Source organism: Centruroides sculpturatus, unplaced genomic scaffold, assembly GCF_000671375.1.
Source record: "Centruroides sculpturatus isolate CEXI.00-Female unplaced genomic scaffold, Cexi_2.0 scaffold1009, whole genome shotgun sequence".
NCBI classification, from domain to species: Eukaryota; Metazoa; Arthropoda; class Arachnida; order Scorpiones; family Buthidae; genus Centruroides; species Centruroides sculpturatus.
Window position 1 is genome coordinate 26,355 of NW_019385199.1, and position 62,954 is coordinate 89,308.

Here is a 62,954-nt window from a genome sequence, read left to right on the forward strand (position 1 = left end):
AATAATTATTAAGAAATATATTTTATTATTTTACTTACCACTAAAAATAGAGGACTGATAAATTTCCAACAAAGTCTCCAAAATAAACCTGGTTTAAAACCTAACATTTCTTCAATATTGGCTGAAAATGAGTCCAAACCTGAAAAAAAATCCATAAAACAATTTAAATATTAAAAAATATAAAGAAAATGGAAGAAGTTAAATTTACAAAACTCGTCAGTAGTGTAACTAAAACCTGTATTGGGTGGTTGAGTTAAAACGTGAAAACCTACATTTACTCCTGTTCCACAAAACAGTGGTACACAGTGGTAAATGCAGCGCTGTTAGTAGTGCTGTGGATGAAGAGTAAACTCTTATATGCGTGTATATAAGTGCGTTTATCACATACAAATCTTCTTCCTGTACTTATTTCATTGTTCTTCATTTATTCATTTACATAGACAAGGAGGGATTCGGTCTCCTTGGACCCTCCCTAATTACACTACTGAAAATCGCATATTCAATTTGATAATTAAAGACTAATGAGATTCAATTCTGATTAAATTTATTGCTTGATATTTTAACTTGATATTTTGTAATTTTTATTCATCTAAAACTTCTCAATAATTTAGAATTAAGATTCCTTTCATTTTATAATTTATTTATTTTATATAGGCCTATATACTATAACAAACGTTACAAGTTAGGATCTATCGACAGATAATATACTTTTCTTGTTATGAAAATAAGACATTTTGGATTAAAGATATCTTATTATAAATCTGGTTTAAAACCTAACATTGATCAATTATTTGTGAATCCTAATCCAGCATAATGAAATTATATATGTTTATTTAGAAATAGAAAAATTTAGCTTAGATGGTAAGTGGTATTAACAATATACTTACCGTAAATCCAAGCTACTCCAATTGCTTCGAATAATGCTGAACACAATAAAGACACTCCTGCTGAATAGGTATCGAACCATTGTATTAAATAACCACCTCCCTACGAAGTTAGAAAGAAGAATAATATTTAATTCAAGTCCAAAACATTTGCCTTTAATTTAAACCTAATGATTTAAATTAAAAGTTTAATAGTTAGAATTTTTTCGACAAATTCGTTGACCCTAAGGAAAATTACAGAAGCTCAAATTCTCCAAGACCTAATAGCAAGTGACAAAGAGGAAATCTGAGAAGTTAATTCCTAGAAAGCAAGCGAAGTAAGAAAGAAACTACAAAGAAAAAAAATTGCATAGACAGAAAATAAAAATATTCGAAATCATTCTGACCTTTTAGAAAATATACTAAAAACTCCATACATAAAAATATGATTTTTCAAAATAATTAAAAGATACAAATAAATTACTATGCGAGATATATGAAATATATCAACTTATATAAAAAAATTAAATCTTCTAAGGTAATTTCTCATAGTTTTAATCCAGAGATAAATTATACTAATTTTGATTTAAATCTGATGAAAATTCTTTACTCGTTTGTTTCCCCCAGAAAGTGTACATTACAACGTCAATTTGACGTCATCTCCCCAGTTTTACAATGAACAAGTTGAAAAATGACGTCAAATTGACGTAAAAGTGTGCACTATCTCAACCGAAAGAAAAATTCTAATAAAACGATAGATTATACTTTAAAGATTCTAATTAATTAAGGAAACTAAACGATATTTACTTGTAATTTAAACAATAAATTTGCATTTTGTTTTTTATTAGAATTTTTAAATATTTTTAATGGAATTTAATAACGATCGATTTCTTAGAAGAAAAACGTAGTTTCTGTCGTAAACTTTCATTTTATACACAATCATTCAAAACGTACAAAGATCTAGTCACCTTTAAAAGACTGCTTAACGTATACATATATAGCTCAAAAGTCAGTTAACCACGCCTTCCTTTAAGCGTTCCAGTGTGTAATTGGAAACATTCTAGTAAAGTAAGTTTAGAATAATGTGTTTTCCTTTACGAAATTATAGAAGCATGGTTTTAAAAAATATATAATTAATTATCTCAGTGTTCGAGTAAGATAGAAATTTAATCTTCGTAAATTGGTTAACTAACTTTTGGGTCACCCTATGTATGTACAGTACAGTACTGTACGAAGCAAGTGGTATGATAGAGATATGATTTTTCAATGTTCTAAATATTGGCATGTTTGTGACTAATAATTTAATTTATCGTTGAAATCGACTGTTTAAGATGAATTTTATATAAAAAATTTATTTTACAATAATATTTTAGATGAGGAATCGGAGAATTTGTTGAACATGACAAGCAAATCGAATAAATGCGTTTGCCTTTATTTGTATTCATTCGACAAACAAACGCATTTATTTAACTCCAAATAAGATTAAATGGATAAAACTACGTTTAAGTAATCCTTACTTACCTTTTAAATGGATATACAAACTATATTTATAGACAAGAAGAATAACTGTAAATTATTCAAGTTTTTACGATGTTTGAAACTCGTAATCTTATGATCGATTAAAATTTTTCCAGTAGCATTTTGTTAAAAGAACTACACAAATAACGTGGTTTCTTTCATAAAATAACAGTAGTTAAGATACATTTTCTGATAAATATTATGTAAAAATCATCCTATGATNATATAATCGTAATCACACTTTGAATTTCAGACTCTGGAATCGTAATTATGATGAATCACAACAGCTTGATCATTTCAAAAAAATTTATATTTTTATTTTACATTATATCAAATTTATTTATTATGTTTTCATTTGCATTTCTTACAAATAAAATATAGCAAGTTCTGGATAAGCATTTTGTTTATCGTTCTAAGTATTTCGTCCACTCAAAATTAAATTTAAAATTCGATTATAATTTGAGTTAATTTCTTTATTGCTATTGTAATCAACATTCCTTATTCATCTATTTCTTTCTTCTGTTCTCTGGATTTAAATAAACAAAAGCCATTATCTGAAGTGATCCATCCATTGGGAGTGATCGCTTTAAACAATCAATTAGACTGGCGAAAAATTACGATCTCATTGAAATTTTCTTGGGAAAATCAAAGGTGAAGAAACACTATTTCCGTTTGCACTGATGGGAAATGACAGTGCTTTTAGCTGATGCTACAGTATTAAAGCAATTTAACGCTACTCGATATTTTATATCAACTTAATTAATACGATTCCAAATTTGTTAACTGTAAAATTTGTAATTTTTTTTCTTTTTTAGAAAAAAGTGCATTTCTACGTTAACAGTAATGAAATCTGAAATGAGGAATGTAAGTAAGAATATATTTCAAACGATGATTTTGGCACTTATTCAAGATTTAAATGAAGCTTTCTTCTCAATAAATAATAAAATATAACTTTATTATTATACAGTTATAAAAAATGTTGGAAATATAAAAATTTAACATGAAAAATAATGAAATATTAAGAAAAAATGCAAAATTTTTATCATTTTCTTACAATAATATAATAAATATTATCAATGATTATTTTTGTTTTATTTGGTGATATAGATTGAAACGTGTAGAAAGCGAATTGAAGATTGCAATGAATTGTAGGATGTACTGTACGCTTCAAAATTAACTTCAGTTTGCTAAAACCATAAATGGAAAGCACCCCCACATTAACTTATCCAATCAGACTTTAACTGGCAATGGAGAAAGATGCCTGGGAAAAAGGTGTCAGTTGTCTTATGCCATACCCAGTTCTCAAAGGTCTCGGGGTGCTGTTTGTGATTGTGCCGTGAAGAGGTTTGGTGTAAATCAATAACTCTGTCTATTGACTAGGATTATTCCAGAAGCTTGTAAGTATGTTTATCTTTAAAATTGTTTAGTTATTTGACTTCATTTTGAAAATAATTTTTCTTATATACACTACTTTGATTGCATTTGAAAGAAGCATTTTTTAAATAAATATCTAAGTCAGATTTAGCAAATTTTATATCTTTATTCCACGAAATTTCTTTCGTTTCTAATTAGCATCGATTAAACGAGATATTTTAATCAATTTGACTTTGCGAAATAATTTTTTATAATAAAAATCATCTTTTATATACATTTAATAAACGTAGACTTCTTCAATGTTCTTTTTGCAACCATTTCTTGTCATAATTTCCAATATAAAAATCTTTCCTCTTCCTCTTAAGCACTGAATTCGGAACGGTAGAACGTTTGCTGACGAAGCTCATTCATTAACTGTTTTTGCCAAAAATTAAGACGAAATGCAGACAGAACGAAAACATTTTTCTGGCTACAATTATCTTGTTAAACTAGACTTTGTTGATAGGATATATTTCATAATTCAAAGAGATTAATTAAAATGGCAACTCAACTGGTAATCTATTCCAGTTTAAGTGTCGAGAATACACTTGGCTGGATTGTTTAAGACACAAGTGAAGGAATGATTTTGCTTTTTACATTTCAACAACGACTTTCTTGTTTTTCGCGAACAGAAGTGTGCCGAAAATTTAGAAAAACTGGCATGGATGGCAGTGATTGATGCATCACAAAATAATAGAACGTTTAAAGATTTCATGCCAAATTCTTGTATATTATGCAGGATATTTGATAATCCACTATTTACTCAATGAAGTTTAACCGGTTATTTTTTATCACTGCTTTAAAAAACATTAGTAAAACGAATTAAATATTTATGCCTAGATGATTTAAAACTTATTTTTTAATTATCATTATTTTAATATTCTAGTTTAATGTTAAGATGAAAGCATATAAACATCTAAAATTGTTCTATTAAACTTTTATAGAACATCAAAAGCACATTTTAAAACTACTTAAATTTAATTTTATTTAGATAAATCTCTATAATTTTCAATGTATTTAAGGCAGAGATCTTAAAAAATTTAGCCAATGGAAATAAAACCTGCCAAACAAATTTTTGAACGTCACTCGAGAAGACTGAAACTAGTATATTTATTACATCCTTTTCGTTACACTATGTTTAGACGGCGACATCTAAAATTAACTTTTCAGCATTTGAAAAGAAACGCGTCGCCTTTTAAAAAAATTTAATGTTTTATGACAATGATGTCCGACATCTCCTAAAACACGTCTTTCCCTACTGAATGCAACTATATTTTTAACTGTTATATCTTTTAAAGAAAAATAATTTTAAAATATTTTAAAAGCAGTTGTCGAGTAAAAAAATGTCATCTTTAGTTCAGTCATTATATCATTTTTGTTGTTAAGTGATAGTAGTAGAGATGTTAACACAACAGAATTACAATTCATTGACCCGTTAACTGCTGAATGAAAGATATAAATAGGAATCTTGAATAGGTACAATCGTGACAAGATAACTCTGTAAGTTAACAATTCCAATTTAAAGAGAAAAATACTTAAGATAGGAGGGGAATATATCGAACGTTTAAAAATATCCGGCTTGTTGCCAAAATAAACAACTTGACTATATAATCCTGTTCACTTATTTGTTTCTCTGAATTTTTATTGTTTAAACCTTGCTCAGCGAAGTGGTATAAACGTCGTTCAAGTTGTATTGTTTATTTTCCCCCAATTTTAAGTTCTTTCTTCCTTCTCCAGCTATAACATTTCAGCAATAAAAACGGTTTAATATATAAATTTTTCAAATTCTTTATTCGTTTATTTTCAATAATTAACACGAGTTTATAAACAGAATTTTGGAAATCAATTGATAATTAACACAACTTATTTAATGTAATGTAAATAAGGATAGCAGGCAGAAAATATACTTTTATGAACTTTCTAAAAATCACTTGATACGTATTTCCCCCCTAATTCAGGAAATGAAAGGTTTCGACCTTTCATTTCCTGAATTAGGGAGAAAATATGATCTTAACATACCCGAAATATTCACATTTCAAAAAAGATGCATTCGAAAGCAAGACAATGATTTATCGTGGTATTAACTTAGCTTAACGGTGCAAACAGTGAAAAATAGGATCATTAACTTCAGGTTAAATGCGGTAAGAAACCAAGAGCGAGAGAAGAAAAAAATTGTTACAAATCCTCCCGGAAATGACATATCATAAACAAACTATAAATAGAATGTAACTCAGTGAACATGTATTTTGCAGTAATTTTTTTCTTCAAAAAAACTCATTCAGCTAGTATCAATTTTCCTCTTTTTAATTTCCCCTTTAGTTCATGGCTCACGACACAGACCTTGTAGCGACGTACTCTCGGAAAATATTAAGATATAATATTACCCGTTAGGAACTTAGCCATGATATACTTTAAAACTCAAAGTGTTTTAAAGCATCTAAACCACACCTTTACATGCCAAATATAGAGGACGACCAAAGTTTGAAGTATGTATGCCAACTGATACAATTTTCTCCATCCTGACGAATGATATCTATCTTTCTTATCGTTTCTACTCAGATTCGCTTAATAAAGATGTTTAACAGATGTTTTAAATTTATATATATAATTTTATCATATTCGTGGTTAAAATTTTATGCATTCACTTTATGTTAAAAATTTAATATTATAAAAGTAATTATCTTAGCATTGGTTTTTCCTTATAAAACTGACTGAAACAGTTTATTTTGCAATGTATAATACACCATAGAAATTTTACGTTACATTATAATTTAATAAAATTTAACTAAAAATATAGCTTAAAATGGTAACACAAAACTGTTATTTCAATCATATAAATCTATAAATATAGTTCTGAAAAACCATTAAAAAATAATCTATGTCTATTTTTATTAACATTTTTATGTTTTGCATGGTTATATTTATAAGAAAATTTAACAAGTTAATAAAAAAATAAATTATAGAATACTTATTAGTAACTATTATATAACTATATTAAATGTATATTATTCAATTAATTTCAGAACATTTTATAATTTTAAGAGCTAAATTTTTATTTAGTTATAACTTTATCATGTTTGAATATAATTTCATTATTTTAAGGGTTTACTGACTGGATATTTTCCTATTTCTATATCACACTGCTGCAATTTTAATCTATATATATAAATTCTGTAAAGTTATTAATATATCAACATAGTTCATCGATTTAGCTTTAAGTCTTCTGTTACAGGTCAACTTGGTAAAATGTCTGCCATTGCCGTTCAGTATAGAATATATGCTTGTATGAATTGTATAGATTAGTTTCCTAACTTACATAATTATCTTTATATCTACTTATATAAACTTAATAGATATTTGAGTTTATTGTATTCAGATATTTCTCATTCTAGTTTTATTGTGAGTCGAATTAATTTCCTAATAACTTTCCCAAATATTTACATTAATTTCATTTGGCTATCCTAAAAAAGTACTTCTGTACTTCTGTCATTATTCTATATAAGTTCATAAAGTGCGATTCGTTAGAAGCTAATATAATTTATCTTAGTTTAGTTGGCCAAAATACTATGTAGTCGTATTATAATGGCCTGCAGAAATGCAAATTTATAATTTAGTTCTTTTGAAATTCATTTAAAAGGTTTTAATCCACAGATAATAGAGTAAATTAATGAAAATAATCAATAGAATCGACACTTTTGCAAAATTTATACATCTGCAATGAAATTTTTTCAGTTTAAATTACATAATTAAAGTGTTTATTCGTGACTTATAAGTAATTTTTAAAAGTATATTCGATACAGTTTAAGTCACTGGAACAAAATTTTGGAATATTTCCAAATATAAAATTTTTAAATTTAATATATTATTGGAAAGATTTCAATTTAAACATAGGATGTTAAAAAAATGAGAAATATTGATAATTTATAATTGATTGATTCGAGAATCAATTAATGATGATGAATTTTAATGCCTTTACTCTAATCCGTTTAAAACTTGGCATAGACGTGACTGGTGTCAAATTTGCAATTCTCTGCTATATATTTCGATACTAGATGACAAGAGCGTCTAGGAATGTTTCTCGGGTCACCTTGAATGAATCGAGTAATTTCTCTATTTTATAGATAAATTACTAAGATATTGCCCCTCTATATAGCATTTACAGATAAATTACTAAGATATTCTCCCTCTATATAGAATATAAATTATAAAACAAGTAAATGTAGTTCCTTATTTTCTTACTTTTGGATTTTTATGTTGATGGAAATTACTTCTCTACATCAAATATGATTTATAATCATTTTTCTTCTTTATTTAAAAATACATTTTTATTAAGGTGTTTAAACTACTGTAATGTAAAGCGGTGTTATGAATGTATTATAATTTAAAGAGTCCATGTGATTGCTGCTAAATAAGGCTAAGAAATCTGTTTTCGGTATCAGTTCAGGCGAGAAAAGGAACATCTGGATAACTTATATGATGAGCATAAATCACCCGAGTAAACATTTATCACTTCAAGTGATGATCCACGATACGCGACATTGTCAACTTTGCCAGAGAACTTCTAGATTACCGAGAACGTGATGAATGATTATTGATTGCCTTTAATCGAATTTCAAACATTTTAAACTACAATTATTCTAAGCATATTAAATAGAATACTTTAAAATATTATTTTTAAGCTTTAAATGTAGCATGTTACCAGAAATAATTAAGGTTATTTCTATAAATCAATTAATGAGTGGATTATTATCTTTAGAAAGTACATTATTTAAATTGAAAACCTAAAATGAAATTACCTATTTTCTATAAAAGTTAAATGAAGTTTGGTTACATTTAAAAATTATAATAACGTATTTTAATCTCCTATTAAGTTATAAGTATTAAAATAGGACAAGAAATAAGACGAGAAATTTGGATGAAAAAACATCCATATTTTAAGAAAGAATCCAAGTAATTTTGATAAAAATCACAAAAATTTGGAAAAGTTTTCCTACTACCAAATAAGACTAGTTTTTTTATATATAAAATATAAAAGTCAACTGATATCCAAAACCGCATTTTTTTTCTTATATAAACACATTCCAAAGGTTGTTAATTAGTTTTTAAAACCTGGATGGTATGTCAAATTTAAAGTGAAATCAGAAAAAATCTTCCTCGTTTGAAACCGTAGATATTTTTTTTAAAAGATTCTTCTTTTGGAACCAATCCGTCATCTTGTCATTCATGAACCAATATTCGTATTTTTCGTTATATGACACCCACATTCACTAGTAAGCATTACCGTAGATAGAATGTCAAATTGGTTGCCAAATGATATTTCGTGCTAATGGCGATTCATACGATCTGTGTCGAAACACTAATTTCTAAAATACGCGAAATAGAATTTCCTAAAGAAGAATCATCTTTATTAGTTCTACTTAGAAATGAATCTTGGCAAAGTTTAGTAAATATTCTTCTTTTTTTTTTACCTCATACTTAAATACAGATTGATTCACTTCGTTCAAGTGACTTACTTAAAGTGCCATAATTTGTAAAAGGTTTATTAAATATTGTAATTTCCTTCGAAAATTTACAAATTTGCAAGCTGTTTATGTACTTATAAACGTGAAACGTCGTAAATTATTTTGTTTTTATTCTCTAGTACCATTCTAAATAGTCATATATACATAAAAATTAGTTTTAACAGCTAAAATACTTATTGAAATATTAATACAGCGAGGTATAATTACGTGATTTACGAAATATTAAGTTTCGAATTAATTTTAGAATTTTTTTCAGCATATAAAATTGATTATAAACTATAAATATATATAAAATGTGCTAAATTATTTATATAAGGATATTTGAGTGCGTGGACTGAGAACGTCTTGTTCTGGCGAATATTTATAAGAAAATTGCTGAATCTTGATAAAATAAATATATTTTGAATGAAGAAAAAATAAACTTTCGAGCGCTTATACCTTAACATTAAAAGTTTATTTTATTAAGATTAATGTATTTTTAAAGCATTATATCTATGATAATTTAATTTATATTTTCTACTTTAAAGGTTAAAATGCCATCGAAGAAATCGGATAAACCAATTATAACGGACAATAGGGATGGCACAGTTAGTATTAAGTACGATCCTAAAGTAGAAGGTGTTCACGAACTCCACATCAAGTATAATCACGAACATGTACAAGGTAAATTTTTCTATATATAATAATAATTAATGTAAAAACAGCACGTTAATTAATTTAAATGTCATTTAGTCGTAAAATTAAAGATTTATTTCGACAACGGGAAACACGGCATCGGATTAAAGTTAAAATTCCAACATGTCATTGTTTATATTTAACGAAAGCGGTTAGCTGTAAAGATATTTGTTTTTTATTCTACAAAGAGAAACAGTCCTTTGTTCTATTTGGCAAGGACGATTAATTCTTGTCTTGTTTCCGTCTTTATAACTTCGTTCTTTTGTTGCCGTGCTTAATCTTACGACTGTTTACCGTTCTAAAATGTGAATGAAAGCGTCTAAAAGATACTCCAGAAGATACAAATGATAAAGCAAAAAGATACTAATTTATAAAACAAAGATATTTTCGCGTAGCAAAGTATATAATTTTAAATTTCTCATTATAAAGTTTTCAATATTTGCACATATTTACAGGAAGTCCTTATAAATTTCACATCGACAATATTTCTTCCGGTTACGTCACCGCTTGTGGCGAAGGCCTGGCACGTGGTAATGCTGGAGATCCCTGTAATTTTATCGTTTATACAAGAGGGGGTAGTAAGTAAAATATTTTCTTATTAAATGAGTTTAAATAAAAATATATATACTGAAATTTTGTATTCATTTCATTTCCTATAGCCAATTTATCGGTTTACGTCGATGGACCTACAAAATCAGAGGTTAATTGTCACGATAATAAAGACGGAAGCGTCAGCGTGTCTTACATACCTCCGGCTCCAGGAGAATATAAAGTATCTGTGAAATTTGATGGAAAACATATCAAGGACAGTCCGTTCACAGTTAAAATTGCAGGTCGGTAAAAATAGAAATTAAGAAAATTGCGTAATCTTCTCTAGAGCATTAGAATCAAATTTTAACAACAGTTTAATCCAATTTTATTCTAGAATAGCCTTTGACATTTTACAATGTGTAATCGCGCTCAAACAAACACTTTATTTATTTACATTACACTTACATCCATAAATTTTTAACTTTTTAGCTGAATTTTCTTAATATATTTAAATAATATAACCTGCTTATATAAAAAATACAGTTTAACTTATATTTATTTATTAAAATTGTAATTAATAATTTTATTTATTTTTTCTCTTTAATACTTAATCCTTTAAACAACTGCATAATTTGATATCCCCAATGTAAATCTAAATTATCAAACATGTCATAAATTATTTTTTACACTATTAATAGATAATTAAACGTTTTATGTCCAATTAAAGTTTGAATTGAAAGAATACATTTTGATTGTTAATTAAAAATTGAAATTTTAAACTGAATATTTTTTTCAATTATAAGTTCATGAATTTTTAAATTATAACATTTTGACGCTTTCAAAATTTCGTAAACATTTAAAATACATTTTGTACAATAATTTAAGTCTTTAGAATAAGAAACTTGATAATTTCTATTTATGTTATTTACAAAATATAAACGAATACAGTATTATCCATTTTATATATATAATAAACAATTCGTAAGTTCCAATAGGCAATGTAAAATTTGAAGTAAATTCGAATTTAAATATAAATGACTGTCTTAACTACGTTGATAAGAATGTGATTTGTCCGTCATTTACACAAATTTCTACCTACGTTTAGCAGAATAGAAGAAGCTCCTTTATTTTGAAATGTCTGGTATAAAAGCAAAAATCAAGTTTCCGCATTTAGAATAATGGAAATCGAAGTTTAATACTAATTTTTAATTTTCTGAATATTATCAATATTTTGAATATATAATTAATTTGTTCTTACTGAATATGAGCTTATACATGATGGATGTCCATGGATGGATGCCATCCATGATGAATGGGGTGGCACGCCATCGTACCGGTAAATCTGCCGTAATTGTGTCAATGGCAAATCATCGAACTATTCGTCCACCGCCGTGTTAGGACTATACACATATCGGTCACTATTCGGGGTACCGTCAATGAATACCGGACCGAGAAGCTGCTCATCTCAATTCCCGCACCAAACGCTTACGGTAAAACGTACTCAATGTCGCATGCGTGTTCGAAAATGTACTGCTCAGTGGCGCAGATGGTGACGATTCCCATCAAATATGCCGAAGGAGTGGTTCGTCGTGCTATAAATTTAACGTCATGTTCCACCACTCAAATCGCTGTGCTGAATCTCCTGCATGTTGTGGTTGCAGATGGCGGTGCATGTTATGGAGACCTAATATTCTCCGTATTTGTATTAGCTACAGTCCACAACCTAACCCACTGTTTTCAGCCTTTCTTTCATAGTTGCGACCTGCTTCTTTATTAGGATTATTGCACTTTTCGTATATTTAGTAATATACGTAAGAAATGTTATGGCACTGCTCACCACTAAATTTCATTGTACCCGGATGAAAACCACTGACTTAACTTACTCTAACCAATGCTGGAAATATCTCTTTTGCCTCTGGATAAAACTCATGTTTAAGTGTCACCCTATACACTCATTATAAACTTTGTTTTATTCGCTGATTTTGTCCTTGTTTTATATTAATAAAAAAGCATAATTATTTTATGCTTTTTATTGTATTTATTTATTTCAGAAAGAGCGTGCATGACCTTTGTTCGTTTTGCTCATCTCTATGCCAGTCGTGAGCAACCCATGGACCCGCGAGGTCTTAATACGCAGGTCCAGGGCTTCGTCAACGCAAATTTATTTTCTAGTTTTCTGCTTCGTGCCATTACGCAACCCTAATTCGACGGTCAGAGGGCAAAAGGGCATAAGTAACTTTTTATCGATTATGAGTTTATTGAAGTTAAGTCGTCACTAAATATAATGTACTTTTATGTTTATCACAGTAACGTCCTAGACAAAATAATTTCCATCATTTTCATATGCATAAACAAAAAAAAACAACATAATATTATTCTAAAATGTGAACTATAAAGTTATTTTTAGTTTCTGAAAATATATTGATATTTTTGACTTATAACCTTTTACCCTCTGACCCTCTAATATTCATAACGAAGAACATTGAAACTAAACTTGACCAGTAAAAAGATAAGAATAAACTACTGGTATATATTACAGTACTAGTGTGCATACCATTAGCATATTAGCATTTTAGTATATAGCCTACTGGCGATTAGGGAATATATTGTTATTCAACAGGCCTGCAACTCCATAAGAAAAAATTTATGCGGCTCTCATCCCGAAAAGATTGCTCATCACTGCCTTACATCGTGGCAAAAGGCATCATATGATGCGTAGCGCAGCTATCTTACGAGAAACAAACAAAAAAAGAACCAATAGCACTATTCGATTATATTATTATTTATTATATTTACAGTATTAATATATGCCAATAATATTTAAAATTAATTGTAGCAACGACAGAACATTAAATAAAAACAATAAATTGTCTCGTTTACAAAAAATAATAGTAAAATTGCATAGAATCTGTATGGATAATGAGGTATTAAAGTTTTATTTCAAAATATTTTAAATATTTATGTATTTATATTTATAAATTTTACAATTAAAATTTCACAAGTGTTTGAAAGTTATTTCATTTGTTTTTCACATATGCTAAAAAATAATCCATAACATTTAGTAATATTGCAAGTCTTTAAACTCTCGTCAGAACACATCAATACTCTAGATTTAAAATGCATGATTCATTTTAAGTGGGAGGGCCAAATTACGTGACTTTCCACTAGAATAGAAATGAGTATGAACGTCTAAAAAAGTTTGTGGAAAGGGAAAAATGCATAACTTAGCGAATTCCATCTATAGAAATGGTGCCAAGATTGAAGTTAGTGAAGAGAAGAAGCAGTTTTACTACCGTAGATTCAAGAAAATGGCTTTCAAAATGTTTTTTCCATTTTTTTAACTATGTTGCTTCCTGGCTACACTGTGCATTACATTACAGATTCCATTCCGAAACAGTTCTCAACTATTTCTCGGTCTTTTACAGCTGCTTATAATGTCGTAAAACTATATTTAAAGTTTAGACTGCCTAAATTGTTATATATAATTAGAAATTTAAAATGTTTTTATAAGAACTTGATTAAAAAAGAAGATAATAAATTTTTAGGTGAAGGACGAAAACGAAGTCAAGTATCCGTTATGCATTCCAGTGAAGTGTCGATTAATTGTACCGAAAAAGATTTAAAGACTTTAAATGCGAGTATTGTCGCACCTTCGGGATTGGAAGAACCTTGTTTTTTAAAAAGAATGAAAGATGGATTAGTTGGTGAGTGCATTTATTCATTTGCTTTTCACTAATATTTTAAATCAATTTAACTAAATATGACGCATTGAATATGGACTAGTGATTATTTAGAACACTTCAAAACACATCAATTCAAATTTTATTCACAACTTTATACATAAAAAGTAATACTTACCATATTACCACATTTAATATTTACCATTTTCTGGAAGAATCTTCGAAAAATTCTTCTTTATCGTTTATTAAACTGATATAAGTTCACGCTTTCTTTTAAGGAGAATAATTATAGGATATTCTGTATTTCTGTAATTATCAGATGTTTTAAGAAGAAATACTATGAATGAAACTGATAAAATTTAGTTTGTATTAACAGATTTTTCATTCTGAATATCTTCATTCAAAAATCAAAAGAAAGAGAAAATGGTTGGCAGAAGTGTTTTTAGTATTTGCCAAGGTCTTTTCCCTTTCTCAGATCTATCATTTCTGCCTCCTAAACAAAACCAATTTAGAGTGTAGAAATTTATTAAGTATGTTTCGTATTCGGACGGGTATATAATATATTTAGAATCTTATTAAAAAAAATGAATAATTTTTATTGCATCTCTTCATGAATCTTCTAAAATTACATAACGTATTCATCATGATTAGTTTAAAAAATTAAAATTTANCACACTGCTGCAATTTTAATCTATATATATAAATTCTGTAAAGTTATTAATATATCAACATAGTTCATCGATTTAGCTTTAAGTCTTCTGTTACAGGTCAACTTGGTAAAATGTCTGCCATTGCCGTTCAGTATAGAATATATGCTTGTATGAATTGTATAGATTAGTTTCCTAACTTACATAATTATCTTTATATCTACTTATATAAACTTAATAGATATTTGAGTTTATTGTATTCAGATATTTCTCATTCTAGTTTTATTGTGAGTCGAATTAATTTCCTAATAACTTTCCCAAATATTTACATTAATTTCATTTGGCTATCCTAAAAAAGTACTTCTGTACTTCTGTCATTATTCTATATAAGTTCATAAAGTGCGATTCGTTAGAAGCTAATATAATTTATCTTAGTTTAGTTGGCCAAAATACTATGTAGTCGTATTATAATGGCCTGCAGAAATGCAAATTTATAATTTAGTTCTTTTGAAATTCATTTAAAAGGTTTTAATCCACAGATAATAGAGTAAATTAATGAAAATAATCAATAGAATCGACACTTTTGCAAAATTTATACATCTGCAATGAAATTTTTTCAGTTTAAATTACATAATTAAAGTGTTTATTCGTGACTTATAAGTAATTTTTAAAAGTATATTCGATACAGTTTAAGTCACTGGAACAAAATTTTGGAATATTTCCAAATATAAAATTTTTAAATTTAATATATTATTGGAAAGATTTCAATTTAAACATAGGATGTTAAAAAAATGAGAAATATTGATAATTTATAATTGATTGATTCGAGAATCAATTAATGATGATGAATTTTAATGCCTTTACTCTAATCCGTTTAAAACTTGGCATAGACGTGACTGGTGTCAAATTTGCAATTCTCTGCTATATATTTCGATACTAGATGACAAGAGCGTCTAGGAATGTTTCTCGGGTCACCTTGAATGAATCGAGTAATTTCTCTATTTTATAGATAAATTACTAAGATATTGCCCCTCTATATAGCATTTACAGATAAATTACTAAGATATTCTCCCTCTATATAGAATATAAATTATAAAACAAGTAAATGTAGTTCCTTATTTTCTTACTTTTGGATTTTTATGTTGATGGAAATTACTTCTCTACATCAAATATGATTTATAATCATTTTTCTTCTTTATTTAAAAATACATTTTTATTAAGGTGTTTAAACTACTGTAATGTAAAGCGGTGTTATGAATGTATTATAATTTAAAGAGTCCATGTGATTGCTGCTAAATAAGGCTAAGAAATCTGTTTTCGGTATCAGTTCAGGCGAGAAAAGGAACATCTGGATAACTTATATGATGAGCATAAATCACCCGAGTAAACATTTATCACTTCAAGTGATGATCCACGATACGCGACATTGTCAACTTTGCCAGAGAACTTCTAGATTACCGAGAACGTGATGAATGATTATTGATTGCCTTTAATCGAATTTCAAACATTTTAAACTACAATTATTCTAAGCATATTAAATAGAATACTTTAAAATATTATTTTTAAGCTTTAAATGTAGCATGTTACCAGAAATAATTAAGGTTATTTCTATAAATCAATTAATGAGTGGATTATTATCTTTAGAAAGTACATTATTTAAATTGAAAACCTAAAATGAAATTACCTATTTTCTATAAAAGTTAAATGAAGTTTGGTTACATTTAAAAATTATAATAACGTATTTTAATCTCCTATTAAGTTATAAGTATTAAAATAGGACAAGAAATAAGACGAGAAATTTGGATGAAAAAACATCCATATTTTAAGAAAGAATCCAAGTAATTTTGATAAAAATCACAAAAATTTGGAAAAGTTTTCCTACTACCAAATAAGACTAGTTTTTTTATATATAAAATATAAAAGTCAACTGATATCCAAAACCGCATTTTTTTTCTTATATAAACACATTCCAAAGGTTGTTAATTAGTTTTTAAAACCTGGATGGTATGTCAAATTTAAAGTGAAATCAGAAAAAATCTTCCTCGTTTGAAACCGTAGATATTTTTTTTAAAAGATTCTTCTTTTGGAACCAATCCGTCATCTTGTCATTCATGAACCAATATTCGTATTTTTCGTTATATGACACCCACATTCACTAGTAAGCATTACCGTAGATAGAATGTCAAATTGGTTGCCAAATGATATTTCGTGCTAATGGCGATTCATACGATCTGTGTCGAAACACTAATTTCTAAAATACGCGAAATAGAATTTCCTAAAGAAGAATCATCTTTATTAGTTCTACTTAGAAATGAATCTTGGCAAAGTTTAGTAAATATTCTTCTTTTTTTTTTACCTCATACTTAAATACAGATTGATTCACTTCGTTCAAGTGACTTACTTAAAGTGCCATAATTTGTAAAAGGTTTATTAAATATTGTAATTTCCTTCGAAAATTTACAAATTTGCAAGCTGTTTATGTACTTATAAACGTGAAACGTCGTAAATTATTTTGTTTTTATTCTCTAGTACCATTCTAAATAGTCATATATACATAAAAATTAGTTTTAACAGCTAAAATACTTATTGAAATATTAATACAGCGAGGTATAATTACGTGATTTACGAAATATTAAGTTTCGAATTAATTTTAGAATTTTTTTCAGCATATAAAATTGATTATAAACTATAAATATATATAAAATGTGCTAAATTATTTATATAAGGATATTTGAGTGCGTGGACTGAGAACGTCTTGTTCTGGCGAATATTTATAAGAAAATTGCTGAATCTTGATAAAATAAATATATTTTGAATGAAGAAAAAATAAACTTTCGAGCGCTTATACCTTAACATTAAAAGTTTATTTTATTAAGATTAATGTATTTTTAAAGCATTATATCTATGATAATTTAATTTATATTTTCTACTTTAAAGGTTAAAATGCCATCGAAGAAATCGGATAAACCAATTATAACGGACAATAGGGATGGCACAGTTAGTATTAAGTACGATCCTAAAGTAGAAGGTGTTCACGAACTCCACATCAAGTATAATCACGAACATGTACAAGGTAAATTTTTCTATATATAATAATAATTAATGTAAAAACAGCACGTTAATTAATTTAAATGTCATTTAGTCGTAAAATTAAAGATTTATTTCGACAACGGGAAACACGGCATCGGATTAAAGTTAAAATTCCAACATGTCATTGTTTATATTTAACGAAAGCGGTTAGCTGTAAAGATATTTGTTTTTTATTCTACAAAGAGAAACAGTCCTTTGTTCTATTTGGCAAGGACGATTAATTCTTGTCTTGTTTCCGTCTTTATAACTTCGTTCTTTTGTTGCCGTGCTTAATCTTACGACTGTTTACCGTTCTAAAATGTGAATGAAAGCGTCTAAAAGATACTCCAGAAGATACAAATGATAAAGCAAAAAGATACTAATTTATAAAACAAAGATATTTTCGCGTAGCAAAGTATATAATTTTAAATTTCTCATTATAAAGTTTTCAATATTTGCACATATTTACAGGAAGTCCTTATAAATTTCACATCGACAATATTTCTTCCGGTTACGTCACCGCTTGTGGCGAAGGCCTGGCACGTGGTAATGCTGGAGATCCCTGTAATTTTATCGTTTATACAAGAGGGGGTAGTAAGTAAAATAGTTTCTTATTAAATGAGTTTAAATAAAAATATATATACTGAAATTTTATATTCATTTCATTTCCTATAGCCAATTTATCGGTTCACGTCGATGGACCTACAAAATCAGAGGTTAATTGTCACGATAATAAAGACGGAAGCGTCAGCGTGTCTTACATACCTCCGGCTCCAGGAGAATATAAAGTATCTGTGAAATTTGATGGAAAACATATCAAGGACAGTCCGTTCACAGTTAAAATTGCAGGTCGGTAAAAATAGAAATTAAGAAAATTGCGTAATCTTCTCTAGAGCATTAGAATCAAATTTTAACAACAGTTTAATCCAATTTTATTCTAGAATAGCCTTTGACATTTTACAATGTGTAATCGCGCTCAAACAAACACTTTATTTATTTACATTACACTTACATCCATAAATTTTTAACTTTTTAGCTGAATTTTCTTAATATATTTAAATAATATAACCTGCTTATATAAAAAATACAGTTTAACTTATATTTATTTATTAAAATTGTAATTAATAATTTTATTTATTTTTTCTCTTTAATACTTAATCCTTTAAACAACTGCATAATTTGATATCCCCAATGTAAATCTAAATTATCAAACATGTCATAAATTATTTTTTACACTATTAATAGATAATTAAACGTTTTATGTCCAATTAAAGTTTGAATTGAAAGAATACATTTTGATTGTTAATTAAAAATTGAAATTTTAAACTGAATATTTTTTTCAATTATAAGTTCATGAATTTTTAAATTATAACATTTTGACGCTTTCAAAATTTCGTAAACATTTAAAATACATTTTGTACAATAATTTAAGTCTTTAGAATAAGAAACTTGATAATTTCTATTTATGTTATTTACAAAATATAAACGAATACAGTATTATCCATTTTATATATATAATAAACAATTCGTAAGTTCCAATAGGCAATGTAAAATTTGAAGTAAATTCGAATTTAAATATAAATGACTGTCTTAACTACGTTGATAAGAATGTGATTTGTCCGTCATTTACACAAATTTCTACCTACGTTTAGCAGAATAGAAGAAGCTCCTTTATTTTGAAATGTCTGGTATAAAAGCAAAAATCAAGTTTCCGCATTTAGAATAATGGAAATCGAAGTTTAATACTAATTTTTAATTTTCTGAATATTATCAATATTTTGAATATATAATTAATTTGTTCTTACTGAATATGAGCTTATACATGATGGATGTCCATGGATGGATGCCATCCATGATGAATGGGGTGGCACGCCATCGTACCGGTAAATCTGCCGTAATTGTGTCAATGGCAAATCATCGAACTATTCGTCCACCGCCGTGTTAGGACTATACACATATCGGTCACTATTCGGGGTACCGTCAATGAATACCGGACCGAGAAGCTGCTCATCTCAATTCCCGCACCAAACGCTTACGGTAAAACGTACTCAATGTCGCATGCGTGTTCGAAAATGTACTGCTCAGTGGCGCAGATGGTGACGATTCCCATCAAATATGCCGAAGGAGTGGTTCGTCGTGCTATAAATTTAACGTCATGTTCCACCACTCAAATCGCTGTGCTGAATCTCCTGCATGTTGTGGTTGCAGATGGCGGTGCATGTTATGGAGACCTAATATTCTCCGTATTTGTATTAGCTACAGTCCACAACCTAACCCACTGTTTTCAGCCTTTCTTTCATAGTTGCGACCTGCTTCTTTATTAGGATTATTGCACTTTTCGTATATTTAGTAATATACGTAAGAAATGTTATGGCACTGCTCACCACTAAATTTCATTGTACCCGGATGAAAACCACTGACTTAACTTACTCTAACCAATGCTGGAAATATCTCTTTTGCCTCTGGATAAAACTCATGTTTAAGTGTCACCCTATACACTCATTATAAACTTTGTTTTATTCGCTGATTTTGTCCTTGTTTTATATTAATAAAAAAGCATAATTATTTTATGCTTTTTATTGTATTTATTTATTTCAGAAAGAGCGTGCATGACCTTTGTTCGTTTTGCTCATCTCTATGCCAGTCGTGAGCAACCCATGGACCCGCGAGGTCTTAATACGCAGGTCCAGGGCTTCGTCAACGCAAATTTATTTTCTAGTTTTCTGCTTCGTGCCATTACGCAACCCTAATTCGACGGTCAGAGGGCAAAAGGGCATAAGTAACTTTTTATCGATTATGAGTTTATTGAAGTTAAGTCGTCACTAAATATAATGTACTTTTATGTTTATCACAGTAACGTCCTAGACAAAATAATTTCCATCATTTTCATATGCATAAACAAAAAAAAACAACATAATATTATTCTAAAATGTGAACTATAAAGTTATTTTTAGTTTCTGAAAATATATTGATATTTTTGACTTATAACCTTTTACCCTCTGACCCTCTAATATTCATAACGAAGAACATTGAAACTAAACTTGACCAGTAAAAAGATAAGAATAAACTACTGGTATATATTACAGTACTAGTGTGCATACCATTAGCATATTAGCATTTTAGTATATAGCCTACTGGCGATTAGGGAATATATTGTTATTCAACAGGCCTGCAACTCCATAAGAAAAAATTTATGCGGCTCTCATCCCGAAAAGATTGCTCATCACTGCCTTACATCGTGGCAAAAGGCATCATATGATGCGTAGCGCAGCTATCTTACGAGAAACAAACAAAAAAAGAACCAATAGCACTATTCGATTATATTATTATTTATTATATTTACAGTATTAATATATGCCAATAATATTTAAAATTAATTGTAGCAACGACAGAACATTAAATAAAAACAATAAATTGTCTCGTTTACAAAAAATAATAGTAAAATTGCATAGAATCTGTATGGATAATGAGGTATTAAAGTTTTATTTCAAAATATTTTAAATATTTATGTATTTATATTTATAAATTTTACAATTAAAATTTCACAAGTGTTTGAAAGTTATTTCATTTGTTTTTCACATATGCTAAAAAATAATCCATAACATTTAGTAATATTGCAAGTCTTTAAACTCTCGTCAGAACACATCAATACTCTAGATTTAAAATGCATGATTCATTTTAAGTGGGAGGGCCAAATTACGTGACTTTCCACTAGAATAGAAATGAGTATGAACGTCTAAAAAAGTTTGTGGAAAGGGAAAAATGCATAACTTAGCGAATTCCATCTATAGAAATGGTGCCAAGATTGAAGTTAGTGAAGAGAAGAAGCAGTTTTACTACCGTAGATTCAAGAAAATGGCTTTCAAAATGTTTTTTCCATTTTTTTAACTATGTTGCTTCCTGGCTACACTGTGCATTACATTACAGATTCCATTCCGAAACAGTTCTCAACTATTTCTCGGTCTTTTACAGCTGCTTATAATGTCGTAAAACTATATTTAAAGTTTAGACTGCCTAAATTGTTATATATAATTAGAAATTTAAAATGTTTTTATAAGAACTTGATTAAAAAAGAAGATAATAAATTTTTAGGTGAAGGACGAAAACGAAGTCAAGTATCCGTTATGCATTCCAGTGAAGTGTCGATTAATTGTACCGAAAAAGATTTAAAGACTTTAAATGCGAGTATTGTCGCACCTTCGGGATTGGAAGAACCTTGTTTTTTAAAAAGAATGAAAGATGGATTAGTTGGTGAGTGCATTTATTCATTTGCTTTTCACTAATATTTTAAATCAATTTAACTAAATATGACGCATTGAATATGGACTAGTGATTATTTAGAACACTTCAAAACACATCAATTCAAATTTTATTCACAACTTTATACATAAAAAGTAATACTTACCATATTACCACATTTAATATTTACCATTTTCTGGAAGAATCTTCGAAAAATTCTTCTTTATCGTTTATTAAACTGATATAAGTTCACGCTTTCTTTTAAGGAGAATAATTATAGGATATTCTGTATTTCTGTAATTATCAGATGTTTTAAGAAGAAATACTATGAATGAAACTGATAAAATTTAGTTTGTATTAACAGATTTTTCATTCTGAATATCTTCATTCAAAAATCAAAAGAAAGAGAAAATGGTTGGCAGAAGTGTTTTTAGTATTTGCCAAGGTCTTTTCCCTTTCTCAGATCTATCATTTCTGCCTCCTAAACAAAACCAATTTAGAGTGTAGAAATTTATTAAGTATGTTTCGTATTCGGACGGGTATATAATATATTTAGAATCTTATTAAAAAAAATGAATAATTTTTATTGCATCTCTTCATGAATCTTCTAAAATTACATAACGTATTCATCATGATTAGTTTAAAAAATTAAAATTTATTATTTAAATAAATTATTTCTATATAGTTTATCATTCTTTGCATTAATGAATTGCTTCGCATAATATTTCCTGAAATAGTTTCATATGTGTATTATTTGTAATACATAAATTACGAGAGAAAATTATATTCGTATTATGTATGGGTACGAAAAAAATATTACATAATACCCATTATTTTGTTCAAAATATGGAAAATGCAGTAGAAAAAGTAATATGAAATAATCTAGAATTCCAGCAAACATTTTACTATTATTACATATCATCGCTATTGATTAAAAACGTAATTAAAAACTAATAAAGTTTCTAAAAATTTGCAGTAGGTCTAATTTTTTAAACTACAGTATTTTCATAAATGATGAATAAAAGTTAAAAATAACAATGATTAGTTATTATCAAGCGGTTAAGAGGATGTTATAAATATTACGTAGATATTAAAGTAAAATTTGAGTTCGTTTGGCCTAATTAACTATCAAAAGTTCAAGATAAAATTATTTACATATAAATTCATTTAATAAATTACTTGTCGATTTATGAAAATGCAATGTAATTATTACATAAAATTAATAAATTTTTAAGACACGCCTGTCGAAACAGTCACCTTTTATTCCAAATTTCGTTTTTCAGAATAACACTTCGACCGCACTGACCTCATTGTAGACTGCAAGACTGCATATTTCATTGGAATTGCAAATTGCATAGGTGCTTTTACTTCCCGAGCACATAGCCGACAAAAGACCTCTACATATAAAACATTCATGATGATTCAAATAATTTCTATATACAGGGTGATTCGGGAGGAATCTTCAATATTTTCGGAGATGATAGTATGAGTGATTATAAACAAAAAACGTTCATATGAACATGTATCTGATTTCTTGTCTGAAAAATTTTTGCTGACGTGCATTTCGGTACCGCGCAGCTGTACGAAAAAATCAGATGAACATTGATCCACTGTGGTAAAAATTCCCTTAAATTATTATCTCTAACCTGATCTTTGTTTTTATTGGAGACTTACAAGTTAAAAAGTAATGATAATATTAATAATGTCCATCTAGCCATTTCGGTTATTTCATCGAATGTTCTGTTTATCTAGGTCAGGGGTGGCGAACTTATGGCACGTAAGGAGAAATCATCCGTTCGGTTTATCACCCGATCATCCTTTTTTCGATCAGCTTTTTTCATTTATTCTAATTAAAGTATATTTCTTTCATTTCTTTAAATACCGTTATTCGAAGTCTAAAACTTTGGCACGCATAAACATTTTTAAAGCTAAGTATACTTAAGATGGATGGCGTAAAAAGGTTCGCCACCCATGATCTAGGTCGTTTTCTGTTTGTCTTATTTAAAATCGGGACGTAGTTAGGTTGCATGGCGCAGCTGCACCCCTTTTTTCGAGGGTTTTACCCAAGTAAATCCGGATACAACAGGTAGTAAAAAATGTTGAAAGGCATATTGTTTTCTTCCTGCAACCTCCGCTAAAAATTTCTTGATCTGCTATTGTTTAAAATCGATAGATATATTAATAAGCAGTTTATAATTATTCTATGATAAGCAAACTTGGTATTAATTCAATTCATTCTTCACTTAAAAGCTTGTATTCTATTGTAAAGTCTTGTTTACTTGTATTCGAATTTTATAAATTAATGAGAAATTTTCTATGAGTAATTACATATTTTCTGTTTAATGATAAAGATAAATTGTTTTGTTAATGGAAGAAAATTACTAGAAAAAGTTTAGAAATTATATTTAAATTCTTAATTTTATAATAGTATTTAATTTCATTGATTAGATACTATTATTAATCACTAAATGTATTCATTAATTGAAAAGGTATGAAATATTAATATAATTTTTCAATAGTATACTGATCTTTTAGGAATTTCCCGTTATCCACAGATGCAATGATAATGTCAATAAAATAGAGAGATGGAAATGAAAATAAATCTGAACAATTAGAATTTATTAACATAACTTTAGTTCAACTTCTAAAAAATTCAGCAACGAGTTGCGTAACTTTCCCGGCAAGAAATTTAAAACTGTAGTTCTGCCATCTATTATGATATTTTATTTACAAAAACTTTATATACTATTAATTATTATGAAATGACAAAATGCTTAATTTCAAGGATAGAGACGAGTTTTGTAGAAAAAAATTGTAAATGCTAACGAGCAGTTATTTATTATGACGCCGGGATGTAATTTAAAATCATATTTTTAATTTATTTAATATATGATCTCCACCACGAATTAGTAGTGGCTTGCCCCTGTACATCACACTTTTCCTTTAACAATAGAATCGTGCCGGTCATCTAACTAACTCCTTTCGGGGGAAAATGTTTTAATTGATATAACGTGACTTCCTGTGCAAATCGGAAGTTCGTGTACTGTACAGTTAATCGAGGCCTCCTGCTCATAAGCTTTCAATATCTCGTCCCGATTTTCATATAACTCCGTTCTCAAGATTAAGGAAGGATAGACAAACAGACACGCAGATGGACGACAGTGGGTCTACGATTTTTTCAAATTGCAGCCCAAAAATAATGAGTAAAATCTTCATTAAGTCCGACCCCATTCAAGATACAACACACGACTCCCTCTATCTCCTACCCCTCGACCTTTAACTACCAAATTTTAATAGCATCAATCCTCTAATACACAAACCTCTCCATCAAATTTCAAAAATTTTTGACAAAAGGCACGGGAGTTATTAAGCTTCAAAGTGGGTGAACAAAATGGTGTTCACACACACTAACATCCATACGTACAGTGAAACCCCCAAGTTTTCTGCACTTCTCGACGTTTTAAGGTCCTCGAGTCCAAAAACGTAAAATCTTGCGAGAACGTTTTTTTGACCGATTGACATACCTTCACTGTACACATTTATAAATTATACCTTTGTGTTAATTCCTTTTACCTCTTTGTCCTTACTTTTTATATTTCTGTTCCTATATGTTTACTTGGACTTTGTTTATTAATAGGACTTATACCGGTGAAGTTTCTGATTAGCAAAGAGGAAATCCTAGTCAAAAGTCAAAACAAAATATCTTTATTTTCACCCGAAAATAAAGATACTTTGTTTATATCTTTGTGTATTTGGCACGCATTTCGAGTATTTTTGAACATAAATTAATTAATTAAACTAAGTATAACATAACTAATAATGGAATTTTAAAATTACTTTGAGAACTGGCATTGTTATGCTTAATGTGAAAAATGTAAAATCATTATATTATTGTAGCATTAAACATCCGAGAAATGACAATAATTTAGCCGAAAGAAGGAATTTACCGATTAAAATAATCATTTCATTTGGTTATTCAAATATTCCAAATTATATTACAGCATATTGAAAATTATAGATTCTTCCAAGACAATGTTTTTTTAAATACGAAGTAAGAATATATAAAGACTGTTACTAAAAATTAGTGAAAATGATGGCCATCATTTTCACTAATTTTTAATCAAGGAATTAGCATATATAAAAAAAAAAATTCATTTATTATTATTAATGGCCAACGTTCACAGACATATTTTATCAAACTTTTTTTTTTGTTATTCAACGCTGCAAATGCCAAATAGTTTTTTTATCTTACTTAAAAAGATAACAATGTTTAATATATCATTTCCAGATAACAATTCCAATAATATATTATTTTTATTAAATAAAGAATTTCTCATATAAATTACTATTCTAATTTTCAATCTTCAAGTTTACTATTTTTCATATACAGACTCAATAAATCACTTAGCCTATATGTCCTCGATTGTGATAAAATTAATACTCGTTCCATTGGTTATAACCGTATTTTTAAATTAATAAGATGTTATAGACCGATGAATAACTGGTTATTAATAGACTAATTTATATCAAGAAATGCACTACTAAATTAAGAACCGAATAATACATTCACGAAATTAACAAATTTATTATTTCATTTTAATATACTGTATGTATAATAGAAAGTTTCTATTATAAATAGGGAAAAACACGATCGAGATTACTTTTATTAAACTCATCATATATGAATTTTTTCTGAGTTATTCTTTAATAATCTTTTCTATCCCTTCGTAATAATTGATGTTATTTAGACAGATGACGGCACGACTCTCTCGCTAACAGGAAAAGTATGATATAAGGGAGCAAGACACTGCTAATTTGAGTTGGAGAGCATGTTTTAAATTAAATAAATTTTTAAAGATATGATTAAAAATTGCAACCTGGCATTGTGACACGGTCACAATAAATAATTGCTCGTTGGTATTTACATTTTTAGAAAAAGCTCGACCTTTTACCCAAAATAAGATTGCATTTTCTTTCTAACCTTTATAAATTATAATTGAAAATTGCCCTTTTTAATCTCCCCTTCGAGTGCCGGAAGTATTGTGAATTATTTCACGTTTGTATTAATTATTTTTACAAATTTATCACAATAAATAAATAGTATTTCCCTGTACAGAGTTTGTGTAAAAACACGTAACATTTTATTTATTAATTTTTAATTAAGAAATATAAAAAGTAGAGATACGAAACAGAAAATACGTGGTATATAAAACTCGAAACTCTCTAATTTGTTTTCTTAAGCGCAAGTTAGTTAAATTAGTAAACGTCAAATATCTCTTTTATTTCGTGTAGTGAAACAAAAACTTATTTTCAGATAGATTTATTTCTGTTAAACTTACTCTTCGTTAATGATAAAGATTTACTGTTTATTTACTTGTGCGGGCGAAGCATTTCTTCTAAATGGGAATAAGCATTTCTATTGTTTGTCATAATTCTAATCCAAGCAAAAATTTTTAAAAATCTTTTGGCTTTTGGGGTGCGAGATATCGTTTGGTGATAAAATGTTTAATTTATAAAAATATTTCATTTACGGAACGGTTTTTTCTTAGAAAACTTAAAGGTCTATAAAAAGGTTTATTCTACGGTCTTGGTCTTTAGTATAAAAAAACGATTTATAAGTGAACATAAATGAACACGTTATCAATTAACACAGTGTTTTTAAAAAAGACACAAAGTTTCCGATAAAATGTTTTTCAATCGAATTGGTTAAAAGTTTTTAGCTTTTCCACCGAAAACCAAATTTTCTTTAAAATAATTATGCAGTTTTAATTAAGATCTTACGTGCTTTTTCTGTTGTAAATATTTTGTAAACGACTTTGAATTTTCTGCAGGTATTTCGTTCACACCTCGCGAAAAAGGCGAACATTCCGTCAACGTGAAACGTCTAGGAAATCACGTGAGAGGAAGTCCTTTTAAAATTCTGGTTGCGGATAAAGAAATAGGAGACGCATCCAAGGTTAAAGTTTACGGAAATGCTTTGAAAGAGGGAGAAACTCACGTAGAGAACGAATTTGTGGTGGAAACGACAAATGCCGGTAGGTAAACGTGAACAATTTAAAGCTCTTTTTAAGGATGCGGAATTCGAACCTCTTTCTACATTTAATTCTTATTCTTTCTATCTTCAGGTTACGGAGGTTTAAACTTTTCCATAGAAGGACCGAGTAAAGCGGACATCAATTACGAAGATAAAAAAGACGGAACTATAAGATTTTACTACACCGTAACCGAACCGGGTTACTACATCGCCAATCTGAAATTTGCCGATCATCACGTGAAGGGTAAGTTACGTGGCGACGTTTGATCCGCACGACAGACGTTCGGGTAATCGAACGAATTTTGCATAATTAGGAAGCCCGAGCGCCATAAAAATAACCGGAGAGAAATCCAACATCCAGAGAGAAACCATCAAAAGGTTCAGGAAACCCGCTCCCGTGGTCGCCGTGGGCAACGAATGCCGATTGTTTTACAAGATGGCAGGTGAGTGTCGAGTGCCTTTACGTACTGTATCGTACGCGGCACGGCGCTGGTATTTATGAATGGAACAAATCGTAGGAACCGTGGCTTTCGACATGGCCGCCAAATTCACCGCTCCCAACGGAGACATGGACGACGCGGAAATCATAGACAAAGAAGATTCGGTCTACGCCATCCACTTCATCCCCAAAGAAGTGGGCAACTACGCCGTTAGCGTTCGATACAAGGACATGCACATACCCGGTTCTCCCTTCCAATATACGGTCGGACCCTTCCTGAACTTCGGAGCTCACAGGGTGCACGCCGGAGGTTTCGGACTAGAACGAGGACTGGCCAACGAACCGTGTAAGTAGTCTCTCCAATCCCAAACACTTATTTAACACGCGATAACACATTTAAACGTGGCAAAACGGAGATAAATGTTATTTTGGCATTCGATTTATTTTACAAAGGTGAATTCAACGTGTGGACGAGAGAGGCGGGTGCAGGCACGTTGGCCGTATCCATGGAAGGACCTTCCAAAGCCGAATTGGACATGAAAGACCTGGACGACCAGACGGCTCTGGTTTCCTACATCGTTACGGAGCCGGGTAAAGCCTCGATCTCTATTTTTAGTTGTCTTTTCGTCACCGATTCTTAGCCTTTGTCTCTTCCCTCGTTCAGGCAACTACCGCATAGGAATCAAGTTCAACGACGAGCCGATTCCCGACAGCCCTTTCAACATCTTCGTCATGGCGCCGGTGGGAGAAGCCAGGAAGATCGAATTGGGACGGATGCCCGATTCCAGCGCCCTTCAAGTCAACAAACCCATCGCCTTCAACATCCAGATGAACGGGGCCAAGGGCATGCTGGACGGAAAAACCATATCGCCTTCTGGAGTGGAAGACGACTGTTTCGTGGCACCCGTCGACGAAGGTGAGAGAACCCGACCCCCGTTTTATTTAGCCGTAAATTCGTCATAATAAGTAACTCGGCCACTTTTTCAACGCAGATCAATGGGCGCTTCGTTTCATACCACGAGAGAACGGGATTTACTACATCCACATCTGCCTCAACAACATCCACATTCGCGAGAGTCCCTTCCGCGTTCTGATAGGGAAGGACGACGCCGACCCGGCGGCGGTCACCGCCTACGGAAACGGGTTAAAGGAGGCCCGCTCTGGTAAAATTCCCTCTTACGACACTCTCCGGAGGCCCGGACGTGGTAAGAAAGGTCTTTTGTCTTTTTCAGGTGCCAAAACCGATTTCATCGTGGACACGTGCAGCGCGGGAGCGGGACAATTGGTGGTGACGGTAGAAGGACCTTCGCACGTCACCATGGATTGGACGGAAGTGGAAGAGGGTTACAAGTTTCGTTACACTCCTCTGGCACCCGGCGATTACTACATTAATATAAAATACAACGGTTATCACATCGTCGGAAGCCCCTTCAAAGTTCACAGCACAGGTAAGATCGCCTCCTTCCCAAAGTGCAATTGCCCGGCTTTCGAACCGTGCAGAAAATTCACATATTTTCGTTTTGCATTGGAAACGTTAATTCTGGATGGGTAACGGGCATAAAGAGGAATGTTTTGTAAAAGCGAATTAAAAATCACCAACTCGGGTCAAACCACGGAGAAAGAAAGTCTGCAGACGTCGCCGACGGTGATAAATATCGATAAAAATTTGTAACGGGAGTAATTTGAATTTTTGACAGGGAGCCTGTTTGCCGAACCGGGTCTAACGGAAGTATCGTCGCTAACCGTCGACACCGTTCCGAAACAGGCCAAACACAAGGTAGACCACCTACCCCAGTTCCGTTCGGACGCCTCCAGAGTGACCTGCAAAGGACACGGACTGAAAAAGGCCATGACTCACAAAAACAATCAGTTCACCGTCAACTGTCTGGACGCGGGTACGATCGCCTCGATCTTTCCCACTCCAGGCTTACCCTACCACCTTACTGACCTTATCCGTCTTTATCTCTAGGTAACAACTTCCTGTTCGTGTCCCTTTACGGTCCCAAGGGTCCCTGCGAAGAACTCAGCGTGAAACACATGGGAAGGAATCTGTACCAAGTGGGTTACGTCATCAAGGATCGCGGCGATTACGCCCTGATAGTGAAGTGGGGAGACGACCACATCCCCGGAAGTCCCTTCAGAGTGGAAGGATCTTGAGATCGTCGAGGTCGCGGTTTCGCCAATGTTTGACTGAATCAGACACCACCTAGACACGTTTCGTCATCCATTGTTCAGAAAGTTATTTTCCCGACATATCAGCGATTACGCGTCCACCCGATGCTAAAAATATTCGTTTCGTCATAACCGTTTGTCGTTTTTCTTTTCTTTCCCGTAGTCGAATAGACACGTTCGTGTTATTTAATTCGATTTCTCTTCCGAAAATTGTGTAAGATAACAGATGGATTTCTATTCGCACGTTTGGACCAGCGTCTCTTCCCCGTGGGTTTGGCCCGTTTTCTTTTCCATTAGTCGGCAGGAACCCGATCGTTGGAAACATTTGGTCGCATCACTGCCAAAGGAGCCAGGATTAGCGTTAAAGTCGTTCCTGCCATACGAACACCGGGGCCACTCATTAACGTTTGCGTCTCCGCTTTATAACCGCCAAAGTCGGCTTTTCGACCTTTAACACTGGCACCAAATTCCGTTTCCTTCCCAACGCGTAACCCATTAACCAGGATTAACCTCTCATGGACTAAACGCCCGGCAGACATTTTGGAAAACGGTGCGAGTAACACCAGAATAATCCTTAGCGTCTTCTATTTAATTCCTCTAAACGATGGCGTCCGCGCTTCCTTCCCCAAAACGCCGCTTTTAAATAATCTGGAAGTAATCGCTTCCTTCGAACCCCATGAGAAACAATAAAAAAGAGTATCATTCAATTAGCAGTGTCAAATACTTTATTTCGGTATTTAAAAACTTAACAAATGAAACGTAATGTACAGTACTTTAGCACCCTTAGTGTGAGCGAAAACTTTGTGACAGAAGTTCGGACTAGGCAACGAATAACAAGAGAGAAGTGTTCGTATTCAAATACAGAATAGGTAATATCGAGAAGTTCCGAAACGACATTACATTATATATGTTAATTAATCGGGCAAATTGGACTTGAAAATTTCAAATTCCGCCAACTTTCCAATACCGGACAACGTAACAATGGCCCGAATTGTGACGTAGACGATAAATACGTTTCGGAAATTATCGGCTTTTCCGCCAACGATACTAAATAGAAAAACGTAAAAGTTAAGTAACGGCAACGGGCCGCAACCACACTCGAAAGACCAGCGGGAGATTCCACCGATAACAACGACGTCGGCACCTTATTTAAAGGCCGGTCGGCCTACGGTAACGCGCGACGATTTCTATTAGTCGTTAGTCGACGCATCCTTTGGCACTAATATGGCGATCCGGAAATCACCGGTCCAAAAAATTGTCTGACAAAGTAACAAATATCGGACAATCACGCGAGATTATTAAAAAAATATACTCGCGGCAAAAATGGTAAAAATTCGTAAACGCTAATTAAGGTAGAAAAATACAGTGACCCGCGCGCGAGACGATCGATCGACCAAATTACGGACAGGAACGTCGTAAACGCTTAAAGTTGCATTTAAAACGTACCGGGCCGAAAAATCTGCCGCCGGATTTCGAAAAGTAGGGGGCCCGGCGGATAGAGGCATTATTATTGCGTAAGAGTAGAAGGCGAGTGTTATTTTACCGTCACACCACCGAGACGTCGTCCAGACTGACTCCCGCGTAAACGTGATGGTAGTGACTGCTCCAGAGAATGGACAGGAACCAGGAGGCGGAAAGGCCTCCCGCCGCTCCCAGGACGGACATGACCAGCATCAGCGCCCTCATGGAGGACAGGACCGTCCGGCAATCCGTGTCGCGGTAGGGAAACAACTGGTCGTACAATTGTCCGTCTTTGCGACACACGCAGTCTCCCCCCGAGGGAGAACAGGAACTGTACCGATCCACGTACAGAAAGACGTGTACCGACAGAAAGACCGAGGCTATGGTGCTGGTCAGGACGGACACCGGAAGTGCCACGAAACACGCCACCTGAAACGAGAATCGTCTTTTAGTTTCTTCCTAATCCGAGGTTTTCGGATTAGGAAGAAAGAAGTTACCTTAAAAGAAAAGACGGACTTCTTGGCCGAGTGCTTGTTTTTGCATCCGAAGACCAAGACGCTGGATATGAGTCCGGACAGAAGTAACTGGAAACAGAGAAACTCGTAATGGCGCTTCTAGACAAAGAAAACGCCCGAATTCGGGTGGAAAATCGGAATATCGATACTCACGGGTACGGATGCCCACAGAGGGAAGTGTCGGACGGAGAGGGAAGGGACGGTGAAGGCGGCGTGGATGGCCACCGCGGTCAGGACCGCCCCCGTCACCACCTGAACGATGGACAGTAGGGCGGCGCATCTCCAACATTTCATATCTGAAAGGGAAAATTCCTCCGTTAATCGTTAACTCGCCACTTTTAAGTATTACCGCCGGTGAAAATCCACAGGTCTACAACTTTTGATAATTGCAGCCCGGTATTAACCGTTTGCTGCGTAAACAGTACACGACCGATAATCGGACGAAACAAATCTAGACAGGTGACGCCTGGCCAATTCTCGTTTGGCACAATAGGCGTACGATAAAAACGAAATACGGGAAACGACTTTATTCGTGGCAACAAAATAAAGTGCGGGTTAAATACAGTCTGACCTCGATATAGCGCCGCCATTTGTCGGCACTAAATGGAGTATGGCGCTAATAACGGCTTCAAACAGAATTGTACGTAGACTTTAGGTTTGACAGCTGGAATCCAGGTGATTCGGTGTAAAAACGCAAAATCTTACGTTTTAATAATTGGCAGGTAAAGAAAGGTTCCGTATTTAATACTTATAGGGTGATCCGAGGGGTAAAACTTATTTAGGAGGGCGTTATACCGAGGTTTGATTGTACATTTATTTAATAAAATAAACCTAAAGCTCCCAAGAAAAACATCGACGCGCATCTCAGATTCCGTATTACAGATGTATTACATAAATCGAATGTCAAGTTACGTATCGTACGCTAATTCCGCAATTTACAAATCAAACGACGAGTCATAGGTAAACACCAATCTATCCTCACAATAGTAACACCGACCTCTTCGTTAGTTATTCATTTGTATATTTTACCGTAAACGAATGGAATTCATTTATTTTATTAAACAACTTTTATGGTTTGTAACTATCCTCTTACAGAAATCCAAAGACAAAATGGTCCATTCCACCAATGTACAGTACAGTATTTATTAATTAGGATAAAAACAAAAGTTACGAGTGGACGTCCCGATGGCAAACTTCTTTTCGGTGTCTTCGCATCTCGACTTTTGCTAGCCGAGATGGCAACAAAATAAAGAGTCTCTTCTAAATATCTATTCGTCATTACTCATCGATACCGCCTGTCAAATATTATATATTTCTACATTTCGTGTATCCACTGGCCGCCATCTTTATCATCTTTATCTCCTGTTGTCTACAGTATAACACGCGTAGCAACTAAATTCGGTTATTAATCGTTGGATAAAAAACTTCTGCGGGTGAGATCGAAAGCTTCGTAAACTTTAAATCTTTAACTAATGGCGCAATCTGGCAAATAACACTTTTAAAGATTTATTTATGTCGTTTCCAATTTTTTCGTGTCGGCAGAACACTAAACTTTGAGTAATAATATGAAAAAAAATGAAAGCCCTCAAAACTCAAAAATAATAATAAACCGGCAACGAGTTACTCGACTTTCCCGGCAACATTTCAAATTTTAGTGAAGCCATCCGTTATCATATTTTATTTTTAAAAAACTTTTTATATTTTTAACTATTATAAAATGGCAAAAAGCTTAATTTTGAAAGTAGGGACGGTGTTTATAAAGAACTGTAAACGGTAATAACCGGTAAAATCGTCATTAAGTCCGACCCTACGGGAGATACGCGCGATCCCGTTATCTCCCGCCTCCTCGACCTTTAACCACCAAAATTTAATAGCGTCGATCCTCCTAACAAACAAACCTCCCCGCAAAATTTCAGAAATTTTTGACAAGCAGCACGGGAGTTAGTAAGCTTCAAACAAGGTGAACAAAATCGTGCCCCTCCACACAAACATCCATACATACAGAAATTCCCCTCGACGTTTCCAGGTGCACAGAGTCCAAAAATATTCAAATCTTCGGGGGGTCATTTTTTGACCGATGGCCATACTTTCCCTCCGTTATAAGTAACAGCCGGGAAAGTATAAATAAAAATTAGATTTCGGATAAAAAAGCTCCTAACTGTTCTGTTGGCACACCACCAGAGATGTCATATCAAAGACATTTTAATAGCAACTATTACATATGTAGCAAATTGTACGAAAGCAGTTATTCGCCAATCGCTTGCGTTTTCTTCAAACCACGTGTCAAAAAATTATAATTGCAGATTACTATTTCACGCGTTTAATAATAATGAATTTACCGGTTAACACGATATATTCTTTCACATAGCTGCGATGTGATAACATACTAGAAATGTCACCATAGTTTTTTTATTTAAAAAAAAATTAAATACGTAAACGTCGCGTTATTCGAGTACATAATTCGTTTACTTAATAGTCTATTCGACTTCCGCGCTGCTTAGTTTTGTTTTCGGTCCTATTTGTGGCAGGACCGAAAATTCTTTACTGGTAACATCTCGAATAATTGTGCCGATGACGTCTTAATTTTTAACCGCGCCCGGTAGCTTCAATAATTGCATTACGCGGGTTGAGAAGATCGGGCAAACGAGTATAAAATACGCGAGTACGAAGTTTTTCTTCTTAAATCCGATTATTAAAGCCAAATCGACTGCCGAATTATCGGGTTGCCGGCCGAGACAGACAAATCAAGAATACTGTACTAAACGGCGAAAGAAGTACTCGAAAACGAACTAGGCCAGGGGTGAAAAAAAACACAAATTAAAGAGAAGACAGATGTTAAGACGATTCCATTCGCATCGGTTGAATCGGAAAGGGCGGGACTTTTCGTTACTAAAATAAAAACCGGATCGAATCGACCATCTTTGCTTATTAAAATCTTATTATAAAATAATACAAAATATTATTGTAAATTGTTTTATTTAAGAAACGAAAATTACCTTCCAAGTTAGAAGTTTCATCTAAGTTCATTTTTTTCTTTAAATCCGGGAAACGTCACTTTTTTTCTCGAAATCCAGAGACAAGCAAAAAAAGGACGGGGAAATAAATAACTCTACATCTTGCGGACTAACCGCAACGAATCGGTATGCGAGTGAAAATTATTAACGTATAAAACGAAAGGCAAGTAGCGAGCAAAATGATTCAAAAACGAACTAAGTCCATAGAGATTTTGGAAGATTTCCATTTCGAGCGAAAATAGAACAAAATGAAAATAACTTACCCCACACAAAACGGTAGAAATACTTCCAACTTTTATCCTTTCGCCTCGTCTACGAAAGAATATCGAGTAAAAACAATAATTCGTTCGTGTATCGTAACACTTCGCTTTAAATACGCAAAAACAAAACTGAAACTATCCGCAAAGAATTTGTTTACATCTTACCTCTAAAACATATGTCGACCGGCAGTGCTGCCAACCCCGAGACCAAATTTTAATTCGCCAATTAAATTAATTATCGTAAGATATAAATTACTTTAAACTATTACTTCGATTCGTAAATATAATAATAATAAATATATAAACTAGAAAATACTCGAACGGATCGCCATCTCCTTTTCCTGGCTTTTAATTTATTGTCCTGGACGTTATATCGATCACATTTTAGTTTTAAATAATTTCTATTCTAAGCGCATCTAATTAAATTTATATTTTAAAAATACGGCAACGTCAAAATCTATAAATTCGATTTAATTGTTGCCAGCCAAACCATAATAATTCCATAAAATTTTATCACGCAACAAAAGTATTGTTTTTTTTTCGATTTGTTATTCTTCTTCCGAATCGAATCGATAATTTGGAGGTTTGTGAAAACAATTAATATAAATTTCTATACCGTACTTTGATGGTAATGCTTCGTTCTTCGATGGCAGAGATGGATGTGTGGCGAAATATCGTAAAAGATATCCTTTCGGAGATCAAGAGTCGCGTGCCGGATTACGACGACTCCTTTCTTTTGGGCCCTCGCGATACGAACGAAACCAATCCATCGGGCTATCTTCGGGTAAACTGTCTTTTTTTTTCTTGATGTAAAAAGTGTCATTTTCTTACCTTTTGCTCGCAGGATTTGTTGGGAATGGCGAAAATGTTAGTAACGAAAATCCCGAAGGACGGGACGGACGAGAAATCGGATAAAATCGGTAGGTAAATAAATAATTTTCCCTGTTTCACCGAGACAGATAAGGGTATTTTTAAGTGACGTAAGCCATTATAAACGTTTATATTGAAAATAATAAGAAAGTAATTTTAAATAACAACTTAAAAAATTCAATTCGCGTGCCGAGTGAGGAATCCCGTTTTTAGTTGCTCTGTCCCCGGTACAGCGCTTTTTGTGTCTGTCGTCCAGATGCGCAATGTGGCATCATCATCCGGGTGAAAGAGGATGATATCTCACGTAATATCTTATCCATCCATCAAACCTTGAGGATTCGACTCGAATTGGTTTTTAGACAATATTAGACTTATGAAATTACCTGTAATCCATGAAATACTACAAGAAAACGAATGGAGTCATACACGGAAATAATTAGATTCGGATATTAAGAAAACCATACTATATGACTCGATCAAGTCCAAGATTCGCTTCTTCGGATGTGACACGTCATGGATATTCACCACATACACAAGGGAGAAACGACTCTTCTTGTTGCGATGAAATTCCGTCTTTCGGCGCCATACGTGGCTCGGCAAGTCCACGACGACTGGCTCAAACATATGAACACGCGCTCCAACATGGCGGACACATTGAATACAACTTGCAAGCACTTTGTGGACAATTTGCACGCGAATAACTCTTAAACGAATAAAATTAAGGTAAAATCGACACTTCCGTTGTATTTTGGGATAAATTTCGGGTTTAATTCATGTATGGCACGGCCTCTATCCGTTGAAAATTGAGCTGCATTCAAAATGGCGATTGCGAACCTAACCCTCACAAATTTGAATCCCCCTCTAAAGTGATATAAGCTTCACTTTTTCTGCGCCTGCATTGAATTTTTAATCGCTTACATCATTCGTAACTACGCTATTGATAAAAATATAAGAGGGAAATGAATTTTACGGTAGGTAAGCTTCGAAAACAATTAGAATCGTATCAACTACGTTGCAACAGTTTAAATGGACTCATCCGAAAGCTGCAAGAGCAATGCACGAATCAAAGCGAAGTGGTGAAGTCTTGCATTGGTAATTTCATAATAATATGCCTTATACTCCTGTCTTAAAACGAATTCGTAAAGATTTTTAAAATGATGTAATTCGCAGATTCTATCATTCGACTGAGACATACAGGAGACAAATTTCTGGAAGAGATGATATTCAAATACGAAGAAGCGAAGAGAAAGAAAGAAAAGGCGGAGGTAAGCGCCTATTCAATTGTGCAAAGCACGAGAAAGGACTACAATCGACATTCATGTATAATACTACACGACTAAGGGTGCGACTATGCAGACACGAGCGAGCGAATTTTCCGAGAGAGCGAGAATATGTGGCGAGAAGAGGCGAGACGCGATAAATATCAAAACCTGTCAGATATGTGCGAGAACAAGAAATTCGCTCTCGCTAGCGTTATTTCTCGCTTCTCGTTTGCGCATGGTTTTCCTTTGCGAAAACTAAATCGCTCGCTGCCTCTCGCTCGCTCTAAATTCGCGTCTGCATAGTCGCACCCTAATGCTTCCGAAAACTAAACAAATAAACAAACAGATTATAAATTACCTCAGTGTGTTACCCAGCACGGAGGTACGAAAGGACCACTGCGCGGTCCGAACGGAAATCGAGGGCGGGCATGATATATACGGAAGTCTACAACGGGTTCTTATTCTGTCTATTTTCAAAGTTCTAGTCAGTTTTTCCCACGGGGTCCAACAAGCATCCACGCCATCTCCAGACCTTCAAATACAGTACGTATTACGATTTGTACTGTACTTGTATCTTTACAGAAAGAGTTGATGAAACTGGAAAATGCTTACACTTCGACACTTCAGATACTTTCAGAAATATCAGACATGGCCAAAAAGTTGCGCACTCGCTTTGTCGAAAATCGCAGCTTAACAATAGAAGAATTGGATGAATTCGATAAAAAAGACGAAGAAAAAAACGGTTGACGAGACGTTACTATGAAAAAATATATATAAAATAAGGATTATTTATATATATAAATAATCAGGTTATAAACTTTCTTCCTGTAGACGACCTTCCGTGTTCGATATCCGAATACACCACCATAATCGATCGTATGACGTACACTAAATTAGAGCCGCTTCGAATCGGTAAGTTGTAATAGAAACAATAAAAGGACACGTTCCAGGAATTTTTGTTTGAAATTTTTAATATTTCGTGCAGGCATCGATTGCGGGGAGTAGAAAAACAGAACCTTTTGCCTTCTACTGGACTTTTAATATTTCCATTGGCAAATTTAGAAACTGTAGAATAATTTTGGGAAAACAACGAATTTATTCAAAATTGATTTTCATATAAAATTCATAAATAAAAATTGAATATCGAATATCCATTTCTTTAAAATCGCATAAATTCTCGCATGCTAAAGTAGCTAAATGACCGCGCGACAAGACGTTCTCGTATTCTCCAGGAAGATCTGGTTTCGAATTTGGCCTCCACACGTTAAAAATATCAAACATTTGGAATTTTACAAAATTCGTACAAATGGGTCGAACCATCGCCCATGCCAAACACTCCATATCGAGTAGCGCTCGTAACCCATAACGGGTAACCGAGCATTAATTAAATATCTACGGTTGTAGTGAATTGTGTTTATTTATTGACGTAAAGGGCTATTTTTTTGCCAGCAAAAGCGGGACGCTTTTCGCACGTGCCAATTTCGGATAGAGTACAATCTCGGTAATCCGACATACACGCACCGGTGCCGGATTAAGGTAAGCTTTTCTATTCCAGTACGTTTCCGCAAGATTTGATGTTTGTTACTCGGCAATATCGAAACGCTGTCGCTTATTCTTGTGTATTCTAATAACCCAAATGTCGATCGTGTGAAGTAAATGCGGAAGCAAGCTTCAATTTGAATTAATTCTCTTAATTCAAATTGGGAGTCTAACAATCTTTACTGTCGTCCCTAAACTGGAGCTCGATATGGCCTTAGTGGAGTGTTAAATTAATAGTAACTGCAATTTGAACTAGTGGAAAAACTTGCTACGAAATTGACCATTTCCAGTAATATCGGAGAGTCGAATAGTGCTGGATTACTGGACATATCGAATTAGAGAACGGTCGGATTACCAAGAGTATATTGTATTTCTATGATTCTATGGAATACCAACCTTCATTTGGGCAATATTGTTCTACGAAAATAAAGCTAAAATATTTAAAATATTCTTAATAAACTTAAAAAAAATATGTCTTATTAATCTTTCTAAAAACGGTTAAATTATATTGCTCCATTCAGTAGTGAACCCAGGGGACCCACCCCCTGGGTTCACTGGCACCTCCCGAAGTAAAAGGAACTGTATTGTGTCCTGTGTTCTATTTCTATACTACTTAGAACTATTAATAGAGTTATGATGTGGTGTAGGAGCAATTCCGACCCTGGACACACGGATTATCTGCCTGTGCACGTTATACAATGCATTACTGCATAATCAGCGATTTGAGAGCATCCAAAGCCTCCTTTGCGACAGATATTCTAAGAATTCGGTAAACTTTCCTACAGCTATTGCAATGCAGTATCTTTTTGTAAATACATACAGGAACTATCACAAAAGAATGTAGAATATTTACATATTACGTATAGCATCATAAAGGTTTGGTTAATGCTTTTGTCAATTCCTACGAAAATCAGTTTGTGGCTGACTGAAAATTCATAGTTGATGGCTCTTCTAGTAACCTCCTCTGGAATTAAAAGGTATCTGTATTGATACTAATTGGTGTCATAATCACTAATAGCTAATGAAAATGATAGAAAGACACTATTTCTTTGAAAAAAAAACAGGGAACACAAAATTATTGTTGATAACAATATTGCCTATGGGTAAGGTGAAAGAAACTTATCTGGAGCTTGCTTGATATTTCATACAGAAATTATCAAGAAATCTTAATTAAAGAAAAATTAAACTATAAAATAAATTTATTCTAAAATTATTTTATTTACCATAATAGAAATGTATACAGTCTTTTAAACACCAATAAATAACTATTTATACAATATTTCTATTCATTTTCCTTTAATTGTGCACTGTTCCTGGATTGTAATTTTTGGTAAATGGAATAGAGGGCACCCAGGGTGAGACAGGCCACCACCGTTCCCTGCGCAGTCACTCGGAGTTGCATTAGGTATATGGAAGTGGTCATTTTGCCCCGTCTCCTGTAGTTATAGATGCCGTAAAGACAGGCTAGAGTGCATCCCGCCAGACCTGAAAATAGATATCACATTTCGTCAATTTTATTTATTTGTGCATCTCTCAAATGCATGTTGAAATAACATTGATAAGAATAAAAGTAATAATAGCTATGCTAATACACAGGGTTATTTTTCATAAATGTTTCCAAACAATACATACCAATATCAGACTAAGTCTGAGCAAAACACAATAAAAGCATTGGGCCATTCCAAAAGAATCCAGATTTGGATCCAATTAGAACTATCGTAATTTGTTAATAGTAGTTTGGGGTGGTGGCACCATTCCCGATTAACTAATCTAATCGATTCCACTCCACTTTGCCGAGAAAGTTGGAATAGCTTAGACGAGGAATGGGAAACCGTTAAGTTTGGACCCCAACCCATAACAGCACACACATACTGGGACAAAACCAAATGACCACAGTAGTGTCTCGCGTAAAAAAAAATCAAAAACAATTTTAAAAGTTAACAAGTTAAAGGTAAATTTCTTATTTACATCATTCTACAAATGTTCTAGTATTTAATCTGTGTAGAATCAGTATTCTTAAATAATCAAAGAGCACTTCTACAATTGTTTAAAATCTGTAAATTTTCCAGAAAATTATAAGTTAATTCTGTGCTATTAGAAAATTTTAGCAGTTAGAAGGAAAAGTATTTTTTATCTTTAGTAAAAGCAAATGGAAGTTTTATACAAATTAAAATTTATATCTAAAGAAGCTTCATTACCAATTTTATAATATAGAAAAAAATTCCCAAATTCAAATCAGTAAAAATAAGTTTAAATGTAATGAATTAAGAAACAAATTTCTCCGATAATTTGAGTAGAGGCTTTAACTTAAAGCATAAATTAGACCTTACATCTTAGAGATGGGTTTAGAAATAAATCAGTAAATATACTACTATACAGTTTTACAAAATTCTATAATTAACAAAATATTTAATTTTTAAAAGAAAATTCATAGTTTACGAATACTTTTAAAGGATAAAAAAATGAAAATTCTTTAAAACTACTTAATAATTTATAAAATGTTGCCAGAATGTTTAAGAAGTTTTTACAAATCCATAAATTGAATAGATAATGATGAAGAGAAAGGCTAATCTGGCATCTAAATTTCATCTGCTAAGAAAAACATACACCAATAAATTATATTTAGAGATCCACCGAATGAAAGACAATTAAGTTTTTTTTAGACCAATTAAACTAGTCTAAAAAAAATAATGCAATGTTTCCATGCATTTTGCATAAACCATCACATAAAACTAAAAAATTATGGAGATACTTCCGTTTTGTTTTGGGTATTAATTAATGAGATGTAGATCTGTTTGTTAGCATCAACAATAGAAACAATAATAAGATTTGTGAGAGTCGAATTTAGGGAATAAATTGTTAAATAAATTTTTAGTTGAGGGAGGAAAAGTTTAAAGAAATATCCAACAAACAGATATAAAAAAAGAACATAAAAATCTTTTCCCACGAACTTAGTTCCTTGTCAAGTATGATACATCGAATGTGTCACCCGAAATCTCGAAAAGACTATTGGTCAGTGGTGAAAAAACAGTCCAAATAAGCCAGTGGAAAAAACCCAACGAGACCCCCTTTATAAAAAGGAGGGGTCAGTCTCTGGAAATTGGTGCACTGTGCAATTTACGTGAACGGATTAGCCGCTACCCGGAACTCATCTAATCGCCGCTGTTCGGACGGACTATGCGCAATAACGTTCGAAAGAACTTTGTGCAACTGGGAAAAGCGTTTCAACGTTCGAAAGAACTTTGTGAAGTCACTAATCGAAGATTCAACCCAAGACTAATCGACGATTCAACCCAAGGTATTTATCCTCGCGCGAAATTCATGTGAGCTCTCTCTCTCAGGAATATGGGTAACCGGGCAAAAAATAGATATGTTCATTGAACCGATTGTATATAGCTATTGCGATTGTATAAAGTATGCACAATAAACGAGCATTATGTATAGATTATGTAGAGCGATTCTCTGATTCTCTCGTTACGCCTCCATCCTGGAACAAAAAGTCCACAAATGCGACCGTTTGCGTAACAAAATAAACAGCCAATAAATTTTTCCTGTGTCCGTTACAGGGACACAGTGGTGTCATCCTGACAGGGTGCCAAAGAGGTGCCAACCCTGCGGTCACAGATTTATCATCATATACAGACTTTCAAATATATCCAAAATTATTGTAATTTTGGGTGCATAACTCATGGTGGTGTATACTATGCAAAAAATTCAGATAACAAATAAAACCCTCCTATAAAATGTGCATATAAAAGGCTTGAAATTGCTTCTTGCAATGCCAAAAACTTTAAGAAAAACACTAATTCTGTCTATCAGTGTTATTATTTCTACTTGAAATATTATTACAAATACTTTTGACAAATTACAGATAAATTTGTTTGCATTTCTCAATGTTTTGAGGTCATCAGAGTCCAAAATTCTAAAAATCTTTGGGTCATTTTTTGACCAATTGCCATATTTTCTCTCTTATATATAACAGCCAGGAAAGTAAAAATTGGAAGATGATTTAATAGTAAACAAGACTATCATCAAAATACCACCAAAAATAAAGAAAAATCTAAAACTGGGCACAAGTATCATCATATATATTAGAGCATTAGAAATGTAAAACACTCAAATCTTAACAGAGGAAATAACATCAAACAAGAACTAGTGCAAGATATAAAATTATATATATATAACAGATTGATAAAAATGGAAAGACATTAATTACATCAAATATAATGTAATAAATAAAAATAGGAAAAAGAAAGGGAAAATATAATGAAAGATGAAAAGAACACCAGGGAACTGTAAGGCTTAACAATAAAGAATGGCCACAATATCAATATTGTCAAGAAGCAAAATTTAATATAGATAAAAATAAATATAAAACATTACTTAGTGAAAAAGTATGTTTAAACAAAACATAAAAGTATTTTACCATAATAAATGGAAATAAATGAATTATTTTAAATAATGGAGTAAAGGTAGATAAAATATGGAATGACAACATTGATAATAGCAGACTTAGGTAATCAATATAACAGATAACGAAGAAGCAAAATATTTATAAGAGCACAAAAAAAGAAATGTTTGGGTTGACTGTAAAAGAAATTTCAAACTTTTTCTAGGAAAAATGTACACTTAATTTCGTAAAAATATAATTTTATATTAATGTAAGAATCTGTTTCTTTTTTAAAAAGCAAAGTAAAAAATAAAGCTGTGTCGTTAATGGTCGTAATAATAATAATTTGTTTGTACAAACCAGTACTAAATATGTTAATGTCAGTCATTTAATTATAAGTGTAATGCATTTTGTGTGTTATTTACAAAAATTTTTTTTATTTTTGTGTAAAAAAACACAGTGCAAAGAGAAGCAAATGTTGGGCTGGAAATGCATTACAGAAGATCCTCAAAAACTCAGCCTAATGTGTACCAAAGAGTGGCCGAGTTTGTGAAAATGCCAGGTTATTGGGAATGGGGTTAAAAAAATAAGTGAGTGTTTCCTCAGAAAATACTGTACTGTACTTGTATGTATTGTTTACTTGAGAATACAACAGAGAATAAAATAAACTGCCCAAATACCCTTAAACAAAGGAAAAAGTACGTCTTTTATGAAGGCATAGAGCCTTTATACTACATGAAAATGAAAATTAATGAATACACTGTGTACAGTAATTTACCTGATAAGACAGACCTCAGAAAAATACTTTATGAGGCATAAAGCTGTCTTTATCATGAAAATTAATTAACTAAGGATTTTTTTGCCCTGCCAGGGTGTGGCTGAGTTATCCGGAGTGCCGGGTTATCGAGTGCCGAGTTTGAGGCTCTACTGTATTAATAATAAAGTTTTACACTTGTTTTTTTTAAATGGACCATCAGAGATTGAAAAAAAAAAGCCCATGTACTTTTAATTAGAAAATATATAACTTTCAATTACAGAAAACTGTGCTGTAATAATTCTTTGTTCTTCTAGAACAGGGGTCAGCAAACTATGGCCTGCGGGAATAATAGGAATTACTGACTTGAAGTTCAGTATGATGAAATATTGTCTCAGAAGAATCACTTTCATTCTTCAAATTAGTAAATTTTCACCATTCTATAATAACTTCATTAAAAACGTTTTTATTTGTTTTGAAGATCGGCAATAATGTGTATAAATATTATGTATTTAAAAATACCACTTCCTAATAAAAAAATAACTTTTTTTTTGTTTTTGCTTTTGCTTTATGAGTAGAAGTACCTATTAAAAAAAGGTACCTATTTGGGTTTGCAACCTGGCCTGCCAAACCTGATTTTTTTTTACAATCTGGCCCTTCCTAAAAAAGTTTACCAACCTGTTCTAGAAGACAAGAACAATGCATGATCTGATGCAACAATTTAAATTTTTACAATAAGTATTTTAAATGTATTTTTGCACTTTACATAAAGCAAATTTTATAAAGCTAGAAATCAATGCTATTATAAACAATTACCATTTATATTTAACATTTTACTGACTGTAATAAAGTCACGCATCTGACAATATTTATTACAGAAGGTTTAAATTCAAAGAACAAGTATTATTACAATTTAAATCAAATTTGAATCTCAAAATGTGTTCAACTGCCAACAAAGTTCCAAATAAAATTCCCCAAAACAACAAGTAAACTAAGTAAATTTTCTGTTACTGGTTTTGTACTGTTGGTTTTAAAGAATTAAAAGCTATGGGCTTTTTTTTTCTGCAGTAACACATCACACAAGGAGCATTTGTCGATATTGATTTTATTGGAGGAAATGCATTTCGGGTCTTAGTGACCCCTCTTCAGTCCTTAGACTTTACAAAAAGAAGATACACAAGGATTGCATGATGCATAATAATACATATTATATTTTTTAAAAATTTTTATATGTATGTATTATTATGCATCATGCAATCCTTGTGTATCTTCTTTTTGTAAAGTCTAAGGACTGAAGAGGGGTCACTAAGACCCGAAATGCATTTCCTCCAATAAAATCAATATCGACAAATGCTCCTTGTGTGATGTGTTACTGAAGGAAAAAAAAAGCCCATAGCTTTTAATTCTTTAACATCAAATTTATAATTTTTAGAATATAATAGAGGAAATTTATACTATAAAATTAGCGTAAGAACCTGAGAGGACCCTACCCCTACCAGGAACATCACTCATGTGGTGGGTGAAAGAAGCCCAAATTATTTGCTCTGAGTAAAGAACTGAACGAAAGTGTTAGAACAGGCAAAGGAAAAAAATTAATATTTCCTTCCAGTATATGAATTACACCAACAAAAAATTGTATGATAGTGCCGACACTTACAGCAATTATGTAAGGACCTTTGCTGGCAGGGAAAATAATGTGACTTCCAAGTTGTTACCATGCAAAACTCCCAAAGAATAGGACAAAAGTTGAGAGTCAACATCTGGAATGTTAGAACTATGCTAAGGATTGCAAAACTGGAAAACTTGGGAGAAAATGAAAAAAGAGAGATTGGATTTAGTGTAGATATAAGTTAAGTTGATTTCTATAGTGATAAGGTGAGAGTAATCTATTGTGGAAATGTGAGAGGAAGGAATGGCATGGCAACTGTTCTTGGTAAGAAAATAAAGAACAAGGTCGAGGGTATAGACTGTGAATAATAGGATCACGATGGTGAAAATAAAGGTCAAAGAGTTGCTGTTCATTCAAGTGTATATGCCAACAAGTGACCATCTAGATGAGGAGATAGAAGAAATATATGCTCAGATTAATAAAATTATGCAAAGAGAAAGAAGAGAATGGTCATGTTATAATAATGGGCAATATAAATGCTGTGTTTGATGATGATGAGAGAAGGTGCTAGGAGATTATGAAATGAAAGAAGAGAAAGGCTACTGAACTTCTGCAGAGAGAATACATTTATTATTAACACTTGATTCAAAAACCATAACAGAAGATACACTTGGAAGGCCCCAGGTGATAAGAAAAGGTTTCAGATTAACTACATTTTGATTGAAATGAAATTTTTAAATAGCATCAAAAGTGCATTTACTCATCTTAAAGCTAAAATTAATTTGGACCAAAATCTAATTATCGTGAAATTGCAGATGTGACTGAAAGGAATTAGCCAAAAATTCAGAAGTATTGAATACGAGAGAATGTAATGTTAAGAAATATCTGCAATCTTCCTTGCTATTTCTTGAGTTAAATACTTCAATTAGTAATAATGTAATAAACCAATGGAAAATTTTGAAGGAGAAATAATCAAGGCAGTTAAGATGATCAAGATTCAAAAATAGTGCGAAGATCAAAAAACCTTAAATAAGTTGATATAATAGAAAAAAATGGATGGAAGATAAAAATGAAAGTGTAATAATGATAGATAGCAAAAATAAATACAGAGAATTGAAAAAAATGCTTTTAGAAGAACATCAGAGGGGCAAGAATTAAATGGTTAGAGAATGAATGCAAAGAAATAGAGAAATTGGAAAAATAGAGAGGTATGACATTTATGATAAGGTTAAAAATTGATGAGAGAAGAATCAGGGCATTTGAAATGTTGATATAGAGAAGAATGTTAAAAATAAGCTGGACTGATAAAATTAATAATTGTGAAGTGCCGGAAAGAACTCGCGAGAGAAGATAACTATTGAAGAAAACTATATATAAGGATATATAAAGATGGAATAATGAAAGAGGTTATCTGTATTAAATGCTTATTTCAGTTAGCTATCATTTAAATTTATCACCAAGGAGCATTTTCTTTCTTTATTAGGACAGCTTCAGCTTCTTGATGAACATCACTCACTGTTCAAACTAAATTTGAGCTTTCCAACTGTTTTTTAAGGTCAAACAATATTTAAAACTACATATTGTTCTAAATTTGTAAAAAAAAACTCCATGCAAGCACAGCATTAATCTTGCTTCTCTGCTGCTAAAAGTATTAACACCAAAATACTAACTTTTCACTCTTTGCTTACATCAAACTGCTTCACTCATTTTTGTCTTGTAAACATCTAATTATATCTTCCCAATTTCATGTTTGCATTACTCCAGTCAATCTTGTATCCAGTTCTATCAAGTCTTGTGAATTAATGATGTTAAGATGCTTTTTTACTATATAAATAAAACATTGTTCCAAAATCCTTGTTCTTAAATGCCATACCAGCTTCTAAGTATTATTGATGTTGTCTCCAACTTTCTTCTAAGTCTTTCTCTATGGCCCATTGTGTTAAAATTGTGCTGCTCATGGGGTATCAGGTAATGGATTTGAAATGCTCTTTAACCCCGAGATTCAGATCTACAAGTTGATCCTATGAAGAAAAAATTCCTTACTCCCTTTGCCAATCATATAGATTTTCAGCCTTTTCACTTCTTCTCTCTTCTCTTTGTCCATTTTAATTATCTGTATAATTGAGGGTAATCTTTTAATTACTATTTGGAAGTTATATTTTTTTTTTAATGGTGTTTGTTTACTAAAGATAATAATATGGAGCCAGAAACTTGCAAGGTAATATTTAATGAAAAGTATCATAGAAAATGTAATTGTGGGAGAGATAAAGAATAAAAATGATTGATGATCTAAAGGATGAAGGAACTTGAGAGAAATAGGGATGGTCAGAGAAGGATGAAGGTATTGCTCAATCTGCTTTTGGAGCAGAATACTGATGATGATGTAAAAGTCTTTACAATTGTTTCTAACACTATGTCAATAGCAATATCACACAGCAGAGTCAACTCTTATTTTGAGCCTCTTCTCACCTAAATATACAAAAATTGTCTAAGAAGCCCTCTAGTGGCAATACAATTTAAATTGTACTTCCACCAGAGGACCAATCTAAAAATAAAGATCAACTCCAAGTTGTTGCTGCTGTGGTGTTGGAAGGACAAGACCTTTGTGTTTCTTCTACAAGTTAATTTTATGGTATAAATTTATACCACTCAATTCTAAACTTTAAAAATAAATTCAGTTATATTACTTACTGTTTGGAAAATTTTACATTAAACTTTCTGGCAGATTGAACTGACTTTAAACTATAATAGATGCTTGCTTTAGATCCTAAATCTCTGTCTGTTAAGGTTATTAAAATGTTAAATTATAAATGTTATTAATAATCTAAGAATTCACATTTTGAGATTCAAATTTGATTTAAATTGTAATAGATGCTTGTTCTTAAAATTTAACCTCTGTTTATAATAAATATTGTCAGATGCACAACTTTATTAATCAGTAAAATGTTAAATAGACCTATAAATGCCATATAAGGCCATAATAGCCTTAATTTCTAACTTAATAAAATTTGATACAGAAATTTTATGACTGGAGGAGTGCTGCAGACATTTAAAATGCATATCAAAAATTAAATACCATTGTCACATCAGGTCATGTGTTGATCTTACCTTTTTCTGGAAGAGTAAACAAAGTAGAAAATGTGTAACTTAAAAATCAAACATTTGGAAAAACAATGAAGAAATATAAAATAAATTTATCTCCTATAAAATATTGTAACATCATTCTGTGTGTGAAAAGAATTGGTAAAATCATTTCTTTTGTGTACGTAAATTTATATTCAGTTTTATTTTAAAGTGAATCAAGGGAAAAATAGATTAAACAAAGTACTCACCTATAACCATAAAAGGTGCATCCTTCGTTTTTCTCGCTAACTTTTGGCCTCCCGATTCCTGATTGTAACTCGAAATATCTTCCAGGGAGTCTTTCATATTACTGGTCTTTTATTTTAAGGTAAACTGAAAATATATGAGTATTAATTTAAGTAAATGTACATTTTATTGCTCTTAGTGTTTTTGTTAGTAATTTTTACTAATACATAAATGGCAGCAGAATCTAGATCAACATGCTCATTTAATACACAAGAAAAATTTCCATTGCTTGAGAATATCAAAACATTCAGTTTGTGAATGAAAGGAAAATATAAATTTGTATTCTTCATTTTATTTTTGAATTAAATTTTTCTCATTCTTTTTCATTTCAAATATTTATATTTTGAAATGATGATAATATCTTTAATTACAATAAACACGCTTATCTCCTTATAATTATAGATGTTGTGCAATGTTATGTTTTGGATTTGCAAATTCTGATAAGTTAAAATACACTTATTTCTTATTTGCTTTACTGCAGTGATCTTGAAACCCAGACAAACCCATAACCGCTTGTTGAAAAGGCCTCTTACTGCATACAGGGTGAATAGAATTTAAAAAAAAAAAACTGATATATGTCTACAATTCCCAGATTTCTACAATTCAATTAAAAAAACAACACTAAAATAATGTGACAACTCTAACTTCACTCTACCTCAAAAAATCAAATTAGTTATAGTAACTAAAATAATATTCAAACATTCCAATTACATTTTGATTTAAAAGTTAGTTTTAGTTTTCATATAGACTATAAATATTTTCAACTTTTAGTTTAATTTAGAACTTAAAATATTTAACGGTAAACCATAGCTTTCAATGGTATACAAGGCTAGGCACATGCCTGCAATGGAAACCTGCCACTGCTATTATGAAATATGGGTATTGTAAAAAAAAATTTGCATCCTTTCTCTTTTCAATAAAGAAGAAAGACAGTTTAGCTATGGTTACTAGATAATCTGGTTTGGGAGCAGAGCAGAATTTCCTATCTATAGTCTATTTATCCTAACTTGGCACATACTGTAAACAAACTAAGACACACCCCCTTTGTTTATTAGCTTAAACCCACGTCCATCAATTAGAAACCACGTTGCATCTCATTCGTCCGCAGAAAATAATAGTTCTTCGTTATTTATAAAATCATTAATGAAATACTAGTCACTTAGCAATCATTATAAGTGTAATTATATCAATTATAAGTGTAATTATATCAATTATAAGTGTAATTATATCATACTTGTTAAATTGTTATTTTAATAAATATTTGCACATTCTGAATCACTAAACAAACTTTTTCCGGTCATGCGCACTATGTCGTCTTGGTGTCGTTTTCCACTCATTACAATAACTATCATTATTTCAAACTGTGTGTTGTCGAACAAATAACTGGAGAAAGATGGAGAAAATGTATCGAGCATATAGAAAAAGAACAGCAAATGTGGAACAATGAATTATGAGATTTTGGAAACTGTTGTAGAAAAACTGATTATTCAGTCAAACACAAGTAGTGACAAGTGATATAAATGATTAAATTAAGCAACTATCTTCTGATACAGACGATTAATAAGGTAATTTGTCACTGTAATTACTTTAAAAATTTTTTAATTATATAAATATCACAGATAAATTCATACATTACTGTAATGTTTTCCTTCAGAGGTTTGAGTATGATTTTTAAGGATTGCCACAGAATTTGTTTCGTTTTATATCTATTTAATAAAATAGTTGTGTAGATGAAAATTCTGAAGTACGTTCAACTACACAATTATAAATATGTTTTGTGCAAGTCTTAATAATATATATTTAATAATAATTTTTAACAAACTATATTTAAACAATGGAAGTAATTTAAACATCTATGTAAAAATGTTAAAGTAGGCTGTAATAAGTTTTCTAAGTACAGTAGATCCCCCCTATAACGTGGGTTCATATAATGCAGATTTGTATATCGTGGCGAAAAAATTGCGACCGCATTCATATAAAGACTCTAAGAGAGACACCTAAAATGCAGTAAAACGTCATCGCAGACTCGTGTTGCGACAGGATTGGTCGAATTTGGACCAATAGTGGACGAGTAGCCGAATTACTTACATGCTACGGACAGTTTAGGCGGTAAGTTGAGTTTACTATCGTCTGTACAGTATATAAATTAGGTACCATAAGTCTAATACAGTACTGTAATTTTATACATTTCTTGTGAAAAAAACATTTCTTATTCAACATTCATAAAAATTATTTCTATTAATGATGTCTCCAAAGTTCAACGAATTTTTCACAGAAAAATAACTTATCAGAAAACGCGGCTGCTGTTTGGTGCGCCGCGACGAAAACAAGCTTAAGCAATGGCAACGTCGAACGGTGCACACTTGGTAAGTAATCCTACAATTTTTTGTTTATAGCATAGTTTATACGGATTATTTCCAAAAAATTATACATGTTTTGGAAATGTTGAGTCGAATTAGTCTAGAATCGATTAATTTTATGGAAGAAAACCTTTCAAACAGCCATAGTCCCTAAACTGCACACATGTCGGGCTGCGATTGGCTAATGTATTTAAGGATTCCTACAACATGAAATTCTTATAAAGTGGAACATATCTACTGCGTTATAGGGGGGGTCAACTGTATTACCTCGGTAATTTTTAAATTGTGACCACTCTGACCTACTTTAACATGTGCAGAGAAAGGGGCTTAACTGGTCAACATGTGTCTAGCCACTTCCAATTGTGATTTGACCAATAAAAATCTCTGGCAGATTAATACAACAAAACCTTTGTTTACAATAGGTGCCAAGTTACGATAAATAGACTATAGAGTCACTAGAAACACTGCAATTAGGATCCAGACAGAGTATATACAAAACGTATATAAAACTAATACATATAATACGTAACTAGACTTCTAAATATAAATTAAAACCTTTCTAGGTATATTTAAATTCAGAAAAAGTCTTTTTTCAAAATTGCAAGGCCATGTTCTCTAATAAATGACAAAAAGTTACATTTAATATGGCCTAAAAGTGCATGATGAATTTTTACTTTTGAAATAAAAAACATTACTTAAAAGATAAAAGCATTAAAGTTATTTACATCTTGATTACTTTAAAAATGCATGCATTTTATCCTTCACCAATAATAGTTTCCCATTTTTTTTAGTATTATAAAAAATTGGTAAAAATGATTTTCTAAATAAAAATTCAGAAGCTTCTGCAATATATATTTTCTCAATAGTCAAAAATAAATTATTACAAAATGATATCAATTCATTAATAATTAATACAATTAATCCATAAGAATAAAATTTTCATATAGAATAATTTATGAAAGCTTTTGAGTTATATTGTAAACTTAAGTTGAACATAGACTTACATAGAATAAAGACATCCTACACAACTATGTATCCCCGCGTTTCTTTATACAGCGAGAGTGTAGCAAAATGACGTCACAAGCAGTGTTGGGCAATTAGAAACTAGCTTCAGTGTGTTTGCTGTAAAGCGCTTCTCAAGCGCTGCATAAAGAAACGTGGGATATTATTTTGCTATTTCATTAGTTAAACAGAGCAGTTCATCCATAATTTTTCAATCTCTGGATTTTTCCAGACTTTAAGTCTGGAAAAATCCAGAGATTGAAAAATTAATTGAGCTTATATGAACAAAAAAATTATTGAAACAGGGCAATACAAGGAATAAAGATTAGAAAAATTTTATCACTCCACTGGCTTACTCTATAACACCAAAATTCCATGGGTGATCAGTTTCAACTGTTAAAAACTATACTGATGACATACAAATCAAAAAGGACGAAAATATTCTTTAAAGAGAAAAATGACATCTTTAACCGATAAGTTACAAATGATCTCAAATATAAAAAGAATATTGATGAAAAATTCAAAGAAAAAAGTTAACACATATACATTACACTGTTTTATTAAACCAGGCAATAGAAAAAAAAATTCAAGTTTTTATAACAAATCAGAATTTTATACAAAAACTCTCCTTAACATTTATCATATTAATTTTTATGTCTAGGGCATTGTGGCTATTACACTACAGAGATGAAAGACACTACCGCACCTTAGATTCTGAGAATTATTACAGAAAAGCTGAAATCCAGGACAATGTTTGAAGGTAGTTCTCAAAACATTTCATTTTAAATTCACTAGTCAATGAGTACATGTTTATATTCAGAGCATACACTAGCCTAAAAATTTTTAGTCATGGTGACTTGTTAAGTTTGTAAATGTGAGTAAACTTGAGTAATCAAAAACTGTCAGTCAGTCAGTTTAAAAAATGCATTTATTGTGTACTTTGTACATCATTACAAGTTGAAATATATTGCAGATATTACAACTGTTAAAAAATACTTATAAATAAGACTCAGAGCGGCTGTGTCCCATGGCCAAAATTGTTTTCCTTTGTGCCCATTTTGCACTAAATTTTGGAAAATTTTTGGCTAAGTTTATGTTGATATTTGCAATTTTAGTCATTTTTTACAGAAAAGTGAAAATTGTCCCAGAATTTGCCCACAATTGTTTTATGTATAAAAATATGTGTACACCTAAGCTTGTCAACTTTTGCCTAGAATTTATAAATCTAGGCATCTGGCAGCACTGATAAGACTTCAAGCACTTAAAGCTTACCTACCTGTCAATGAGGTTATGACTTTGCCAAGCCAATGTGGTAAGCCTACACTTGTTCAAGTCATGTACCGGTACACCTTAACCCAATGATGTAAACCCAACCAGTACATCTTAACCATAGTTGGTTAAGATGTACTGGTTGGGTTTACCACAATCTAACCATAGTTGGTTAGATTGTTGGCCACTCTTGCCATATAGCATTTGCATTGTTGATCTTGTACCCTTGCATACCAAATTACGGCACACCGATAGTTGCAATCTCAAATTTCGATGACTCACAAACTGACTCGCCAGTAAAAATGTTTCCAAAGACATAGAAATATTAAATTTGAGGAGTAAAAACTCAAGCAAGCAAATGCACTGATATTTTGATTTCAGCTGTTCTTTGAAAATTCAGTCTTAGGCCAAGACTCCACTAGCGTAACAACCTTCACCATAAAAATTTTTAATCACGTGACCTATTTGCATTTGGATTGCGGTGGAGGTCCGGCTAGCGAAGTTTTTACGGCGACGGTACTATCGAAGTTATAAAGACAATGATCATATTCTACGAGTTTTTTCTGTATTATAATTACAAATGTAGTAAAAATAATATCTTTACTTTCATATATTAACTTTTATTATCGTATTATTAATTAAGATAATATACAGCACTTATTAAGCTTAGCCTTTTTCATTATATACTCCTCTAAATTGAAGGATTTTCCTTTGGCCGTCCATATTGCGTGTTTTAGGCATCCATTATTATAATCGGAATACTTCTTGTCGTAGATACACGAATACTTTCGGATGTTTTTGATAAATCTTTCTAGATCTATTCTAGAGTAGCCACAAGGAAACAGACAAAAACTCATTTTCCACCATTTTAGCACCATGTCACAATGACCTAGATTTCACTGACTACTGATTGGTGGATGGTACCATTTTACAGCCGTATTCGCATCCAAAGTTGAACACTGCCCAACTCACTGCACAAAGTTGAACACTGCACAATCAGTTCCAAATGAGTGGATATCACAAAGTAATGACAACACACATTTTTGATTCACTTTTTCTGATTTAACATAGGATAGAGAGGAAAAACAACCTGTACGACCTGCTCGAGCGTAAAATATCAGGGTCACGTGATTAAAAGCTTTTACGGTGAGGGTTTTTACGGTAGTGGAGTCTTGGCCTTAGAATGCAAACATTCCATCCCAGATCTCAGGTGCTAATGAAAGGTCTATGGAGGTGACAAACATTTAAACTTTTTAATATCTTCACTGCTGGAGTGAGGTTTGTACATTTTTTTTTTATTTTTTTGTTTTGTAAAGCTATTGATTTGGCAATGGAAAAATTAATTAATAGAAATTATACTATTCAATAGACTGGTTATTCATTTCCCAACATCTGGTCTCATCATATGCATCCAATAAGATACATTCCTACGAAACTGGGCACACTTGATATCATTAAAGGTTTGGTCTGACACAGTTAAAGTTAAAGTAGCCACTAGTTAAATTAATGAAGCAAGCAAGACACTTAACAGTGGATAAAACTTCAGAAATGCTGACATTTTTGACCCAGTTAAACCATCCTCAGATAGGACAGACCTAAGAATGCTAGTGTAGATATCCAGCACCAGCTACTCTTACATTCATTTATACCCGAAGACAGCCTGTTTGATTTAATAAGTTATGTTTTATCTTAGAATAAATGCCAGCATAAAATTTGTAATTATAATGTTAAAATATTGTCACTACAGCAATAAAACGTTCCAAGTTGAAACATTTGATACAAAATTTACTCCATCAATACATTCATTCATAGAGTATGATTATTTTAAATTATTGGACAGTTATTTAATGAATTTATAACCTCTTATGATAATTTTTGGCAGTTCACAAATAACTAATTCACAATCAGTTTCAAATGAGTGGATATCACAAAGTAATGACACAACACACATTTTTTATTCACTTTTTCTGATTTAACATAGGATAGAGGAAAAACAACCTGTATTAAACAGTACCTATTTTTATCACTTTTTGTTTATTAGTAGGACTAGATACAATCTTCACAATTTTCCTTAGAAAATCAAGACACTGATAAAAGAAGGGCCTATTTTTGTATAATTTTATTTAAATTTAAATCTAATATATATATACAGCTATCCCCGTACAAGACATCCCTACAATACAGTTTTGCTCTAACAGTTCAAAAATTAGGGACATTCCCCATACAGCATGGTATTCTTACAATGTGATATGATTTTGCTCTAGCATGGTTTGAGATTTGGAGACATCTCATACAAAATGTCAGTTTCTAAGCACAAACAAATACTGGTCATTCAATATTCTTTTTATTCAAGTAAGCATGTTTGTCATCTCATATTTGCCCATGGAATGTTGAAATTTCTTTTGTTTCATGCGTTTCACTCTGTTTTCTCTAAAAAGAATTGACTATACAAGTTTTCTTCTTCCTTGCCTTAGCTTCTTATTCTAAATTTCCTATAAATTGGATGTGGTTGTCATTGCTGATAGGGCAACGACAACCAGTGCCATAAACGAACCAAAAGACCATCCCTGTGTTTTGTTTTATAGATTAAATTTAAAGTTACTGCATAAAACATTAAATTTTTAAAGAACTGTTATGCAAATACAAGCAAGTGAAAATATCAATTTATTATTAAAAAAAACAGAAAAAAATCAAGATGTTGCCAATACTTCAGATTAAAAGCAACATAAAAACTCAAAGTATTTCACTAAAAACAAAACATTTCTGTTTAACAGTATTTAGCAGTAAAGAAAAAAACGAAGATTAATGTTCAATACTTTCAATTGCGATTGTTAGTTGATTATCGATTGCTTTAATAAACACATTTCTCTTAATTACAAAAAAAAAATAGACTTTTGCCAACTTTCAGAACCTAACCCTATATTTTGTACATCACATATTTGCCTAACATGGCTCTTTTTTGGAACTTAGCTATAGAGTTATACGGGAATATCTGTAATAGATACAACCAACCCGATAATTACTACAAATATCAAACAAACCAACAGCACACTCAAGGGATGGGCCAAATGTCCACCGGCACCCAAAAAGTAACAGGAAAAGAAACATTAGTAAACTTTCCAAGAATATTTTCCTAATTAAAATTCATTTTTTTATTTATATCGTGTCGCTTGTTCTTTTCCTATAATACTTAAGTATCCAGTTCGTATTAAAATTTTTTTTCATTCATTCAATCAGTTTCCCCAAGATTAAATCTCGAGCTTGCCACCGAAACAAAAACAGCTCAATTCCTTTCGTAACAAAGAAATCCAGCCGTTCACCTAATATCTGTAGAATCTAAAATAGGATCTTTTATACACATTTTGCTTCTTAGAGGCAAAAACCAGACACTGGGTAAGACGACAATGCATTCAAAAAATGTCACCAAAGTCACAAACACCACGTGTTTTTTGTCCAGGTAAGGCATACGAACAAATACTACGAGGGATAGTGGGCCACCTACCATAATTCAGTAAGCGGCGAATGGGCACGAAAGAGGGGAGAAAATATCCCATTTAATGAAATTTATAATTTAAAAAGCCAACGAAATTGAATGATAAAATCAAACAGGCAGAATGGTCGAAAGTCGTGAAAGTAGAAGCATCAGTGGCATGGGTGATACCCTTGATTAGAATAGAAATTCGCGTATAATAGATTATATATATAGAATTTGTCACAATATTTCTACTTTTAGAAGATTAAATTAGCAGTTACCTTTATATTTAATACAATTTACACGACATTTCTTACTAAATACAAGCAATATCCGAGCACTCACCTCAACGACCTTCTCCACCGTTTGGATTCGGAGCCGAAAAAGATTAATTTTCTCTTCACGACGAATGACGAAATCGTATTTCTGACGTCGTTATGAGATCACGACTTACGCAATAATATTACATCACTAATGACGTAACGGAAATTTTTTAATTTTTAAAGTACAGTATTTATTTATTATATCCGAAAGTTTTTAATTTATATATACGTAAATGTTTTAATAAAATCTTTACAGATTATTGCTTGTTTTTAGATTTGAAAATTTATATAATACAGTATAATAAAAACATAATCGTATCTATATAATCTATTCGAATAAATTTATAAAATTTATCCGAATGGGATTGTCCGATTTAACATGGCGGCGGACACCGATTTAGCAGTTTAAACAATTTTAATATTTTAATTTTTCAAAATTTTATCGGGCATTTTTGTGACAATTCACGAATCACTTTAAGAAAAAAATTAGGTAATACAGTATATTAAAGAATATGTAAATGTAATTCATTGAGAGTTTAAAAATCGTGAAAAATTTCGCTTTACTTTGAAAGGAAGATAGGTTAATTGATACAGTCTCTAGGAAGCGTATATTGCATACATTTAGTGAAACGGATTGCTTCTTATTCGCAGAAGTTTACACAATTATATGATTATAAATAATATAAAATTCGAAATTTTTCGAAGACAATTTTACATTTTTTCCGATAAATTTTCTTACGCGTTATTATACTTTTTTTAAAACTCTTTCCATCCTGCGGGCACTAAGAGCGCCTCTTTTTGCAAGCCCATTATGGGTTCGGCCAGGCCCACAATGGGGCTGCCGGGTGGTGAGGGACGGGGCTCGGCATATCCGAACGGACCACCCCCGAAAAATTCCTGGGGATTTTTCGACCCGTTCAGATTCGAACCCGGGTCCCCCAGAGCGGTAGGCTGCCACCTTGACCGCTCGGCCATCCGGCCGCGCGTTATTATACTGTATCGGCTTATGCGCGGCCTTTTTTGATTGAATTGAGAAATAAAATATCATCTAAAAATTCGAATTGATTTTTTAAAATATTCGCAAATTATATATTCTTATTACGCTACTTAAAAGTGTATCTATCGGTCAGATGTTCGCGCAGTAAAGTATCTCCATGCAGCGATTACCATGGCAGTCTATCCGTCTGGAGGATTCGGATTCGATTTGCGATTCAATGCCTCCGAGAGGATTTCATATGCTTGTGTTACAGTAACCATACTTGGGCCAGTACAGTACTGCGTTCGCCACTAGTGGCCAAGGGAATCTGTGGCTGATTTTTCGAGCTTGACCTTCTGCTTAACCCGCCAACGCGACTTCGTTAACCAAGGCGACATCCAGGCCAGTATCATGCTGTGTACGTACGACAACCATACTTGTTTTTTTTCCACAGAAGTGGATATATTTATATACCTAAACTCGAGTGTTTATAGCTCACTGACATGACGAACAGACACTGTTTAGTAGCCTCGCTACTCTGTATCAGACGTTGCTTATGAGTCGCTCTTTGCTTCGTTTTTCCTTATAAACCTTATTGGCATGGGTGGCCTATTGGTAGCTTGTGTTCCTGCTGAAATTTCTGTATTGTTCGCTGGAACTTCTAAGCTCTCTAACCTCGACAACATGGTGGAAGGAGGTTCTGCCATTTTTGGTATTAATTATTACAGTGTTATAATTAATTAATAATGGCAAAAAATATGAAAGAATAAAACTCCGATAAATGAAATAATAATTATTTCAATACTTCAGTGCATTTATTGTTAATTCTCAGCATATTTTATACTGAATATATTAAATATACGTTTATTACATTATATAAATTACAAAAAAATACATATATATTTTTGAAAATAATAATATTTTTATTAATAAATTATTTACTTAAAAAGTAATTCGATACGCTTTAATTTTCATTGTGGTTTTATTAAAATTTTGAATTTATGATAATTCGGTTTCGTGGAACTGGCAACACTTAAAATCGCCTTCTAAGATGGCGTCCGCGTGGAGCATGGAAAAGAAACATTCGGATCGTGAAAGGTTTTTTGTTTGTTTATATATTCAATTATTTATATATTTGCAGTTACTATTGCCATTTATCAATAAATCCGAAGCTAAATTATTAAATTATGCTATTAATTTTTCTTTGATAAACTGTAGGGCTTCTCAAACAGAACCTGTCACGTAGCATATGTTTATATTGAATGGAATTCATCAGCTGTTCTGTCGAAATTTGTATCGAAATGTTTAAGATTGTTTCTAAAATATTTTTACACAAATTAATTCGTTATTAATACTGTAATTAAATCGGGAAGATTCTATCTCTGAACGAGGGGGGTCGACCCCCTTGGATTTGCAACCCCCCTTATTTAGAGCTGGAATATTACCATCAAATTGTTATTTATGGTCCTTGTTTAAATTGTGTATGGTGCATCCATTAATTATGTGTAAAGGTTTTGAGTCACTTTTCACCCCATCCCTTCCTGTTGTATATAATGATGATAAAATTGGTAAGACGCAAACTCTGACATTTGCCACCTCCCCAGAATTCTACACGCTCTGCAACAGTCAAGGTGAGCGATAGCAAATCTTAACCAAAGTCGTGTGCTTTGGTGTAAGAGATAGTATGCATCTCAGTACCCATGTGGTGCAAGCTCATGTAAAACTATATAACATCGAGTACTCCACGAACGGTCGAGTGGGCTACTCAAAGCCAGTATAGTCGTGTGGGCTGAATAGTTAAATGCAATAGTCTTAGTTGAGCACATGGAGTGACTCCCGATTACACCCTAGAAGTAGATTGATTTTGGAGCTATATCTCGCAAAGGATCACATGTAGAGATACAATTTCTTTGACTCTTGCTGCTAGGCTAAGATCCTTGCTGTCACTTTTGGCAAATCTCCTTCCCTTTAATTACATGCACAATAGTTCGCAAATTCTCCTGACTTAAAGAAATAATCTGCAAATATTTTATAACTGATAATTTATTTGTGTGACTAGTAAATAGCCTTATAAGAACAAATTAATTTATTGCTAATACTGCTTAAGTCCACATAGACACTTTTCTGTCTATTGTGTATAATGATGTCCTCTTTGCTACCATCTCTCTCCTTAAACTATATACATGATTAACGGCTGGCCTGTTATGGGCTCTAAACTGCTGCCTGACCGAATTGGGTAAATTTACTCCTCCTGTTTAGTCATCAATATAGGGTTATTTGTAAATCCGCAAAACATTTTAAAAAGTTTCATCATTCATAAACTACATAATCATCACGATATAACTGGTGTAGAATTCAATAAATAAATAAGCAATTACCTATAATATTCCAGATGTATATTCTGTCCCTATTTACGATCATAGGATGAACTGTCCTGGCAAATATATTGATGCTACTGCACGTTGTCTTAAAATAAGGATCAAGGAACATAAATACTCCATTCAAAAAGGTCTTTCCACTACAGCATTGGCTTCTTATGCCATTGATAATGATGTCAGGGTGGATTTTGATAATGCACGATTACTACAATGGTGTGAGGACTAGGCCAGCCTAAAATATCTTGAACAGCTGGAGATATTTAAAGCATTCAAGAAGTGAACAGCCATCAATTTTAAAGAAATGGACTCACTGGCAGCTGTGTGGAGGGCGTTTTTTGATGTAAAATAGATCGTCATTAAGTTTATCTTTATATATATATATATAAATGGACGTGTTTGTGCCTATATGTCACTCTGCAGCCAAAACTACACATCACACATGAATGGTGTTTGTGTGTGGTAATAGCCCCAAGTCTCCCATCGTTCACTATGGTGGTTGCATCTTGATAGCTATAAGGGTGTGAGAGATATGGGGTTTGAAAATGTGTGACGCTTCAATGAGAATGTTCCAGTTTTTTTTTAGAAAGTTCCAGAACCTAGAGATGAAATTTGGTGCACAGTTAGGGTATGTCATGAAAACGCACACTAAGAGGTGTTTTTTCGAAATTCCCCCACGGGGGAGAGGGAGAGCATTATAGCTTAACCTGAAGAACGACTTCTACTGTACTATTTTAGATTCAATTTTTTGTTTTTAGTTATGTTCAGTCTTCATCGAGTACTTAGGGGTATTAAATTGATAACATTTCAGATATTGTTATAAATATTTTTTATACAGTTGACCCCCCCTATAAGATCATAGATACATTCCATTTTTTAGGAATCCGATTTCTTACAAGTCGTTCCAATCACAGCCCGACACATGTAAAGTTTACGGACTATGGCTGATTGAAAGGTTTTCTTCCATTAAAATTAATCGATTCTAGACTAATCCGACTCAACATTTCCAAAATACATATATATTTTTTGGAAATAATCCGTATAAACTACACTATAAACAAAAAATTGTAGGATTACTTACCAAGTATGCACCATTCGACAACCCCATTGCTAAAGCTTGTTTTCGTCGCGAAGCAGCACACCAAACCACGACCGTTTTCTGATAACTTATTTTTCTGCGAAAACTTCGTCGAACTTCGGAGACATCATTAATATAAATAATTTTAATCGCCGTTGAATAAAAAATGTTTCTTTCACAAGAAATGTATAAAATTACAGTACTGTATTAGACTTACGGTACCTAATTTACATACTGTACAGACGATAGTAGGC

General features: G+C 32.1%; 6 protein-coding genes across 10 annotated transcripts in view; 4 read left to right on the forward strand and 2 right to left on the reverse strand.

Annotated features, from left to right (window-relative positions):
- Positions 1-3,541: 3,541 nt before the first annotated feature.
- On the forward strand, positions 3,542-14,287 carry LOC111636057 (filamin-A-like). Its single transcript, XM_023381216.1, has 5 exons — positions 3,542-3,778; positions 9,844-9,979; positions 10,447-10,569; positions 10,651-10,824; positions 14,068-14,287. The coding sequence occupies exons 2-5, from the start codon at positions 9,850-9,852 to the stop codon at positions 14,256-14,258; spliced, it is 618 nt and encodes a 205-aa protein (XP_023236984.1). The 5' UTR covers positions 3,542-3,778; positions 9,844-9,849; the 3' UTR covers positions 14,259-14,287.
- Positions 14,288-17,767: 3,480 nt separating this feature from the next.
- Positions 17,768-31,509, forward strand: LOC111636054 (filamin-A-like). Its single transcript, XM_023381212.1, has 14 exons — positions 17,768-17,922; positions 18,390-18,512; positions 18,594-18,767; positions 22,011-22,169; positions 27,989-28,192; positions 28,283-28,435; positions 28,506-28,634; positions 28,710-28,976; positions 29,084-29,221; positions 29,295-29,546; positions 29,623-29,793; positions 29,863-30,078; positions 30,328-30,525; positions 30,600-31,509. Exons 1-14 carry the CDS (start codon positions 17,793-17,795, stop codon positions 30,785-30,787), a joined length of 2,502 nt encoding a protein of 833 aa, XP_023236980.1. The 5' UTR covers positions 17,768-17,792; the 3' UTR covers positions 30,788-31,509.
- LOC111636058 lies at positions 31,510-36,239 on the reverse strand. 3 transcript variants are annotated; one of them, XM_023381219.1, is made up of 4 exons: positions 36,218-36,239; positions 32,932-33,074; positions 32,761-32,847; positions 31,510-32,692 (listed from the first exon to the last, which is right to left on the reverse strand). In XM_023381219.1, exons 2-4 carry the CDS (start codon positions 33,070-33,072, stop codon positions 32,348-32,350), a joined length of 573 nt encoding a protein of 190 aa, XP_023236987.1. In that variant the 5' UTR covers positions 33,073-33,074; positions 36,218-36,239; the 3' UTR covers positions 31,510-32,347. The 3 variants fall into 3 exon arrangements, with proteins under 3 accessions (XP_023236987.1, XP_023236986.1, XP_023236985.1); XM_023381218.1 differs by lacking the exon at positions 36,218-36,239 and adding an exon at positions 36,056-36,198 and having other exon boundaries at positions 32,932-33,075; XM_023381217.1 differs by lacking the exon at positions 36,218-36,239 and adding an exon at positions 35,775-36,010.
- On the forward strand, positions 36,176-40,162 carry LOC111636055. Of its 3 annotated transcripts, none has more exons than XM_023381215.1 (8): positions 36,176-36,292; positions 36,706-36,836; positions 36,897-36,972; positions 37,898-38,014; positions 38,093-38,187; positions 38,767-38,926; positions 39,016-39,096; positions 39,170-40,162. In XM_023381215.1, the coding sequence occupies exons 2-8, from the start codon at positions 36,708-36,710 to the stop codon at positions 39,187-39,189; spliced, it is 678 nt and encodes a 225-aa protein (XP_023236983.1). In that variant the 5' UTR covers positions 36,176-36,292; positions 36,706-36,707; the 3' UTR covers positions 39,190-40,162. The 3 variants fall into 3 exon arrangements, with proteins under 3 accessions (XP_023236983.1, XP_023236982.1, XP_023236981.1); XM_023381214.1 differs by lacking the exon at positions 36,176-36,292 and adding an exon at positions 36,474-36,635 and having other exon boundaries at positions 39,170-40,161; XM_023381213.1 differs by lacking the exon at positions 36,176-36,292 and having other exon boundaries at positions 36,475-36,836; positions 39,170-40,160.
- A 759-nt stretch (positions 40,163-40,921) lies between these two features.
- Positions 40,922-58,426, reverse strand: LOC111636059 (HIG1 domain family member 1A, mitochondrial-like). The gene is made up of 3 exons (XM_023381220.1): positions 58,294-58,426; positions 49,809-49,932; positions 40,922-41,208 (listed from the first exon to the last, which is right to left on the reverse strand). The coding sequence occupies exons 2-3, from the start codon at positions 49,903-49,905 to the stop codon at positions 41,006-41,008; spliced, it is 300 nt and encodes a 99-aa protein (XP_023236988.1). The 5' UTR covers positions 49,906-49,932; positions 58,294-58,426; the 3' UTR covers positions 40,922-41,005.
- A 1,808-nt stretch (positions 58,427-60,234) lies between these two features.
- The window catches only part of LOC111636052 (signal recognition particle 19 kDa protein-like), a 35,706-nt gene continuing 32,986 nt past the window's right edge, over positions 60,235-62,954 (forward strand). Inside the window, exon 1 of the mRNA XM_023381211.1 lies at positions 60,235-60,345. Coding sequence (XP_023236979.1) covers positions 60,299-60,345 — 47 coding nt within the window. The 5' untranslated portion in view covers positions 60,235-60,298. The remainder of the gene's footprint in view (positions 60,346-62,954) is intronic.

Excerpts from the sequence above, each read along its gene's own strand:
- LOC111636057 (XM_023381216.1), top strand. The coding sequence starts at position 9,850 with ATGCCATCGAAGAAATCGGATAAACCAATTATAACGGACAATAGGGAT. Across the intron at positions 9,980-10,446 it reads TAATCACGAACATGTACAAG|GAAGTCCTTATAAATTTCAC; the intron begins GTAAATTTTTCT and ends ACATATTTACAG. Across the intron at positions 10,825-14,067 it reads GTTCACAGTTAAAATTGCAG|GTGAAGGACGAAAACGAAGT; the intron begins GTCGGTAAAAAT and ends ATAAATTTTTAG.
- LOC111636054 (XM_023381212.1), top strand. The coding sequence starts at position 17,793 with ATGCCATCGAAGAAATCGGATAAACCAATTATAACGGACAATAGGGAT. Across the intron at positions 18,513-18,593 it reads CGTTTATACAAGAGGGGGTA|CCAATTTATCGGTTCACGTC; the intron begins GTAAGTAAAATA and ends CATTTCCTATAG. Across the intron at positions 22,170-27,988 it reads AATGAAAGATGGATTAGTTG|GTATTTCGTTCACACCTCGC; the intron begins GTGAGTGCATTT and ends AATTTTCTGCAG.
- LOC111636058 (XM_023381217.1), bottom strand. The coding sequence starts at position 35,805 with ATGAACTTAGATGAAACTTCTAACTTGGAAG. Across the intron at positions 33,075-35,774 it reads TGAAACTTCTAACTTGGAAG|ATATGAAATGTTGGAGATGC; the intron begins GTAATTTTCGTT and ends TTTCCCTTTCAG. Across the intron at positions 32,693-32,760 it reads AGTCCGTCTTTTCTTTTAAG|GTGGCGTGTTTCGTGGCACT; the intron begins GTAACTTCTTTC and ends TTCTCGTTTCAG.
- LOC111636055 (XM_023381213.1), top strand. The coding sequence starts at position 36,678 with ATGGTAATGCTTCGTTCTTCGATGGCAGAGATGGATGTGTGGCGAAAT. Across the intron at positions 36,837-36,896 it reads ATCCATCGGGCTATCTTCGG|GATTTGTTGGGAATGGCGAA; the intron begins GTAAACTGTCTT and ends TTTTGCTCGCAG. Across the intron at positions 36,973-37,897 it reads CGAGAAATCGGATAAAATCG|GTAAGCTTCGAAAACAATTA; the intron begins GTAGGTAAATAA and ends ATTTTACGGTAG.
- LOC111636059 (XM_023381220.1), bottom strand. The coding sequence starts at position 49,905 with ATGAAAGACTCCCTGGAAGATATTTCGAGTTACAATCAGGAATCGGGA. Across the intron at positions 41,209-49,808 it reads TGCACCTTTTATGGTTATAG|GTCTGGCGGGATGCACTCTA; the intron begins GTGAGTACTTTG and ends ATCTATTTTCAG.